The sequence below is a fragment of the Phalacrocorax carbo genome, chromosome 3 (assembly GCF_963921805.1).
Source record: "Phalacrocorax carbo chromosome 3, bPhaCar2.1, whole genome shotgun sequence".
NCBI lineage: Eukaryota > Metazoa > Chordata > Aves > Suliformes > Phalacrocoracidae > Phalacrocorax > Phalacrocorax carbo.
Genome location: NC_087515.1, coordinates 25,518,518 through 25,590,606, shown reverse-complemented (window position 1 = coordinate 25,590,606; position 72,089 = coordinate 25,518,518). Strand labels below are relative to the sequence as shown.

The 72,089-nt window shown below is 40.3% G+C and overlaps 1 long non-coding RNA gene across 1 annotated transcript; it reads right to left on the bottom strand.

The window, feature by feature from the left end:
• Positions 1 to 13,905: 13,905 nt before the first annotated feature.
• Positions 13,906 to 57,881, bottom strand: LOC135312828 (uncharacterized). Its single transcript, XR_010372448.1, has 3 exons — positions 57,825 to 57,881; positions 54,481 to 54,617; positions 13,906 to 14,016 (listed from the first exon to the last, which is right to left on the bottom strand). It is a non-coding gene; the product is annotated as an uncharacterized LOC135312828 (long non-coding RNA).
• Between the last annotated feature and the right edge of the window lie 14,208 nt (positions 57,882 to 72,089).

Here is a 72,089-nt window from a genome sequence, read left to right as displayed (position 1 = left end):
GAGACCAGCTCTGGCCTCAGAGGAGAGTGTGAGGCGCTCACTTACTGCACTCCTCATCAATGGAATGCTCAGGAGCAAGGAATAAGGGGGCACAGCTTCCTCCACACACTCCAGTAAGCACCCAGAATAGCAATGTGGCACACAGGAGTAAGTTTTCCAGTGGAAAGAGCTGAAATATCTTGCTTTCTTACTCTAAGTGGGGACAGAGCAGAAAGTCATAGTCTGTGCTGTTTGCACTGCTGAGTCAGCACAAACATCAAGGACCCACTCTTGTTAGCACTCATTCATACAATCCTTCACAAAATAAACTTATGAGAATATTACATGTTTTATAGCTGGACACATAGAGTACAAGGAGTATCAATATCCTAACTCTTGTAAACATGCATTGCAGTTAAAGCTCTCTTCCTGTACAGAAAACACAGACCTGATTTAGTGTGAGTTCAGTGAAATGGCTCAGAACAAATAAAGTTAATCACACACATACACCTTTGCAAGATCAGTAAAGTTTTTTACCACCCAAAAACATTTTTGTTATTTCTTATGGAAGACGAACTAATTTTCATCTTTAGAATAATGCTTATCCCCTTCCTTCTTTCTATGCTTATTTTTTATTGTCCCCTAGAAAATTCTGTGTAAAATAGGAAAATTTAGGAAACCAAATTTTCAGGCTTTAAATAAATTCTGATACTTCAAATTCTGAGACTTAATCCTGCCCCTTGTGGTCAATGTCTTGAAACGTTCTCATACATACAGAAAGATGACATTTTGCACAAGTTTTCATTCAGATTCATAGTGTACTGTACTACAAGTAATACAGATTTTTCATGAGTAATTTTCTGAGAACCACTACCATTTTTTTTCCGAGAGTTTCCATGTGAGATACCACACTGTAGCTATTCCCAGAGATTCTTTTTACAGATGTGGTTTATAGTAGACCTTTCCTGGGAGCTCCAGCCACAGATCAAGGCCATTGGTACCTAAATGCAAGAAGGAACATAGTCCCTGCCTGAAGGCCTCACTGTCAATCCAGCTGGGTGTGAAGATAGATAATTCAGCAATAAGTAGGTTTGAGTAACAAAATAGATATAACATAAACAGGAGTCTGACCTAAAAGCAGAATCTTATTATCAGCCTAAGATATGTATTGAAAAAGTAATCTTCAACTGAGATGGCATTTTGCTGCCTCCTGGGACCGAGGTAAGAGCCAAGTGGAAGGTGGTTGTTGAGAGAGATGCAATATGGATCATGTTTGACTTGCGTGTGGCTAGAAAAGCCCTGCTCACTGTCACATCTGCACACCCCCACACAACAGAAGCAGAAGATGACAGTGTCAGTTCCTCCAGACCTTATGGCATGCAGAAATTCACTATTTTTCCTAGCTATTCTTTTTTGTCTCTTACAAAGTTCAGATTGAGCCCTAAGGGCACTAACAAAGGAAAAAATGCTTCACAGCATTTTCCCTTCACTATTGCTTTGGGGTATGTGTAAGATGAGATCAAGTCAGTGCTACATGAGGAGCATTCCTAATTCACTGTGCAGTCTGCAGGCAGACTTGGATTTGACGATTTACCGCATTTTGAACAGAAGCACTGTGAAGCGAATGCAGGAGGCACTCTCATCACATCAGCTGGGCATTTGCCATATAGTCTTCTTGTAGGCTGAGAGAAAAATGGGAAGATTTAGTTGCTTGCTTTCGGCTGCCTCCACCCTGAACTGTGAGAAGCCTGGTACCTTCTTGCAGAGAGCAGCTTTTGCTGCTGCTGGCTGCCCTCCTCTTTCTGATCTGCCCCAGGAGTAAGGGAGGTGGCAATGCAAACACACAGGCATGCCCCTACTGACATCACTGCCTCTGGTCCTTATAGACATGTTCCTAAGACTGCATCATGGTAGGTCACCTTTAAAAGGTCAACATAAGCAATACCACCATGTGCTGAAGTGATGAGCAATTGTTGGACTGTGCTAAGCAACTTATGGTCTCAAACCTTAAATCTGTAGGACAGTGTTTATATTTGCAGTTACAGACAAAGGTAAGGCATCTCCCTCCCATAATGAAAAAGCGTTTAATGCAGCAAATACAATGCATATCTCTTAACCAGAAACCCCTCAGATCAGAAAGCCACTGACACAGTCTGGTCACAGACATTGCTCAGGAGAACCTGTAAGCAGAGAGAATCTCTTTCTTGCTCTGATCTGTTTTATCCGCATGCTTCTTCTCTAAGGTAGGCCTTTTATCACCATTTTCAGAGGAGAGGAACAGACATGCACAGGAGTTTCCAAAGTCATCAAGGAAAACTGTGAGGTACCAGGAACTGGATTACAAAAAACAGTATCCCATTCCCCATGTTCTGTTGTCAGTATCTGTGGTTTTACAATCAGTTTTCTTTACACTTTTTCCCTCCTCCCACACCACTCCTCACCAAATCGTTCTCCATTTGCAAAAGACCTGGCTAACTCATAGATTCACAGATTTTAAGGCTAGAAGAAACTACTGTGAGCCACCAATCTGTGTTTTAGGAAATCAGAGCACTTTACTCAGGAATTCCTGCAGCAAGTCCATGGCTTTGGCCAGAACACAACTTTTAAAATGACAAGAACCATTAATTGCTCTTTTGATTCAAGATTTGTTCCCCACTTCTATTCCATATCTATTTGATTTCTAAATGGCCATTAAAAAGAAACAGTGAACCTGATTGGGCCAAACTGATATTAAATTAATAAACTAAGTAAGCTGAAGGAATTGTGATGAAGATTTGATTTCCCAACTCACACTGTTTACATGAAAAGCACCTCTTTAGTTTTATCATCAGATTTAGAAATCTAAAAGTACTTTAAAACAGTTACATACAATACTAGCTAGTGCTCTGCTTCCATTACAGAATTTTAGGATCAGGCAAATGATAGACAACTCAAAAATTAAATTGGATATTGACATACAGTGAAATTTCTACATTGGATTTCCTCAGAGAACCAGTTTCTGACCTGCTATTTAGAATGCAATAGCTTTAGAGATGTCTGCCTCTAAAATCCTGCATGATTATTGCACCTGTCTTGTTATTAAACAAGTCATTAAATCCATAGTGTTTTATAAACCACAAAAATTACATTGTTTCAACATCCACCACCCTGAGCCTGAAAAGGGTCCTGGTGTTCATTGTGTATTGGGGAGCTACATTACTATTGCACCAGACAAGTATAGAGTATAAGCAGACAAGGCTCAGAAATTATTTTCATAGTGCTGTATCTGTAAAAAAAAAAAAAAAGAGACATAATCTTATTTCAGAAATGATGTAAAATTACAGCATTACAGATTGTGACATAATATGCGAAGACCTTCCACCCTGCAACAGCTAAATGAAAGTTAGTCCTCAATAAGCAGGGCTGGCTATTGCCCTACATTATTTAGCATGCTGGTGATTCCTTCCCTAGCTCAGGTATATCTACACAGTGCTGTACAGACAAAAATCTAATCAGTTTTGCTGAATAAGGATAAACTTCTGAACTGAAGCCAACACATAATTTATTTCTCACATTCACAGCTATCACTAAAGTGTCCATGTCCTGTGACTATCTTGCAGCTGCTTGTGAGAAACAGTTGTGCGTTAATTGGAAAGCAAGCTAAAAGATATAGGGAAATCTCAAAGAGTCAAAGCATGTTGCATCTGCAGTTAAAACATTTTAAAGGATCATAGTTATTAGAAATTCAAGTTTTTCAAGTATTAAAAATAAATCTTTAATTCCTCTACAGATTCCTAGTATCCAGAGTATTTTATAGAAACATCTGGATAAAGGAATAAAGGCAAATCCATTGTGTTTCTAGACATTCCTGGAGCACTGATGTTCTTGAGATTATGCTATTGGATTACTGGTATAAAAATAATAAATATTTTCAGTACTTAAAGCTGTAATGCTTTATGTTGGATTTGGATTTGGGTCTCATTTTAGTAAAAGGTGGATGGAGATTCAGAGTCTCTTCCTTAGCCAGAAGGATGTAGAGAGTTTATTGCTTAGTGACCTATATTTTTCTCCTCTACATATTTTAAAAGTTATTTAGCAACTTCCCTGCCCTTCAGTCAACCTTTCAAAATAGCTGTCAAGGCAAAATATGGTTAAGCCTCTGTTCTTCATTCCCATGACATATGAAAGTGAGGGTTTGTTAATCTATGCTAAGAATGCTGTAAAATATCCCGATCTGCACAAGATGCATTAATTTGTGTTCATTGGTTTAAATGGAGGGCAATAACACATCAAAAAAAAAGGCTGGGTCTCACATGGAAGGGGTGAGAGAGGCACAGAAGTGAGATCTTTGGATATGTTTTCACAAGTGTTTGCAATATTACAAATATATTTTCTACAGGTCACTAAGCTAACTGGGAACTTAATGATGCAACTGGCTCAGGCTCCTGTTTGTTAGCAGAAAATGTATACAACCCTTGCCAGAGGTCCAAGGATTAAATAGTTACAAACTTCAGACTGTGCCCAGAATGTCACTCCACCATAAACATCTGGTACAGTTATGCACCCACCCTGAGCCTTTCCCTGCCTGAGAAGAAAGCACGAGGTGAGGCGGCACAGAGCGGGCTTTCAAAGCCCCACTTGTGCAAGGTCTTCACCCTTCCCGCTTGCCATTTCTCTAGGGAGCAGCAGTGTGTTGTGGAAAGTACTGGTAACCAAAGACAGCAATGCAATGCCTAAGCCTGATGGCTCCAGCCCAGTTCTTTCACTTTATCCCTTTTACTGTTCCCTCTCCTGTTGTTGCCTTTTTTTTTTTTTTTTTAACATGCAAGTTGCCATGAAAAATTTGTTAATGAAATATTTGCTTAGAAGTCTGCTCTGGGCTAGGCTGATAACCTATCTGTGTTTGAGTTTGGCTTCCCATATTCTAAATACTCATCTTCTCTCTGTTTAGCTTATTGATTGGTTTGGCAGGAAAAGCAGCCTTGTCATCAGTGACCAAGGTCAAACCAAACAAAAAGGGACAGGAGGGGGAAAAAAAAAGAAAGAAGTTGGATGGATGAGCTCAGCGTGACAGGAGTGGAATATCTGACCTCCCGCAACTTTCCTTCAGGAGATGGGTCCTGGTCCGCCCAGGGGCCTGCCGGCTTTCACAAGGTCACAAGAAATCGCTGACATCATCACAGCCAGCATTTGTACATCACAGAAGAGCCTAGAGCAGGGACTGAGGCAGAACCGACAGAGGGATAAGGTGGACATGACCACACCAAGGATGGGCACAAATACCACAGGAATATGTCCTGAGAGCTCTGGTGCAGAGCAAATGAGGCACTGAGTCAAATACCTCAAACATCTAAAATTAGAATCTTAAAGCCCATGTCTACATATGCAAGCAAGAATCACCTGTTCCCAGAGGTGCCTGAAGCTCTCTTTCAGAGCACGGCAGCTGCATGGAAAAACAGGAGTTGGTGGTTGGGTTTTTTTATCTTGAACATGACTAGGTATGGACTTACAGATCTAACTCTTCAAACACAGTTTACAAATTCTGGCCTCAGCTTCTCAGTTCCACTCCTAACATCTGGAAACAGAAATCTGTGGAAAACAAGTCAGGAAGTTTACAAAGGGCTAACCCGGGACACATGTAAGATGTAAGCACATGCTCTCACCAAGGCAGCGCGAACCTTCCTATCATGCCAAGTTCAGCCTTATTTGGGGGGACCTTTATTTTGCCTGAAAGTCCTGATTCACAAAATGCATAATGCCTTTACACCTATACAGTGTGTTCTACCTAAAAATGCAGCTGAATCAATGAAAGATGTCCAGAACTCATTGGAAAAACCTAAGAGTAAAGATATGCTGCACTATCCAGCCATTTCAAAACACACTGCAAAATAGTCCTATGTTTATGCAGTTCCCTGTGAATGGCAGTGTACAATTTCATAGAATATATGTGAAACTACAACAGGGAATGTTTTATCACAGCTAAGCAAACTGAGATCAACTGTACTGTACTGTGGTACCTTACTGTAAAGAAAATGTACGTTCTGGATGTTGCATACAGTACAGCTGAGGTTTTCTGAAAGGAACTGCAACAGACTAGACCTGCTAAATAAAATACCTGACAATATTGTTATCTGGCACAATACGTTCGTGTTAGTGGCTTTACAAATGAGTAAGAGAGTGCCAGAGGCTAATAATTATGTGACATAAACTAACTGTTAAATCCTGCAGTTTTTACTCAATATTTATATAGTTGTGACTTGCGGGGAGTTTAGCTTGATAAATGCCAAAGTAAAAGAAGTAAAAGAGAACTAAATCTATTCCCAGGTTTCTCTTTAATCTTGTTACTTTCCTTCCCACTAAGGAACTAATTCAGTGATGAGTGTGTTATTCACAGTATATTGGAAACACTATTTTAGCATAAGTATTTCATAGTTTTTAGCACATGACTATAACAGTTGAGAAATTCAGCCTCACTGGCCTGGATGAACTGATGAAACAGAAGTCCAACTTCCTACCTGCCAGCATGGTCTTATTAATAAACTGCATAAAAAGGGTCCTCACCACAGCAAAGAAAACAGATGCAGAAAGGTTCTGCTTGTCTATAGAGGGTGATGCCAATTTATCAAGGAAATAAATCTTCTTTCCATATCCCAACCCACATTTCATAAAAAGGACCATATTTTTCAGGGAATGCAGAAAGCAGAACAATGTTTTTGCACCCAAGGTACTGGAAACAAGGTTAGCTGACAACTGATTTGCATAAGCAAAGGCCAAAGGCTGTACAAGCACATAGACCTCTATTTTTAGTAAGAGCAAGTTTCTTTGGCGGACCAACTCTCTGAAATACATTGCAGAGGATGATTTTAAGGATGGGGTGCAGGCAACATCACTGAAAATCAGGCCCTGTCAAGATGCATCACTGGGAGCTCTCAAAATCACTAGTTGTTCATCCTTTGGGGCAGGAGGACCTGGACACCCCAATGGTTTGCAGGAGGAACCTCATGAGACAATTTCAAAGGCCTCTCTAATAATCTGGGCCTATGTGTCTGGTGCTGATTTCCACTGCAGGAAGATTTACTCAGGATTACCCAAAGAAGATGGAAAACTGGGTAACAAGATCAGAAGAAATGTGATGTCCCTAAATAAACCAAGGCTCTGGTGTCTGACATGTGGATTTAGCTGTCCTTTGCCAAGAGTGCTTTAATTTGTATCACTGTAATCGGGTTAAGAATTATTGTAGCCAAAGTAATTAGCAGCAAGCTACCAACCAGCTTCTTGACACAGAAAGCAAATGGGTTTCTCCTCCAAGTGTGTGCCCCCCTGAGGGCTCAGAGGTAAAGAGCAGGAGGAGGGAATTAGGGGTGACCTTGCATTAATGAACAGGAACATGCTCCTGGATCAATGGGCAAACCTGGCATAGCTCAGAGAGGAAGCATGAACTGTTTCATCGAAGTATCTCTGATATCCATGGGGGTTTCGCAATGGATGCTTATGCAAAAGAGGTAAACACAAATGAGGCTGGTGCAATAGAAAAAAAGATCTACAGGAAGAGAGAAAGAAGGTGTAAGGATGTAAACGAAAAATAAACAGAGAGATTGCTGTGGAATGGTTTATTTAAAGAGCCTCTACATTTGCGTTATTGGATTAAGCATTTTGACCAAAGTTTGTAGAATTTATTTTGGCCAAAAATGACTAATATGAATATTGGCCTCATGCCTGAATAAAGGAATGTAGTTTGTCTCTCTAATCAGGTTGCAACAGATAAAGGCTAAATAGAAATGAGTAATTCACCGTGACTCAATATTACATGGGCTGTATTTTAAGAGCTGAATTTCAAGTGCATTTCTGTTCTTTATTTCAGCTGTGCTATCTTTCGCTCACCCTCACTACACTGTGTGTCAGTCTGGCTTGGCAAACTGGGAATAATTTTCTTCTGTAAGTCTGATGTACTTTTTAGGAGAGTCTGTCTTCCTGGAAGCAAAATCAATTCAAGTATTCAGGAGGCCCCTAGTGGCTTGTAGTTTCAGAGGAAGTTTCCTCTGAAGCCTAGCCTGTGAAGCTAGGAAAATATACAAAAGGTCAGGGAAACAAAAGGGACTCCCCACTTGTTGATTAATGCCATTGACAATAAATAGCAAAGCTTGGTCTCTGACTTCAGTATCTAGGAATCTGGCCTTCAAGGCCTGAGATACATTTGCACAAAATGCTCAGAACGTGCAGAAGAGAACAATAGACTCTTGGGCTTGTTAGTGTTTTACATGTTTCTAAGCATATAGTGGGAAAGAATTACAACGTGATGAGCTGTATATTTGAAACAGCTGTCAAAGGAGAGCCTATGCCAGTTTCATTTTGATCCACAAATGTAGATGCTTTCTATTACTGACACTAGAATACGCAATAGGTTTCCAATGTGGTGCATGGGTACGTAATTCCCCATTTGCAACTCCTTACCCAGTTCTCACACCAAGCTGAGCAGATAGGGCTGATCCTGACTGGGGTAATTGGCATCAGTCAAGCTGTCACTGTTTCCAACAGCTGAGGCTCTGGCCCATAGCCTACTATATACAAATACATAATATTACATATTAGGTGAGAGACCTGATCACCTGTATGCTATTTTCACATGCGGGGTTATTAAAAAGTAAGAGAAGAGAAATCATAAACGGGCATGAGAGAACTGAAGTCCCGCTGTTCCTCTGAGAAGTTTTGGCCTAGACAGTCAATTCTTTCTTCATCACATATGTATTTCCCTTGGCCTATTTTTATATGTCATAGGATAGTCAAAGAAATGTCCTTAATTCCTGGCACTTTGATTCACCTCCACAAACTAAGCCTTGTTGTAGGTGACTTAGCAACCATGTGATCCACCTATTATTAGAACAGAGTTAGCCCTCCAATGCCCCAAACTCCTGCCTCCCCTTGTCCTTATATATATCTGTCTCCTAGCAGAAAAGTGGCACATGACCTCCTATCCTCAAGAATACTTGGCACAAGTCCCTGCTTCTCAGCCGAACCTATTGTTCTAGGAGAGAATGACACAGGCGTGTAAGAGTCTTGCTGACACTTTTGACTTTAAACATGAAATGCCATTAATCAATCAGCTGCATCTGTTTGGAAAAATTAAGTGGCTGGAATCAAGGCAAACACAATAAATAATCCTTAGGCAAACAGGAAAGAAAATAAGGGAAGACATGTTTTTGACTTCTTGCTACTTCAAATTCATTTGATTTGTCTTTCACATCCTCCTTACAAATATTAGGCTTACTGAGTGTACAGCATTAAGATACCAAACTCAAAAGGCTTATGCAAAGTACTGCCATCAAATTAAAGGTGCTAAGCTTGCAAGATATATGTCTTCAATGGAATTTACACATGACGTGGCAGCAGAGGAGGTCTAAATTCACAGATGTGAACCGGACCAAACTAGCAAAAGATTGTGCCCAGGCATCACTTGAAAGGTTAATTTCTCTTGTTATTCAGCAAAGCTGAGGATGTGATTTATGGTCTCAAGAACATGTTCTTTCCTGCTACAAATACTTCAGAGACTTGATGCTAGATGGAGTAATTCCTGACAGGTGCTGATATCTATCAAAATCAGCATTTAGTGGAGTTTCAAACAACCCAAAATTTCTTGCAAGATGGGCACCCACACAAACAGCACCTCAGTATTTCAGTGCCTGCTGCTGTCACCTCTGTTTGCAGGAATGAATGGTCAAGTAGCAGGATGCACCAAAGGTCCCTTGCAGTGCCCTAGTGGGAAAGCATCTCTGGCAGGGAGGAGAAACAAGGAATAGCTGTGGACAAAGTATTGGGCTCAAGAGGATCTTTGACTTCCACACAGTCTCCAAATTGAGTCTAGTGCCCCCCCTTACTCCTAGCTCTCATCTGCACAGCCTAGAGCCCAGGATTACAGTCCAGCTTTATTTGCCCCTAAAACTGGTTCAACACACAGGAAAAGAAAGGGTGTGAAACATTGCTCCCTGCTAATCAAGCAGTGTTTAACACTTCCCTAAAACAACCAAGCTCATTACCACAAAGACCTGAAAGCTTGGTTTAAAGAAGCCACAGAGAAGTCTCATCCCCATCCTCAGCTCTGAGGCTGAAAAGCGCTACTGGCCCTGGCCCACACAGCTTTGGAAACACAAAGGCAACCAGCTTACACTGTGGGCACATGCAGGAACTGAACTGAATCCACCTACCCATTTCACACAGGCCATTAAAGGAGAGCCATTTCAGCCTAGGCTGATGACACCCTTGAATTTCCGTCTCACTGCCAATTCCTGCTGCAAGTATTGGCCTGAACAGTGTAAAGTAATGACAGAAGTGATATAAACTGGTCAGAGTGCTACAGGAGCAGGGTGCAGGAACAGACACTCACAGGAGCAAAGCACTGTGAGTAAGGCCCACCTCTATTGTTAAAATAGAAAAAGAAGTATGTATTTGGCTTGACCAGAACTATTTGATTCGGCTCAATCTGAAGTCAGAATTTCTTTCACTTCAGGGGCTGTTTAATCCTTTTGAAAACAAGATTTCAAAATGAAAATGTCACTTTGAACTCAACACTTGCTTTGAACTGGCTGAAATACATGGGGGCAAAACACTTCAACTTTACAGAAAAACAAACAGAAATCCACTGTGAAGAGGGAACTAATCTATAGATATTTTTGGTCCCTTACACAATCTGCATTTCGGAGTGAGTTTCCTGTTTGCTCAACAACAGAGCTTGTCAAACTCTGTGTGTTCCTGGAAAGCAGCATTTAGCTATGGCTCAGCCATGGACTGAGATTCAGCTGACATAAGTTTAACTCTCAGCTCTGCTAGTGTCCTTACAGAATGCACTTTACTTGTGATACCTCTCTTTCCTCTTCCACCATTGTATTTAGGGCAGAAACACTCCATTGCTCTTGTGTTTCTGCCATACAAGCCCCCAAAATGTTCATTTTACTGATAATAATATCTAGATAAATAAGGGTTTGTAGGAAGAGCTAATATCTTTATTAGACTAGCTGATATAACCAACACAAGTGAACAAGTTGTGGGGTTAAGGATCCTTCACTTACGCTAGAGTGTAAGTGAACACTAGACAATATGCTAGAGCACTCCAGTTCCAACAGCATTACTGCTATTGGCTAAATAAATAGCTAGAAACCTCACTGCACAAAATGAAGTGCACATCTGAGATGTCCCTGATCACTTCCTCCAGAAACAATAGAAAAAGGAATAGAATGACATACAGATTTTTGAAGGAAATAAAATGTTAAGAAAATAAGTGTGAAGAGTCTTCTTTATCCCCAAAACCTTTTATATATGTAAAATGAGTCTGCAATAACAGCTCTCCACAATGCCAAAAAATCCAAACTGCTGTCAGTCATTCCACTAGTAGTTGCCTGGGGCAACTGCTTTCACAATTATCAGCGGATTCATGAACTTGCTGCAGTCACGAACGATGCAACTGATTTTTTTTTTTCAGTGGTCAGATTGGAAGTGAGGGCAAGAATATTTAGATTTTCTAATCAGAAACTTTAAATAAACAAAAAGAAGTCATCTTTGTATCAGGCACATCTATTAGGCCAGGCCTTGTCAATTTGATATCTGGCAAAATACATGGATCACAGAAATGAAAACTAGATCTGTCACCATAGTGTTCCAACCAAAGTAGCAACTCCAGTGAGACTAGGATAAAGCTGGGACACAGGACAGCATGAGTTAAAAAAGCCCTGATCGTACCTTCCTTAGCAGATTCCTTTGACCTTGCTGATAACCTAGTGTTCTATAAGCTCTTTTCTGTAGGAATAAGAAGCTTGGTTTACAATCTCTGATCTTTAAAAGAGCCCATTCAGGCATGAGTCCTCTCATATCATGGGTAATAAAACATACTGGGGGGTCAAAAAGTTCACCATAGGAAACAGCTAAGAGTTTTCATCCAGAAAAGCCAGATCCTGAATCCCAGTAGAGGGTGACATTCCTATATGCTCATTGCTGCTTTGCCACAAGTGCTTCACAAACTCCATCGCTGCCACAGAACTCTCCTAAATACAGGAAAATCGAGGTTACACCAAGTTTAATTTAAGGAAAGAAGCTTCCCCAATGGATACTAAATCACTTCAACTACTGCAGTAATCACGTCCCTTTAAGGTTTACAGGGTGTTTGAGTTTTTTCCTTAATGTACTGTAGTTTTAAAATCAGAGTTTATCAAGCCTAATTCCTAAATGTCCTATCTTGGGCTCAGGGGAGCTTTGAATGAACACACCAAGACTCAATAGTGAAAAAAATAAAAACAGTAAAAGCTTTTGCAATACTGGTTATCTGACATGTCTGCATAAAACTAAAGGTCCAACTAATGACACAGTGCAGTCCCTTACAGATGACAGGAGCAGCCACAAATTCCATTGTGATTAAAATGCTTTGCACATCAAGTTAAGGGACCTTTTTAAGAGGCAGAAGACTTTTTAGGGGCCTAATGCACTAAAACATGAAGCCCAAGATGGATCGGTGGCAACTCTACGACTGAACGACAACAGACAAAATCCTCAGTGGCCTCATGGAAAAGACATCTAAATGTGCCATCTTTTTCAAAGCCATCCTTCTGGAGGCAGTTAGCTTCTATGCACATAGTGATAATTAAACCTTTAAAAATGAGTAACAAGTTCCATTAAGCCTGGCCAGAGTGTGCTGCTTCACAATTAAAGTTATGTCAGAAAATAAAAGAGCCTTTTAGAATCTTATAGGGACCAGGTTTCACTCTCATTTACAGCAGTTTCACCTAGAGACATTTCCATCATTTTCTCTTTGGAAGGCTCTTTTCGAGTCACTCCAAAGTTACATGAGATTAATGAGAATGAAAAAAAAGACAACAGGAAGAACACTGATGTGTACAAACTTCTACCCAAGTTTTGATGAGAAGGCTATGTTTCCAGGAGCCTTGCAGCCCAGACTGGCAATGCTGTTTGTTGCCTTCTGGAGGAACTGCAGTCTCTCAGTGCTTCAGATGCAGTCAGACGCAGATCTGCTGGAGAATATGAAATATGGACCGGTGTGTTCTTTTCCAGCACTACTTAATAGTGGCTTTACATGAATCGGACTGATTGCAGATTCTCTAACAGACAAAGATTTCCATCTTATCTGGGCTGTGTTTGAGCCATTTCCATTTCTACCTTAGTTATACGCAGTTATAGTTATAGTTTCTAAGTTTAGTTATACACAGACATGTACTTAATCACACCTATTTCACATAGATTTAATCTCCCCCATTTGGTTTCTGTATTAAACAGCTCTGAATTTGCAGTCCCTAACAATGGCCTCCTCTAGACCCACGAGTCTAATAGTGTCACTGAGGTCCAGAAGTGCAGATTTCCAAACACACAGTGAGGCATTTGATGAAAAGACTTATACATTCCCAGATGAAAGTCAATTACTGCCTTTATTATTCATTAAATGAGTTAAACCTGTGTTAACTGATTCAAGAGGCTGTAAGCCATGGTCAAGCCAGTAGTGTCATCCCTTCTCAGACCTCAATCGAGGCCATACTGCTGGGCATAGACTGACAGGGAGGACACGTAGAGACATCTTCTGGGCTGCCACAACTCAGCAAAGCAGAGAACTTGGACCTTCTATAAGGGGAAACAATGACTCAGATCTTTTTGCCGTCTACAGACATTTCAGACATATTAACCCCACAGGAATGGAAATTATTACCTGTGCTACACGGAGTTACAGCTGGGAGTTGTAAGATGAAACTAGGAAGACCAACAGTGAGAGGAAACTTTCCAGCTACCATGAGCAGAAGTGACCAAGTTACCCCAGTTCTCAGCCATCAGCTGAGATAGCATTACAGACTATTTAAGAGTTTTTCTTCTAACCCAGCCATGGAACAAACCATGTTAACATGTGGTATTCAGAATATCTCTTCTTATTTACATCAGCTGTCATTTATGCTTACCTGCTGTTGGGGCAGGTTAATGTGTTTTTCCTCATAATTACAGTGGGCTACTTCATTAAGCCTCGGTAACCTGACTGTCTTTGCAAACAAGTTCACACTCTGAAGCTGAGCAAAAGATCTGTAACGAGAGCACTGGAAAGTTAGTTGCTTCAGACTTTTAAAACTAAATTAGAAAGAACATCACAATATGCAAGGTAAGGAGCATTGTAATGGCAAAGAGATGGCCTGAGTGATCTAACAGGTCTTTTCCATCACTAACATTCCGTGTCCAGGAACAACCCATTTAATTCCAGGCCAGTCATTTATTATGACAGAGAAGCAAAGTAGAAGGACATATATTCTACTGAGGAAAACAGTATTTTATTATGCCAGCTGAACTCAGAGGACAGGCAGTGAAAACATTCTTTCATTTTGTACCATTAGCTCAGCCAGGCCTCTGCAATGTAACATTCTGTCACTTTTTGTGGATTAGCTCATTTACAAAAACGTGCTGTTTTACTGAAATTAGCACAGAGAGAATATTGCACTTCTCGAGCTGCTGCAGCATAACTGTTTGTCAGTAGATTTATGTAATGGATTGTTTTCCTGCAATCCAGGATAAGGGAAATACTTAAACAATAACTGCCATGGGGAGTGGACAAGGCAATAATTACTTTCCATGGTGTTAATAAACCTCAAGGCTACTGGCCAAAGTATATTTGCACTGAAGGAGATGTCTATGGAGATTACATAGGAAATTTTAAGATAGACAAGGGTCAGGAAGCTCATCTAGCTCTGCTTCCTCTGTTGCATTAACAGGCACCCCGCCGCCCACTCGTAACTGTTCCCAGAAAGTTTTTTTGATCAAATCTGTCTAGTGTTCACTAGTTCCTTCTTTGATGTCCTCTGGTGAGTGACTTGCTTAGTACAGCAACTAGGAGCAGACATAATTTGGTTGTTATCATTTTGTTTCCTGCTTAACTTTTTGTTTACAACTTTTTAGCTGGAAAATTGGAACCGCCACTCCACAGGAAATGCCTCATTTCTGTAAAAATAAAATTATTTAAGAATGATTGAAACTCTTCAAACCTGAGTGATACCTGGAAGCTCAAGTTCCACAGCTCAACTCGATCATAATTTCCATGAGTGCTGTGCTACCAGTTCTCTGCCAGACCTAGCAGGTCATGCTGGGGAGCCCCACATCCCTAAGACTCAAGCTGGGATTTTTCAGGCTTCCAAGGCTCCCGTCACAGCAGCAAAGAGATAAACCTTGACTAAAATTAGAGATCTCAGACCTCTGGAGAAGCAGGTAGCCAAAAAGCAGGCTCAAGGCCTTCCAATGCCTGCAAGATTCAATAGTGCCTCATGCTGGTGTTTGCGAAAGTAACACAGGCTACATAAGTTTCTGTTTGCAGTGGGATGTCTCCAGATGTACAACTTGTCATAGCAGTCAGACACCTCAGACCTGATACAGACCTCTACCTTTGCATGGAGGTCCATCCAAGGGGATGTTCACACTTTGACCACTAGTCTGCAAGACATTTCCATGGAAACCCATCTTCACAGCCACATTCTTTTGTAGCAGAACAAACAAGGAATTAATTTACTGATAGTGAAATTAGTGCAAGTCTGGAATGAAATAAAAGTCAGGTCTTCTGAAAGTTAAGCCAGAGTTACTGACAGATAAAGCTTTGTCTCTGCTGGTAAATTAAAAGTACCTCGGACTGTTCTCTGGCACTGAGGCCAACTGGCATGAAACAGATTGCATATATGCCATAAAACTCCCCTTGACTCCAAAACGGGGTGGCTGCATCCAAAACACCTACTGGGAAGAGTCTCTGGGCTGTGCTAACCCCCAGCCATGCCAGGGAGACGTTTGGATGGTGCTAGGTGGCAAAAGACAAAGCTTTTTCTAATAATTTAACCATTTAAACAAGCAGGTTCCAGTGCATGGTCCTACGACCTAGCGCCACCTGATTTATTGGGATAGGCTGGCCTATCTGTGGTCTACTCGGGCCTCACACATGCTAGTATTAAGCAGTGCAAAGCTACCAGTTGCTCTGTTTGCCCACATCACCAGCGAGCACGGCTTTAAAAGGAGATTGTCAGCGTTCTCAGCATGCTGGGACTGGTAATGCCCATAGAGGTCTCCAAAAAAATGTGCTTCTAATTTAAAAGCTGAGTCAAATAAATAAGTGGTAACCAAAATTAAGAATGGATATTGTGAGCTACATTCAACTGAGGCAATTGACTTAGACCATCCCTCACTACGGGAATGACTAATCACACAACTATTTGTGGGACAGAGCACATCACCCTTGTTCACATGAGTGAGCACGCACTAGCTCACACACATCACCCCCACTGAAGTGAACAGGAATAATCATGGGAAGAAACACTCACCAAAGTAAGGGCTATGTGATCTGGTGGTACAGACTCAACCTGCCTGCAGTGAAGGACATGAAAAAAATTCCTGTTGCCTTATGAACTCCAGACTGGCTTCCTCTTTCATCTGAACTGCCCCAGGTGAAAGGAGAAGCCATCTATAGCGCTCTCAACTCTGTTGCATTCTGTGTTGTGCTGCTGGAGCAAGCACCTTCACATCAGCTGATGTCTGAGCAGAACAAAGCACAGCTGTATCCTATTCCCAGGACACTCCCTGTCTTCTGCTTTATGCAGGGCATGGAGAGCACAGCTGGTGCAGGGGGAAGATCCAGTAACTCTCATCCTTAGAGATTCTCCATTTTCACATAACTGCTTCACAAGAAATTGTCAGACAATATCTGAGAAAGGCCTTAGGAGAAAAAAGATTCTGGCCTCATAAGTCTAGACTGAGAAAATGGCTCTGAAAACCATAGGGAGATTTTATAAGGGCCTTAGGAACAGCAAAATGACACACAAACATACTTAGAGTATTGCATCAAACTCCATTTTCCATTCATTGCAGCAACACTAACTTGCACCAGCTAAGAATCAAGCCCCAGGTTTTTTCAAGAAAAGGTATTTTCTATGAATACCCAGGAACATCTGTAGAAAGTAAATAGCAAAATGCAACATTTTAAAGGTAATTTGACTGAAGCTTAGAGGTATATTTCTTGCTTTCCTACCATGAGAAAGTTCCCTATGTGCATTCATATAGTCACAAATATTTCTCAATGAGTAAAAAAATTTTGGCTTGAAGCCCTGGTGGTTATCAGTACCATGGGAAGTCATCATTGCTTTAAACGTATTCCCCACAACAGTTAAGTATTTCCCTTATTTCACGACTGCAGGAAAACAAGACATATATAAATTGAGTAACTTAAAGCTAGCTGTGACTTCAGAAGCATTTTATAGTTTTTTCCATCCACATTTAGCAAAATAAATTTCAGTTTCCAGAGAAATTGGTTCCCAGTGAGGCCACAGGATGCTGCACAGAAGCCACTTGGATGCTTCTGTGTGCAGTAGTGGCCCGAAATGACAGACTGGTTTTGCTTTCAGTTCTCTTCAGTTCAGCTGGCACAATGATAAGACATTATTTTTCTCAATTAATATCCCATCCTGACACTGTTTGCCAGTCTTCGAAGGTCACAAGGCAGTCCTGTGTCAGCCTGACACTCTCCCCTCTTCCCCATATTTCTTCTTCCTCCCTGGGGAAATTTATGTCCGCCTGTGGCATCTGTCCCCTGTCCTCCTTTTGTGAGCATCAAGCCACAGCATACATTACATTTAGAAATGTTTTCTGACAATAAATTACCTTTGCAATGTCTTAGAGGCCTTATGCTCTCCTTCACTGACCTCATGGCCCTTACACTCTGAAAACATTTCTCATTATCTACCTTAACCTCCTGTAAAATCTTCCTTTCATTCTCAGCCTTTGCTTTCCTTATCACTTTTTTGCACTCTTAATTTCATTCTGTAATCTGTCCAGTCTTCTTCTTTCCCTGGTGTTTTATACCTTATGCTTGGTTACTCTTTACACATCCTTGTCCATCTCTACTGATCATTTGAATTGCACGCAGGCTTCTGTTCCCCATGACATATGCAGCCCAGGCAAGCTCCCTCATCTCACCAATTTCCCAAAAGCCCCATCATTTCAGGCTTCAATGGCTGAACTTTGAGCACCATTCTCAGTGGCTGCATCTTCCCTAAAACTTTAGCAACCTCCACCTCATCAGCACACCTCTGTTAACTCAGAGGGTGTTCAGGCTCAGCTCAAGAAGTGGACAAAGCCTCCAACTGATTCTCGTTTTCCCCCTTCCCAAGGAGAGGTGGACTAAAGAAAAATGTTAAAGTTGATTCAGAGAAAAAATAGGACAAAGAACATCAATCTCAATATTAATAATGTTAGGGATTTCCTATGGCACCCTTTTAAATTAGTGGGATAATACTATTTCTATTGATTACAAGTAAAACTAATCCAATTCACATCTGAAATTAAATAATAAACTTCCCTTTCTCCACTTATATTTCCCTGGAGATGTTTTCCATCAGAAAAATCTCTTCTACTGACTGAAGAGGGAAGCAGCCTGCAACTTGCTGTGAAGAAAGTTAGCTTCTGTCTGAAGCAACATCCTTACAGTCAACACCATGTAGCAGAAATTCCATACTGCTCATGCTTCCAAAACCTTACAAAAAAGTGACTTTCCACTGGTTTACCAACAACAACTTGGTCTCCTTTCACGCTTGGACTGCTTCACTGCCTGGGCTTACTTTAAACATTGTCTTTTCACAGTCACTCTCAGATAATGTGAATTTGAACAAAGTTGTGGAACTGATTACCTGGCAGATAGCTAATGTATACGTATGCACACACTCAGTTCAGATAAAAAAATTATTTTGCTAGTGATGTTGTTTTCAATACTTGATCAGCCAAAGACATACCCTTCCTCTTCACCTCCTCAACAAAATGTGATAAATTTAGTCCTGTTAAATACTAGAGACAGTGATCTCTTCTGACTACAGCTGGTGATCAGATTATGCCCTGAAGCATAACGACTGATAACGCTTCTCCTTTTCATCCCAATTACTGGCCTTTCTGCAATGCAACTACCCCATTCTTCTAAGAAGCTACTGCAACAGGCAAAAAAATAATTTCCAATTGTACTCTGATAGCTAATCTGAATATATTTTTATATTAATAATTACTGATTAATGAACTGTGTTGTAAAGATGAGAGAGATTTTTCAGCAGAACTGCTGGGGAAAAAATCAGTTTCCCCAAAACTGCAAAGATTACATTTGTCAATAAATAAAATGGACCTTTCTTAAGTGTAAAGCAGTGAGGTTTTAACATACTTGAATTGAAATGTCACCAAAAACAACAGAAGACACATCTGGACACTGGAAACCAAATATTTCCCACTCTTAAAAGAACTTAACTTTGAAATTATTTGCCCTTTAAGAAGCAGGGAAAAAATCGTAAAAACAGAAAAATATTTTTAGGGAAAAATGCAAAGCGGTTTTAAACTGGATTAGGAAAGAAGGAACACTCAGGCAATGAGCAATACTGTCAAGGTGCGAACACATTTCAAAGACAGGAACACAGCAATTATCACAGTGTTTCAGACCCAGCATCTAAGAGGTAGAGAAGTACCCCGTCTGCCACACTGGATTAGATCTGAAGCTCGTCTGCTTCCAGTAGCTTGAACCAATGAATCTCTAATAGCGGATCAGTGTTCAGCAGATCTCAGGGCAGATATAGAGTATTTAATTTTAAATCTTTGCCATTAGCTATTATATAATTTTTAGGAAATTCATTAGCCAAACAGGAACCTATTCTAATCTTTAATCTCACTGAATTAATACTCTCCAACATCCTGTTGCAACGATGACTACAATTTAAATGCTTTTTTTCCTATATGTTTTCCTGTTTTTTGTCTCTTTCCTAAGGAAGACAAGTTGAATCCTTTCATTCACTCTCATTGAACAGTTCTTTCCACTCTTTCATATCATCTCCATTGTCTTATCTGAAGAGTAAACACCACTGAGGAACACCCCTGTGCTGAGGAGCAGCTCCTTCTGACCTTATGTAGGACCTTTTTAAAACAATGTTTCCCCTTCTTGGCTCAAAAAATACACAGGTATGTGTATATACTTTGCAAGAAAAAGCAATTTAGGAACAGTACATGCTGTTTAACTATTTAGGAGAGTACATGGCTAAAGAATAGCTGTCTTTGGCTTTTTTAATGAATGTGGCCTCAGAAATCCCAGGCTGCCAAAGTGCAGTTACAGACTGGTGGAAAGTGGCCTGCCACAATCTAAGGATAGCCCCAAGTGCAGGTGAGCAAAGAGGGGATTCACACAGCCATGGGAAGTGTTACCAGGCCATTTAATTAATTATGAGCTGGTTCTTCCCGTATACATTTATTTGCCTTTACTTGCAGCTTTTTCACTGCCACTATACTGCCTAGTCTCATGTGACCCAGCCAAATCAACACACTGTGTGCAGTTTTGTATACTAGCACAGTGTACCAACACGATGATGTTCTTTCCTTTAAACTCTTGAAAGTAACAAACAGTGTTGATTTGTGGCTCTGTTTTCTGAAGTCATCCAATAGATACTCACTTTTCACACTGAAAACAAGCTCTCTGTTCCCTTTTACTTACCCAGCACAGCATCAGTGTCAAGACAAACTGAGATTAGCTCTCTCCACTGAAGTTGACTGCTTACCCTTCTCCCCATCCATTCACTCCCTGGCATGCCTGATGGCTCTCCCAGCCACACTGCACACTGACATCACCCCTGGTCAATAGTTTGGGGTTAATTTCTGTCTCTTGCTGTGCCTGGCCATTCTCAGCCAGCTGAGCTCCAGACCATCAATCTGTTCCACACCTGCTTCTCAACAGCCTTCAGTTAATAAAACTCTTGCTTCTGACCCACTTCAGCAGGGTGACCCAACAATGTAAAGATGTCTGCTACCCAGGACAATCCCCTGAGTCTGCATTTGACTGATTTTCAGTAAAGCTTTTGATTTATGTAACAACCTTTTTCCTTATCCTTCTGATCATGAGAACATTAGGAAATCCCCCATTGCCTATTTACTGTCTCATTGCCTCTGGTTCTAAGATGTAAGAGTTACACTTCAGCCACCATCCACTTCCAGACCATCCTTCACCAGTTGTCACAAACTACCCATCCCTGCTCTCCCTGCCATCCCGCCCATTGAATTTTCCTTCTTATTTACTAAACCTTCACTTTCAGTATAATAAGCAAACACTCAGATCAAACTGCTCCGCACTAAAGATCACAGACAAGGAATTAAATATTGTATGTTCTTCATTCATCTTTAATATCATTACAAGTCTGTTAAAGGATTTGTGTCCATTGAACAAAAAAGCTAGAGGCATTACTGTAGCTGAATTCAGATTGCTAAATGTTTAACAAGGATGCTGACATTACAAAAGCTGGAGTCTCTGATCTTTCCTCTTGAAAGCTATTCAGGTTGGTTGCAGGGGAAAACTATGTCATGGGCACCTGGGCACCTGCATTTTATTCTGTCTCGGTAACCCCCTCTCAGAGGAAGTGAAGCCATAAGGTCCTGTCCCAGTAACAATGAAGAGAAACTAATGAAGAGCTGGTTTATAGCCTTTTCCCAATCCTGATGTCCTGTCTGTGTCTGGAGGGCAAGTATAAAACATGTTTTTCAATGCTACAGAAGGAAGTACAAGTAATTAGTCCTCACCAGGCAATTCACACACGAGGTTAATCAGGCCCCTCACCGGTTTTAAAGCAGGGAGGACAAACAGTTAGCAGGCTCAGCGCTCAGTGAGATGAAGAGGTCAGCACAAGCATAGGGGGAGGCAAATCGGAGCCCATGTGCATCAGCAAAAAAGGGATCTGGGTGAACATTTTTAGGGAGCCTACCCTGTCCCTTTCTCTTATCCATTTTCTGGCTTGATCAGCTCCGTGCTCTGTGAACAATTGCCAGAAGAGCCTGTTTAACCTGCCAGTCATACAGCTGTGCAGAAGGGCTTGCTGCTCTGCAGAGGTGTTCCCTCAAGGACCCAGAGAAGACACCACACAAACTTTGCTCCATCCCCAGACCCAGCAGCCTGCTGCCCTCCTCTCATCAGTAACCGGAGGCAGCACTTTGGCCTCTCCTCAGGTGAGACTGCTTGGCTCAGAGCATGCCAGGTAACAACTCAGGGACAGAACACATGGGAAACTGTTATTTCTGTGTTCAGAAATATCAAAAGTAGAGGGGTTTGACTTGGAATAGGCACAATTCCTTCTCAAGGTGGGAGATTTTCCTCATCTTATTACCCCATGGAGGCTGAATACAGTTTTCTTCCTAAAGCACAGCTTGTTGTGTTCCCTCAACAGGCACACGCAAAACCAAGCTAGCTCCAGAATGTCTTATCTAAATCAAGGATTTTGTAGTGAGCAGCAGAGGCTCTCATGTTGCTAACCTTTGCTCCAGGGCTCTGCATAGGGCACAGCACACCTGGCTGCACCGTGGGGCATGTCCACCTTCTGTTCATTGCTGCGTTTGGCCACTGTTAGAGAAACTGGACTAGGAGCCTACTGGGCTCATTAAATTTCATTATCATAAGATATCAGAATTTCTCTGGTCTTGAGAACACACCATTCTCTGAAATTAGGCATCTTGACTAACAGAAACATAGTGCTGAGCTGGAAACACCTACAATGTCTATTATTGGCTTTAAACTCTAGCCTCCATTTCCAGGTTTTTCCGATTGCAGAGCATTCTCTCTCCACCACCATCTTTAGCTTTCTTTGTTAAGAAAGTATATTAGCAGTATCATAAAGATCCTACTATATTATCTGAGGTCAGGAGAATTCATCCAGTGGTTACCTTCAAAAACCACAGAGCTAGGACTTTGCTTTAAAAACACCTGGCTCTTGCAATACAAGGAATAGTCAGATGCTGTTCATGGGTTTGCTCAGATGGAGCAGCTCCCCAGCTTTATGAACACAGGGTTCACTGCCTGTGCCATAAAAACTGCAGCAGGATAGTATTGCCTTCTGCAGAAGAACCATGTGCAGTATTTTGGAGCCAGTAAAATATTTTTGCTCAGTTTCTACAGGACATTCACAATGCTCTTCTTTAAACAAGTATGACTCAACTTCACTTTGTATTGAGGCCTAACAACTGTGTGATTTTTACAGTAGTAAAATGTTCAGTCTGCGCTTATTTTACTGGGCAAGATTTCCTCATTACTAATGTATTTGCCTTAGCAGTATGTTTTCACCCTGACTTCTGTCACCCTCAGTTTGAACACCCAGGTGTAAAATCTATGTGCATATTCTATAATTGCATACACATAACCCTTTCAAATTTCTCAGCAGCAAATGCAGTCCAAAGATTCCAAGGCCTGTGTACACAGTCCTGCTAAAAAGCAGCAGAAGAAACCCTAACCTCAAAAGTTTCTGTGTTCTGCTAAATGCAAGCTGAGGTTGTTCCTCTCCCTCTTTCGGACATTGTTCATGTAATATCAGGCTTTTCCTCCCAATTCCTTTATTCATTCTGAATAGCATTTTACTCCTCAGCTGGTCCTATTGACTTCAGTGTTACTCCAGACAGGCTAAAGGATTTGTCAGTGGGGATCAGATTGCAAGGTCAGGGCCTCGGATTGTAAAACTTTCCTTGCCTGGCATACTATTGTAAAGCACTGTGGACACTTACCTTACTCTGAGATGGATCCCCAGCACAACAGTATCCATAGTGCTGGAATTATTCAGAGTGCTTTTCAACAGTATGCCAGGCAAGGAAGATTTTCAGTCTATGGCCCTCACCCTGCAATCCAATCCCCACAGATAAACCCTCATCCCTATACAAATCACTGAAGTTAATGGGTCTCCAAACAGATGCAGAATATTTCCTGAGTGACGCAGATGGAAAGACTCTGGGTTTAAGGCACAAAGGGGCTAAAATTTGACAAAGCCAGTTCTGCCCTGTGAGAGTGGTTCTGGTTTCAAGAGCTAGAGGACTTTAAAAGCAAGTGAGATGATCATAAGGGGTTTGAAAGTGACAACAGAGAGAAATTGGAAGGATAAATGGATGGTCTCCTCCAGCAATTATTTACATTATTGCCCACAATGCTCAAACACTCACACAACTCCTCTTTTTACTTTACTCCTTAGACTGGAGCTCACACATACACCCCAGATCTGATCCTTTACTTGCTGTACAGCAGTGCAATGCTGATTACTGCACCCATCCTTTAAGCTCCAGTCCAGTGAAGAGCTTGTGCCTATGTTACTTTAAGCATGTGAATCTGTTCCATTGACATTATTAAGTCTGACTGAGTGTCTGCAGTTACACACAGGCTTAAGTGCTTTGCTGGATGAGTGCTTTTTGTTTCTGGAAGGTAGAGGAGATACCAGCACAGGCCCACCTCTCATTTGTTTCACTTTTATAACTTTGAAACTCTTCCTTCACTTTGGTAATAATGTAAAGTATCAACTAAAAATTGCAATGCATGCATTTCATTTGAGTTTTATTGCCTTAACAGACAGCATTAGATTACAAAAGAGGACATTTTTCTTCTCAGTTTTAGCTTATTCTTATGATTTATGATTAGATACAGCAAGAGTTCATAAACTTCCCTGACCTGCTGACAGTTTTTACAGGCTCCTTGATTTATTTCCATCTCAAACTTAACAGCTTTCATGTGACTGATATTCCTAGAGTCCTGGCATGGCTGCAGCGCAGCCTGTGAGAGCCCCTCTAATCTCCATGTTACTAATTTAAATGAAGTCTTGGTCTGTTGTTTAAAAAAGACATTCGTCATCTCACGGAGGTTTACAGATCCTCTTGTAATGTAATGTCAGACACTTCTGAGATATGAGTTTTATAAAGCCTCCTGATATTGAGTGTTGTAAGACACACCAAGGTCACTTCAATATGCCAAAGGAAAAAAAAAAAAACCACTTGCAAAACAAGAGAAGAGGAATTCCTAAGAAACTGCATTGTACCGAGGACATTTAGAAATGATTTATACCATCTGCGAGTACATTTCAAAGATAAATCTGGTATTGGGGAGAAAAGGGGGGGAGGATAAATTTGAATCCAGAAAAATCCACAGACATCCAGCCAACGGCTATGAGTTCCTGATAAAAAACAACTCACAGAGCAATATTCTCACAGTCATAGAGGTTGCAGCATCAACAGTTTCCCAGTGTGCTCCGAAGCTACTGTGCTAACTAAGGCTGCTCTTTCAGCAAAGATGCAGCTGGCATTCTGTTTTCATTGTACAATTTCCAAAACAAAAAAAAAAAGAGGATACATTTTGTAATAACAAAGACCAAACTAGTAAGAGAGAGAAAAGGGAAAGAGAGCGAGAGTGAGATAAGAAAAATGGGTGTCTTTCTAAGCTCATATACCCAGCTGAAGGCAGAAAGATACCATTATTTTTGTCTCCAGAGCATTTAGAAACTGGCAAAAGGTAAGTGGCATGAAGGTGTATGAAGGTGGAAGGAACATAACTGGAAAATATCAGGTAGGTTTTCTTTGACGCTGATAGGTACAGCAGAGAGAGAACAACATCCGTAAATATTCGTGGAGCTTTGGAGGTTCTCCAGTGAATATGCTTAGGTGTTTGAGGTCAACTGTGATCAAGCCTTAGTCTGACAGAAAATTGCTTTTGTAATATTTGTAGATCAGATAAGAAAAGACAAGCAACACTAGGTTGTGACACACTGGAGATATAAATACAGGTTGCCCAGATCATATGATTGATTGAACCCTTTTATTTTTGCTGAAGAAATTTAGCTAGTGTTGCTGGCAACACACACAGAGCACTAAATAAACGTTACATACAGTAGCTTGTCAGAATTTATAAAAGAGCAATCGACATTTGCTTTACTGTCAAAACATCAGCCTACGAGTTTCCTCTCTTTGGAAGGAGAATCTGGGAAATAAAAGAATGCTATACAGCGTAATACCTTCAAATCACAAATACCATGGTTAAGTCTGAACCAGAAATGATAGCTGCTCTCATGCAATGAGCTCCGCATGTCCTCAAACAAAAACAACATGCTTGTGAGTCTCATTGCAGCAAGCCACCAACAGCAGTTGCTGTATAGCACAAAATATAGAGACAGATCTGGATTTATCATGGAACTTCCTATTCTACAGTCCAAACACAGATACTTTCACTGCAGATAGTGGTGGAAAAACAGTATCGCCAGTGCCTGCAACTATATTGCAGCAAAGCAGATTATTAAGAACACAATGAGGTTTTATGCCTAATTTCAGAGTTTGCACACATATAGGAATTAAAGTCCAAAGATCTCATTCACAATTACACTGACGAACTTCTAAGATTTCTTTCCACTGTCCAAGCGATGTAAAAGAGTCATGTTGCACTTGAAATAAGAACTCCCAGCAGTTTATCTTTCTAGGATTACATGGTGTTTTCAATGTAAAAATCACATCCTCTGTTGGGCAAAGGTTCATTTTACAGACCAGATTCATTGGATCAAAACAAAGACAGCAGTAAATCAGCTTTGAGGAGCTATGCTGATTTTCCCTTGCTGGTCTATATCTCAAGAACCACCTTTCAGCCATTTGTGCAGGAGGAAAAGTTTGTTAATACTATCACCCTGGGAGATGGGTATTATTCTACAGGGAATAAAAAAGAAAAAAAAGTCCAGCATCCCAAGAGCTACCTCTTTTCACTCTGATAAGGGCACAGAACATGTCTGCAAGAAGAGATCCATTGTCAGCAAAACTACTTCCCTGCTGAATTTAAACACATTGCTCATTCTTAATTTACATATTGCTAAAGGAGTATTTTTGTATCTATGTGTATATCTGTCCTTTCTTACAAGGACCTCTCACGAGAAATTCCCCCTCTCTCCCTGAGTGGTGAACCCACCTGCATCAAGCCTCTAGAGAACAGGGAGTTCAATGGGTCTCTGGCATCCATCAACAAGACTTCTAAACCCTCTGAAGATGTATATGCACAGACATCATTTTCCTTACTTCTTCCCACGGGCTAGCCAGGGGACAACAGACCTGGATAACAGGTCAAGGAAAACCACTTTTAAGACCTAATCCTTTTTTCATTCCTAACTGTATCTCACATTAGTCCATTTCTGCCTGTTTTGAAATGAGTAATATCTTCATTTTTGGTCATGTAGAGCAAATGCTGCCTCTGGCTGGAGGGGTACCCATGCCCTGCTATAGAAAGGTTTGAGGTCATAAAATCAGTAGCGTAGCCCACTACCTCTGTGTTAACCCTCTTCTCCAAGTTTTTCATTCCTTCTTAGAGAAAAAGTAGACTCGACAATAACCTAGTACTTTATCAAGAGTCACGTTAATGTCTCTGACTGTGGAAACATCAACAGTCAGGATCTCTGAGTTTTTTCCACCAGCTCCAATGTAAAAAAGGGTATGTTTGGAGCACATTCCAGGCCACACAGTGTAACAGCAACTCAAGACTAGACAAATTCTTCCAAACACTCTGAGTCATATTATGAACAGCTTCCACATGGCAAAATACATCTATCTCTGGGGCAGCGTAGACATCATTCAGCTTCTTCCTTTACTGGATGGAGCATGCATGTGTCAGGCTGCGCACAATCTCTTCTATCATGGTTAAGAATTGGTACCCATCTCCCAGATTTCATATCCTTCTAACGGGAAAGGTCAATAGATTGGTGGTAAGAGGTAAAGCATGAAATAGAGCTGAGAACGTAGCAAAAAAGGAGAAGGGAAAAAAGAAAGAATTTCAATACCATACACTAAATACCCAGATGTTAATAAAAAAATCCTTAATGGTTACTTGACAGGGTCTCACATAAGGAAAGCTTGAAAAAAAACCCCAGATCTCTCCATTGTGCAGCATTTTTCTTTGTAACTCAGTTGTATCCTTTATAACAGCCTTTCATCTTCCCAACAGGTAACTCAGGGCATATTTACAATAAAAACATAAGTTGGGTTTGTTACAATTTGTTGAGACTGCAGATTTCCAATTAAAGGTGGTGGTATTCCTTCTGTCTGAATAGTTTTTACTTGGCTACTGAATGTAATTTAACTGACCCTTTAGAATAGCCTTAAAAAAATCACAAACACTGGTCTCCTTGAGAATTCACGATGGATGAAAGAGGAGAGTTTCTGTTTTGTTGTCTAAGGTTTACTCAGTAAAAGGTAGAGAATGTGAGACTTCACTAGTTGTGTACTGATTGTACAGCTTTATTTCCTAGAACAAAGACGCTGTTCCTTCAAAGAATACTACTAGTAGCACAGGAAAATCATTTTAATATTTGACATCCATATTTAACACTGTGGCTGGATTTTGTTCAAGTGAAAGGAATTTATCCATGCCAATTAAATAATTCATCACATAGTTCAAAAGACCCTGATTAGAGTTACACCACAAACCATACTGCTTTTCCTGCTTTAATTACAAATTTGTAGTTAGAGCACATGACAGGGTTTCAGGGCTGGGTTCCATTTCCCGCACTGTGATGGGTTACTGGGGGCAATTTCCTTCGTCTCAGCCTTCCTGGGCCACATCCTTTGCTGGTGCCAATCAGCAGAGGTCCACCAACTGGAAAGGCACTCCGCTGATTTACACCAGCTGTGAATTTGACCTCTTGACCAAGAAAAAAAAAGGAATAGAAATGCATTTTCTGTGTCAGAACTTGTTGATGTGGGTCAAGGCATTTAAGTTTCATTCTTTTTAACAAATGAGACCAATATCTAACTTCAAAGATAGGCATACAAAGAGGATGCAGTTGAGTATTTTAGTGTCTTTAGAATGACTAAACTGTATACTGCATTTAAATGATGAACAACATACAGAAACACGTTCCAGGAACAGGATACCCAATTATACTGTAGAATTTTCTTTCCATTTTCTTCATTATATTTGATTGAATATTTTCACTCTATCAGAACAAGAGAAATAAAAGTGCCTAAAGCAGCTCTGAAAACAATGTCTTGCTGCTTTTCCTATGGCTGCTCATATTTTTCAGGTGTTTAACTAACATGGGGAAATGGCTATTTCTTACTGATGGGGCTATAGTATGAGTAACCAAACTTCAAAGATGCCAGGCCAGATTGGATAGCAAACATCAAAAGCTTTTGACTCGTGCTGAGTAAACTTTGTATTCTGACACACAAGTTCTTATCTGTTCTGTTCCAGACTTGAGAGAGAGAGGGGCTGAATCTAACCAAATCACATTGTTTTTCCTTACAGCTGCCAACTTGGAAAAATTTCAGGGCACAAAGGAACCATTAAAAACAAAACAAAAAAAGACATGTTTTTGTTAGTTCCTAAGCAACACAATATTGCCAAGATGGTGGCTCCTATGAAAATTATAAAATATTAGTTACACATCACACTGTTATTTATTTATACTGCTCTGTGAAGCACTTTTTTTTCCTTCTTGCAAACTGACAGATATTATGGAAAATCTGTTCTTTTGGGCAGGGTGTTTACACCACAACTGTTATGTATGTTTTGTCAGCAGCGTATTCCATTTGTCATTTCCCATTTCTATTTTAACATTTATTTTACTAGTTACTGGTTTGAGAAAAAAACAACAGGGAATGAGAGAGAGGGGGGAGAGGAAGAAAGAGAGGGAGAAAGAGAGAGAAAGAGAGAAAGAGAGAAAGACAGAGAGAAAGAGAGAGAGAAAGAGAGCGTGATAGAAAGAGAAAGAGAGAAAAAAGGAAGGAAGGAAGGAAGGAAGGAAGGAAGGAAGGAAGGAAGGAAGGAAGGAAGGAAGGAAGGAAGGAAGGAAGGAAGGAAGGAAGGAAGGAAGGAAGGAAGGAAGGAAGGAAGGAAGGAAGGAGGGAAGGAGGGAAGGAGGGAAGGAGGGAAGGAGGGAAGGAGGGAGGGAGGGAGGGAAGGAGGGAAGGAGGGAAGGAGGGAAGGAAGGAAGGAGGGAAGGAGGGAAGGAGGGAAGGAGGGAAGGAGGGAAGGAGGGAGGGAAGGAAGGAAGGAAGGAAGGAAGGAAGGAAGGAAGGAAGGAAGGAAGGAAGGAAGGAAGGAAGGAAGGAAGGAAGGAAGGAAGGAAGGAAGGAAGGAAGGAAGGAAGGAAGGAAGGAAGGAAGGAAGGAAGGAAGGAAGGAAGGAAGGAAGGAAGGAAGGAAGGAAGGAAGGAAGGAAGGAAGGAAGGAAGGAAGGAAGGAAGGAAGGAAGGAAGGAAGATTTAAAACTTTAGATCCACCAAATCAAATCTTCTTGTTGAGACTGTCAAAGTCATTTAAGAAAATTGGAAATCTTATCCCATTACTATTAATTACACAAATTCAATAATAACTTTTTAAAACCTCAGCCTGCTTGTTCATAGCACTCTAGGTCAATGTGGGACACAGGAAACAAGTGTGTTTCATTCCACCTTCTTCATCATTCAGCCACAATGAATTTACCACATGGATCCTCCTACTCATGACAAAGCTTTGATTACACTGATGATGCTTTATGGTAGTGAAGGATTGAAATTACAGCCACACCATGCTGGTGAAGGATTGAAATTACAGTAAGGTGACAAGGAAGTTTAATAGCTCCTGGGAAATGTAATTGCAACATCTGCCTTGGAATCAAATAGCCAGCCCTTACATTTTGTAGAATTTCAGTCAAGAATTCAGCCTCTGAACCTAGAAAGTCTGACTGCTTACCTGAGAAGGTGGAAGTCACATCATGCATCATTTCAGCATTCTGATGGAAAGCTTTAAAACACAGTTGCAAATGAACAGATAGTAGAGAACCATTTCTGATCTCCATGGAGCACTTTATTTCTACAAATACTCCACATTAGTTGTAGCACGTGCAGTCTTTCCATTATAACTGAAAGGTAACCTATCAGAGATAGAAGAGAGAGAATAGAAAATGGAAGCTGCTCTTATTAAAAACTTTTCTTTTCCTGATCCACAGTTCACAGACCACCTGTGACACTAGTCTACTGTACAGAACTCCCACCTTTGAAATAGGCTGAGTAACCGCTGCAAGGATAAATTCCAACACAAACACAGAAATCTGAGCACATATGAATACAAACACATTTCGATATGTTTCAGCTGCACTTGTTATAATGAATTGGGTAAATGTGGAAAGAGGCCTTTAAGGAGCAAAAAACACCATTAGTGCACCCCAAAAATGTATAACAAAAGACCATAGCTTTTTCAAGGAAGCCACTGCAGCCTACAGTCAGACCCCTTCCAAGACATGCTTCCAGGACTTGGCAGAAACCCTCCAGCAGCACTCAAGGCGCAAGGTGAATAATGGTTTCTGCGTGGAGCTCAGGCAGCACACCATAGCAGTGACCAGGGATGCAAACCAGAAAGCAGTGGTGCCACTACTAAAGTCATCACAGGGAGTGCAGCCTTTTGGACTGACACAACTGCTGTACTAAGACAGAAGGGCCATATTTTGACCTTCCTTCATATTAATAGGCATGGGGGAAACTCTGCCTGCATCACAGTATGAGCAACATCCCTTGGAATGGTCTTGTCTTCCAAAGTAATAAGGATTGTTCAACAGAAATGTTTAAAAACCTGGTTTTGAAAGTGCGTAGGAAGGACATAAGAGCAAACAGCTCATCCATAATCAGGGTTTGACATGAGGAGATATGTTGCTGTATTTTTCAGCTTGCTGTAAATTCACTTCCAACACATTCCTGTCTTGTGCTTGACGTCCTGCAACCAGCACACTTGGGATGATTGAATTAATTGAATGAAACAATATTAAGAATTTTAGATTTCATTCAGCTTTAGGGTAATCCTAAACCCCAGTGATAGACTGGAAGTTTAACGAACAGTGTGAATAGACCCACCTTAAGGTTCTGAAACAACTAGGATACAGTTTCATGTGGACTTTCAAAAGATACCACAAAATTAATTCAAAACTCTACTTTCAGCATTTACTAGCTTGTTCCACAGAGGACTTTTTTTGGCTTCAGTACTATTCAGGTGTTTAGGAAGACCTGAGTTTGATTCATTAACGTAATTGAGATTTTCTGTGTGATTTTTGGAAGATGTTGTTTATAGGCCTCTGTCCCCTATCCATGTAACATGGGTACTAATCTGCTTTTCTCACTGGGGTATCATGTAAATTAATACACGTAAGATCAAGAGATGCAATAATAATAGTACTAGAATAAAACAAAACATTTTAGACAAATTTTCATGTGCAGCTACCCAGTTAGGGACCATTTTTAATCTCCTTCTCTATAACCATATAATTTAGACAAGTGTAAACCTGTTTCTTTACTTGCGTTGACATAGAAAACCATGATTGTACAAACACAGTAAAGAAAAAAACTTGCAAAAAGAGAGAAAACATATTTCATTTGGAAATAAAAAATAATTGAAAACTTTAAAAAGTAACCCATGTAAATGGCCAAGACTCAACCTAATTTTTAATATTTCCTTCAGCTGTATGCTTTTTGTAATTTACTGGAGAATCCTTTGAAACCATTCAAAGATACAACCTTACACCTTATTCTGCTGTAAGATTAACTTTTGTGGAGATGACAGGCAAGATGAAAAATGCTGCATATGAAGGATGCAGATTTTTTCAAATAAAAGAACAACGCTCAGACTCATCTAGGCAAGAAAGGCTGCAGATGTATTTCAAGAACCGTTAACAACACTTGGGTAATCAAGAAGGACATTAAACCTGCCTCCTTATCCATAGTTGCAATGTGCCCTGTTGACACAAACTCAGTTCTCCAAACTAAACAAAACCATTTCCAAGTAAGGTTGGAGATTCAGCTCTGTCCTCTGCTGCAGGACTGCATGGAGAATATGTGACGGGGAACAGACCTGGGTTCTCTTAAGCCTTCATGTCAAGAAAGCTACTGCTGGATCTGTGCAGAGACAAGAGAAATTTTCCCAGGAATTCTTCTGAGACCTCTGAAGTCGACCTTTCATTGCCGCCCCCCACCCCCACCCCGCTAACCACTCTGAATCTTATCACTGGCATCAATTTTAGGCTATGCAGATATTCCAAGGCAGAATATAGGACTCCTACAGACATACTGAGGAGTATGAGAAATACTTGCTTTGAGGGAAAATTTGGAGGGCTATAGGACAAGTCTTAACCACATCTTGAATTTTCTTCCCACATCTAGTCTTTAACTAGTAAATTTGAACACATTTTGAGTCTTCACTGCTCTTGTGGCAAAACCAACTCATATCTAGTTGAATGATGAATTTGCAAGTACCCAAAATGACCTGAAATGAACAATCATTTTTCCTGCAGAGTTTGCAGAAATGTCTGCTTATTGGAGCTCTTAGGACTAAGGTAAAAATCATCAAGAGAGAATAAATATTTAGCTTGGGCTGCAAGGGGAGAGTATGTTAATACACCTCTGTACTTCTGGATTTTTGCTGGAACTCGAAGCAGAAGTGTCAAGAAACCACAAGGAAAACTGATTTCACACTATGCTCAGATTAACTACAAGTAAGACATGCCATGAATCACTCGTTACATATCTGTTTTACTGAATAGAGAAATTCAAGACAATATAAATCTGCACTTTTCAGCATACACTAAGCAAAGGTCTCCAAGCACCTTAACTTAGGTGATAAATCTAATCTCACACTTTGCTGTGAGGCTTGCTGTGACACAGCCATAAGCACCATATTGCAGGTGAGGAACTAGAGCATCCAAGAACAGCCACACTGAGCAACATAGCAAAGCGATTTATGGCAAAGATGATTTAACCCAAGTTCCCCAATCCCCAGTCTGTCCCTGAAAACTAGCTTGGAAGTTTATCTGAACTGAATCAGTGGGGTTTTTTTTCTGATTCTTCTCACTCTATGTCTCAGTTTGGGACAAAATAAAGTAATAAACAACCAGGAATAATATAAGTCATATTTCTTAACTGCAAGGTAATAGGCACCTGCCCTTTGGGTTGGGCACTTCCAGGTGTCCCCTGTATTCAGGATTGCCTTCCTGAAACCCTGTCTCATGCATTTTTGCAGTGTCTGTGGAGAAGGACTTCCCGTCACTGCAAAGGCGATTTCTGCTTAAAACACAAAGACCAACGTTCTTCTAACTTGGCTGACAAAAGCCAGTTTTGTCATCCCAGACCCCAAAAGCCAGCAGCACCTGAAGGCAGAGCCAGAAGGCTCTGCTGCTTAGGCCAGGCTTCACCCCCGCCAAGCATGAATGTGGACTTTGTTCCTTTGTTTCCTTTGTTCTTTACGTAATGAGGGTTTTCCCCAGGTAGGGCTCTGCTTTTTTTTTTTTTTTTCAGTTGAAAAGCATTCTATAGGAAAAGGTATGCAGGGATATCAGTTTTCACACTGTTATTGACATATGTCTGACTGCCCTCTTCTGTAAAGAGCTTTGGGAGAGAACTATCACCTAAACCAGCTCTGACCTACAGCCGTTATATGCTGTTCTCCCACCTGAAGGTCTGACAGTACACTACAAACATGGCCTCAGCCCTTGCAGTGCACCACTGAGCCAGGCAAGTTTGCCATATTTTTAGAAGCAGCAGGCTCCCTGGTTGTCCAAGACTCCTCAGATGAGCAGGGCCATCAGTGGGTGAGTTCACACCCGACTGGGGTTCAGGGTGTCTTTGGAAAGGACACCTGCCTCAAATCTAATTTTACATGTCTTTTTCCTCCATGCTGACCGTGGCCCAAGAACAACTGGGTGAGCAGGTGCTGCTCGGTGAACAGGGGTGTGTGAAAGAGGATGCACATGCGTGCTGGTGTGTGCAAATGTGGCATCTCTTATGAACCCTTGGTACTGTTTCATTACCTGAATTCTTTTAATTAACAAACATCTGCCAACTCCTGCACTCTCTCAGAATATACCACTGATGTTTCCTTTGTAGTGCCTTTCATAACATATGTAAACAGGTGGAAGACAAATCTTGCTGTTATCATCTTTCGATTTTATGAGTAGCTGGGGCTGTTTAAACTATAAATTAACTTTTACTGGCCCATCTCCCTCTCCAACCACCACCACCACCCCCAGCAATGTTTGAATAGCCAACTTTCCCGTGCCGGTGTGTCAGATAACTACTCATTTTAGTAGGTGTTTAAGAGACGGAGTCGTTTCACTTAAACTAAAATCACAAAATTCATTTCATGCCCTCATATATGCTTTCTCCCCTCTCCCCCCAAGCAGTCTTGGATGAGTCTATACTCTTTGGGCCGAGATCCCAGTAATGTGATGAGTAACCTGTGTGCTACCATGATTGCAATGTTGGGGGCAGGATCGTTCAGTGTACTGAAGAAAATGGGTCTTTTCTTGCTTTTTCCATGTCAATACATTTTCCAAAGCTACATGTCTTATGCCATACAACCCAATTCTCTGACAAAGGAGAGACAAGACTCTGAATATATTGTCTAGCCCAAACATGAATTACATGTCCAGGAGATCTTTCTACCACACCCAATAGTGATATACCTCAGAATGGTAAAGGGTGTCTATGACAGTGATTATTCCGAGTGATGTTGTGTGAACACTACATGTACAGGTCTGCAAGTTGGATTGCATAGCCAAGCGTATCACAGACTAGGTGCAACCTATGTGTGCTGCTTCTACAGCCTCACAGCTCACAGAATGCTTTTTGAAGAGATATTACTCCCCCACCCCAGCTGACTAAGATGCTTTTGTTTGCATCCCACCTGAAAATTAGTTGTGGTTGAAAAAGTGGAAAGAAATACCATACTTTCACTGACCTCCATTCCCTGACTGCCCGTATTTCTGTTGCATTATTATTTGAATTGTCTTCCTCATAAGATTGCCCAAAGGACTAAGTGCAAAGACACACAGTAGCTATGCTTTTTAACAGATTGTCTGCAGTTGTCTTCTCTCACACTTCTGTACAAAACAAGCAGAGTATATATTTCCAGGCTTCCGCTTTAGGTGATGGAAACGAGCAACAAGAAATAGAGTACAATATACACAGTTTGAAGTGTTGAAGTGACTCAAAGTCCTAATCCCCTGCTTCGTTTCCCACATACCCTTTCCCCTTTAAATACTTGCCCTTTCTCTTGGAACATTATTTCACCTTAATCTGCAACCTTTGCTTTCTAGTTCTGAACAACTCCTACCTGCACAACCCCTTTGTGCAACCAACTCTTCCCCTCAGCCCTGAAAGGAGCCTTAAAATCTGCCAGCCCCATCTCTGCTTGCTAACCCCTTTTTTTTTCCCCATTATGCTGCTCTTTCAGCTCCAGTCAGTCCTGCCATTTCCATGATCAGTTCCCAAGAGGACCTCAAATGAGGTCCCAGGTGAGACGTTTACTATTCTTTTCCTGGTCACATCATAAGTTTCACGTACTCTCCTGGGCTTTGAAGGTTCAAAGTATTTTCTATTACTCATTAAAAGTGAAGTCAGCGGCTGATGTGGCTGAGCTAGGTTTGGATAAAGCACCTAGGTGTGCTGGACGCAGGCAGAAGGAAGTGCTTGGACAAACATTTCTTAATTCAGGAAAATATACTGCCACTCCCTCTGAAAATACAGAGGCAAATTTAATTTTCCCCACAAATTTCCTGCAAAACACTTTTTTTTTTAAATTCAAGATATTTGCAGAGTCTGCTCTGTGCTTGGATTAACAAAGTTAAACTATCAACATAAGCACTTGTGAAAAAAACGTCAGTCCACAGATACTACAGAGATGGCTTTTCTACATCAACCTTTTCTAAAGTGCTTGCAGCCACACAGAACATCTGAAGTGTTTGAACTTGTGCAATTAGAACAAGTTGTCAGGGACACAAAAAGCTTTTCAGAAGAGCACAGAAGCTGCCCGTATGTTATCTACCAGTGTCATATACCTTCAGCCTAGGAATCATCAGAGCCTAGGCAGCAGGGTATGAAATAAAAATCTTCTACGCCAACCATATTTCAGCAAGCTGCGATTTTTTTCTCTAATAAACCCTCTTCCCTGCAGCTTTTCCTTCTGTCTCTAAGTTCTTCTTTTTTTGCTCTCTGCCCTCTGTACTTTCTCTGGTTTTCCCCCACTTCTTTGTCTTGTCCCTCGTCTCACCTTATTTCTTTTCCCCTTTCTTTCTCTGCTTCTTGCCAGTGTATGTTCTCTTACCCCAGTCCCTCCTCAGCCCCAGTTCTTTGATTCTGTTCTTCTTTCTTGCCTCTTCCCCATTCTTCTCTCCTTTCCATTTTGATCTGAATTGCATTGCTGCAGATCTCTGTGCTGAGTCAAGATGCCCTCACTTCCTGCCTCATTCCAATGCACAAACCTCTTTCCTATCACAGAAACCGTAGATTCTTTCAAAATTTATAATTGGATTTTTATGAAAAAGTGCAAGACGGAAAGTTCTCCTCCTTTAAAAAGATTCAGCACTTGGATCTAGAGCTTTGGTCCCATGCCCTGTGAAAACTGGGTCCAGTTGTGTGTCAAATGAATTTTTCCAGATTTTGGCAATGGTTGGTGGCTGGCAAAGCCTGGTGGACGGCAGACTTCCGGTTCTGGATTTCACATACTGGCTTTGTTCTGAATCTGAACAAAATGCCCAAATTTTACAATGCTACACAAAAAGTTCACTTTGACTCATGACATTTAGATTAGAGAATATAATAAGGAAAGGTTTATTTCAAAATAGAATTGGAAACGCATCCTTCCTTCCTAAAGACTGAAATGGGATGTCCTCCCTATATTCTTATCTGCACAAAATTTTCATAAATTCCAGGGCATTTTTCAAAGTGCTGTCATAAAACAGAGGAAGAAATTGTGACAGGTTGGAGATCTTTGAGAAACTGTGTTGAGATTTTAAATGCCTTACATATATATGGTCCCCTGGGCACACACTGTTGTGCACTATCATGACAAACAGGATCACGTATCACCTTATCCTTGGTGTTCTGTAGACAAAACTGAGCTAGCTTTAAATTAGCAAATGTCACCTCCACTAGCACCACAGTTATGGTAAAATTATAATCCCCATGAACCTAGGGAAATAGGAAGACAGATTGCCCAAAACAAGACCTCTTGTGCCTTGGCCTCACAGTTTAAGGTAACACAGGTTTGGCTGCAACAGCAGGAGTCACTGGATTGATTTCTACAGGGCCTGAGCTGCTGGGGAGGAACAGTTGTGTACTGTGCTCTAGCTGTGCATACGCAGCCTGAACAACATAGAGGGGATTTCATCTGGGATTTGCAGTCAGCAGGAGCTGTGCGTAAGCAAGCACTGCATTTTGTCCTGGTCTGAGCGAATATCCCTGCACAACCAGAGTAACAATGCCTCTTACATGACAGGAGCCCTGGGACATGAAGGGTAGTATCAGTAATGGGAACTCTCCTGCATGCAGCTTGGGGCTGTGACCTAGGACAGTGTTCTAAACTCAGCACTGGTTCTTGTTAAGGGACAGCTGAAAGGACAAAGATGCTGCACGGAGATTTGAGGTAAACATTCTGTTTCAGCTATCGGAATCTAGAAGGCCCATCAAGCAAGAACAAGTATGGCATCCCTTTTTCCACAGCCAGAGATGTGTTCCCACACACCCCTATCTAAGCAGAAAATGACCATATGAATTTACATATCAACCACTGCCCACGATGGACAGAATGGCTAGGGCATCTGCATATCCTTCTGAAGCGGAGTTTGAGGCACAGACTTCTGCAGACATCTAAAGGGTGTCACTGGGCAGAAAGTTAGGGGCAGACTGATGTGAATACAGGTCCAAATAGTCAAAAACATGTACAAATACATGGATGTGTCCAGCAGGACAGTTCAGTATATCCACTTAAAGAAAGCAGCGCTGCTTAGACTCCCAAAACCACTTCCCAGTGACTCTTCACTGTAACAGGATTCTTTCTTCCTTCCTTCTCCCACAGCCCACCTCTAAATGGTTCTGATAATTTTCTGAATTTTGAAGCTTACTCTGAAGGTCCATTATATGAAATTTCTATAGACCAAGGAAAAGAAGAAGTAGAGGTATGTCAACAGGCATCTCTGAAAGAATCCACTGAAGAATGGCTGGAAAGAAAATACAGATAGGAGTAGAAAAAGATGGAAGCAGATAGAGTCAGGACAGAGAGAATGGACGTGGAGGGAGGACAGAAAGATCTGGTTCACAGGAGAAGCTGTGGAAATGTGGTCCTTACTAACGGAGCAAATCTTTCAAAGGTGTTGGCTATGAATTCTGGCCAGGCCTTAGACTGTGGCCAACTCATTCCTACAAACCTCCTCATGTACCTGCAAGACAAAACGCCACTGCTGAGTCAAGAGCAGTTCATAGACTTTCACTGGTATGTACTAAGTATGGAACACGTTCACTCAAGATGGACATTTTGCAGAGACTGCAGGGTAGGGGTGCCTTCCCTTGATCTATTCCCTGTCACCGGCAGAAATAAAAACACAGCTCAGAAAGCACCACAGACACAAGAAGCTTGATGACTATTTTAAATACATCAGTCTCACAACATCTTACAATGGAGGGTATTTCTCATTTTGCAGATTATGAAACAGAGCTGCTGAGGGTCCAAGTGTCTTGACTAAAGATGAGTGAGCAAAAATAGGGAGTGAAGTGGTCCTCCTGATTTCCAGCTCACTGCCTAGGCAGCCAGAGGGAACTAGCTTGAATACAGATATTATAAATGCTGCTGAGGGATGAGAGGACACCATCTGAAAAGGTTCTTCCCTAATTTGCATAATAATAAATACATGTATAAGTGGAATTAACTAGCAGGTATTTTTTTCGTCTGTTTGTTTTAATTATTTCAAACCGTAGTGTTTGTAAATGTGATCGACACTAAACCTTTATTTAGACTGTGCTTTGAATAAATGTATCGACATTAAAATTAGTCACTATAACCTATAAATCACAGAAAGGGTTTGGTTGTGAATGTTACAAGTGCTATATTAAGCTTCCAAACAGAATTAATTTCTTGCTCTAGGAGACCTTGAGAAGCTGTGTATTTCTAAAACAGAATGAGATACACAACTTGGAACAGTTTTCTGAAATAGCTTTAGTTTCTGAAAACTGGATTTTCTTATTGCAGCCAGTTTAAGGACATGCCGAGAGACAGAATACTGTAAGTCAAATTCCCAGTATTGCATATGTGAACTCTGCCACAGTAAGAGAGATTTTCAGAAGTACAACTGAAAATTTGGCATCTCACTCCTTTAAACTGTCACTGGGAGTTGGATGCCTTTTTTGTTGTTGTTTTTGAGCATCCAAAAAAAGCCTATATGTAATTATGTATTTTTATGGAAAGGATGGAATTCGATTTCTAAATACCTGCTAATTTGTACAGTATCCAAAATCCATAGGATATTAATTATTCCAGAGGGAGATCAGTTTATTGCCTTTTTCTTCTGTGATTCTACTTCTGTTTAAGACCAAAAATCAAGATGATGTTCTCTTAAGATTATAGTTTTCTATACTGATCCTGCCCTTGTTATCTCAATGGCTTAGTTTTTAGACAGAAAAGATATGACTAGGCATATATCATTGTAGAATACAGGAAAACTCACTGAGATTGATGCATAAGCAAAGGACAAGCGCATTAACAAATCTAGCTGTCCGAAAGTCAGGTCTAATGTTAACCAAGAAGCACATTACTGTGATTCCATCAGAATGTTCTTTTATTTATTTAACTTTCCCATTTTCATTTTTTATTTGGGTAAGATAATTGCCTGTGATAAGCTCTCTCTGTGTAGGTTGGAAGCATGCAGAAAGCCAGCCTTTAGAATGGAATATTTACGCTAAGCCTAAGCATTAATGATGTGTAATGGCCAGACATATTTGCATATTGAAATGATCTCAATTAAAATTCTTTATCAGATGACTTCAAAGAGAGAACCTCTCAAACTGCAATATATTTCTCCATGAAACACAGCCTATTAGGGATGTAATGTGTTTATCTGCATTTCTAAAGACAATAATTTTAATGTTGATTTTGTAAGTAATAAAAGATACATTTCTTTCCTTAGGCACCATACCCCAAAATTCTTTTATCTTTCTTTATAATGCACTTACCGAGCCCTGAACTTATCTGAAGGACAAAAACATAAAATAGTCCACAGAACTTGAACTAAATAATGCCTTGCCCTTCGATACTGTCTCTCATCCTGAGACTATAAGTACATTACAAAGATTTACAATGTCTAAAAGAGATAAGAGACTTACAGGGCTCTCTTCACCCACCACTAGAAGACAGTCATCTCTGAGCAGGCACACAAAAACTTTATGGCACCGAGGAACAGAATGAAGTAGAGAGTCTTTGCAAGAAGCAATGAAGTAACCTATGTAAAGAAGATAAACTGCTGAAAAAAAAAAAAGGAAAAAGAATTCACCATTTTTTTTCCATTTCTTGATAGCTTTCCATTCATTGAAAAAAAAACTCCAGCCACATGCAAATTTTTAGAAAATGCATTTAAAATCTTATGTTTTAAAAGGCCCTTGGTCCTTTTAAAAGGGAGGATTCTGATAATTTTTCTAAGGAATTTCAGTTATTTTCACAACATTTAAAAAGATTGGTTTGTTAAAATAAAGACAGTAGCTGGAAATCACACCGTTTCATTTATTAACAGAGAGGCCCAGAGGTAATGAATGAAGAAATGGGGGGAAAATATGCCATTTAACATAGTAGACTCAAAGTTAGCGCATACTAACCATTGGAAGACTGGGTTCTGATAACATAATTTCCTGTCTCGTAGCTGGGATCTATCATTGAAAACCTGTATGGCAAGTAATTTATTGATTTTTCATTCTTTATTGTTTTCTAAAGCCACATGAGTGATTATCAACTAGGTCCTGAACAAGAACTGCACACTCTCATAAAAATAACCATAAGCTCCAAAGAAAAAAGTTTCAGCACAAAGATTTTTCATCCAGAATTTCTCAAGGGAACCGGTGCCACCTGCAACTCAGACATCCAGCAAGAGGGAAGGAATGATACCACACAGTGCTTTGAGTGACCTACCACCCACTGCAAATAAAAAATATCCAAAGCAGAAGCTCTATTTCCTCAAATCTAATACAACATTTTCTCACACTGTAAGGAGCGACAATCCTGGAATCACCTATTAGGGATAAACTCCCTCAGATTATCTCACATATATCTCACAAGACACAGTGTGCACAGGGAAGCAGCTGCCACATATCAGCTGCTCTGGGGTAATTACCAGTATATATTCTCACGGTAACAGTGAGGATACTTCCTCATCTTTCAATTCAGGGTAAACTACCTTGCATTTATGACCGGGTAAGAGTACAGAGAGCCTAGTTACCACACAGCCACTGATTTACAATAGCTTACTCCCTTGTGTATGTACTCTTGCTCCTCAGCAAATACAAAGTAAGTTGAATTAGCTCACCTTGAACTTAAACATTTTCATTATTTGAAATCATTTGTTATCTCGTATGCCAAGGGTCTTTCACTAAACAAGAAAATGAAAGCTATTAAAATAAATCATTTGTTGTTGCAAGAAAGTGCAGGCAGAGGTTTGTTTTTATCTAAGTTATGAGAGAGAAGGATTTGTAAGAATCAAAAAAAAAAAAGAAACAAAAAGGGTTAGTTTTAAAATATAGGTAAAGTCACAGATGTTGCCTATGGTCTGGATAAGGCACTACAGTCTTCAGCTAGTCTTCTGACTATGAAATTTGAAGTCATGGAGTCCAACAGAAAATCAAAGAAGAAAATATAATTGAATCAAACCAAAAATACTGGCTGAGACTTACTGTAATTTCTCTCTTGAACCAAATGTGAGGATTTATGGGATCAGCCTAGATTTATTTACCCCTAAAAAAGGGTAAATGTGATTGACTTTGAAGAGTCTATAGTCTAAAGTGTATTTATCAAAAGAATTTATTTTAATACTAAACACTATTAATATACTATATATTCTATAGTGTATTTAATACTGTTATTACATAGTATTAGTGGGTAGCATTAGTATCAAGCATTTAGTACCACTAGTGCCTAGCATTAGTATTAGTGCTAGGTTCTAACAGTACTAAATATAAGTAATAGTACTAAATGTTTGTACTAATAGTAGTAGTATTTATCTGTTGTACAGCTGAACACACCAGAAGACAATCAAGAGTAACCTACAAAGCATTCATCATCAGAATGTTGCTGCTGAAACAGAAATAGAGACACCAGTGTCAGGGAATTTGGCGGGGTGAACACGAATTGGCCCACATTTTCTAACACACATTCAGAGCATTTCCAGTGTGCTCTTTAGAGATTTTTATTCTTATACAGATAACCAGCCTTTCATTATTAGTATCAGGTAGCAAAAAATCTCCATCACCCGAGGTAGAACACCAAGTTACCACCTGTATTTTGGCAGGTGCAACATTCCCCTCAGGAAATGAAAGCAGTAAGAAGGGCTACTGAGGGAAGAAATTCAAAGGCATTTGCAGCAGAATAACAATATCCCATTTAGCTTAATGTTTCTCATTTTATTTAGAAGCTTGAAACATGTTACCATCACTCATGCTTTGCTGTAATTGGACAAAGTGATTAGAACACCTTTTTATATTAAATGCACATTTCCTTTTCAGTAATATCCATGGTAAATTAGAAGAATACTATTCAGCCAGTCAGCTGGGTTTGGAGCAATGATCTATTTTACCCTCATTTTTAAAGCTTTTTCTAATCTGTGGTTTTGTAGAGAAACTGTACATGAAGACTGTCAATATACGCTGACTTAGAAAGGAAAAGAAACAGAAGAGAAACTCTTCAGAAATATAGAGGATCCTGTAAGGAGAAGAACTGATTACTGCCAAATAAGCTTTCTGAAAGTTTATCATTTAAAACAAGAGGTCACAAAGACTGGCATTGACAAGGGAATGACTGCAAAAAGCACTACAAGGAATTCAGACAGAATATCCTTCTGCAAAGGACTGTCATTGCACAGACTAAAATGGTCTTTGCTGAAGTCAGTAATAGATGTAAACCGTGAACGTCAGTTCAAGAGGGAGGTTGAACATGTTTGGAGCAGGGAGTCAATGCTATGCAGTCATAAGAGAGATAACTGTGCATAAGATGGTGAGCTACCATACCTGGTCATTTGTATTTTTTGTTGCCAGAGGCAAGGTTTTGATGGACCGTGTGCTTTTCTCTGGGCTATTATTGCTTGTATGTCTCTAAAAAGTGCCCTCTGCTATCACAGCAGCCACAGTAATAAAATGTAAGTTAATAATATTATTTATCCTGTAACCATCACTCATGTTTACTGTTCAATCACTTCTTTTTCCCTTCCCAATATACCCCCCTCCTATTTGCATTTGAAGGTTAAAATCTCAACAAAAGCTATTTAGCATACAAGTCTTTTTCAGCTCACACTGTCCCAGTGCTTCTCTGTTGCCACATGCACAATGCATATACACATACATAGACACCGTGTGCTCAGATACTGTCTTGAGATCTTTCTCTTCTTCTCTCCCCTATCTAGCCAAAACTGCTTGAAATTACTGTGCAAGATAGGGTCATGAGTCTCCCCCTGTTTTGCCTCTAAAGGGGCACACTTTTCAGACTCCTGCTCAACCAACCGTTGCCAAAACAATGAAACTCAATTGGCAAAGCCATGACCTCCCTCAGATGCTTAAGCCACCTTTGCCACAGCTGAATCTAAACTGGGATGTTCTTAATATCTCCAAATGGAGGCACAGTGATTTGGAAAAGAAGTTTAAATGAGACACAAGCTAAAGTCCATCCCAGCCTGAGAAACTGTCCTGTCACAACTCTTACATGTGCCCAGAGTTTTCTCCTTCCTCCAGGAGGGCAGGAAGGAATGGCTAAATGCAAACCAGAGGAAAGATACCAGTGGGACTTGCAGGTATGCTAACAGTATTATCGTGCTGAATCACACTACTTTCAATACAGTAAGCATACATATAATACCTATTTGTCAAAAAAATAGGAGACACAGAGCAAGTCAGCAACTTTTTCAATTATATAAACTACATAAAACAGGGGAGTGACTCCAAACAGAATCTAGAAAAGTTGACTACCAGATTTTGAATTTTTATAGAAAATAAACCCTCTTAAATGGTCTTTACATTACTACTCTTTAATCCCAACCAAAATAATCCTTACTGAGCCAGACACAGTCCTCTACATGCAGGTCATGCAGCCAGGCAGACAAAAGACAGAAGGGGAGCGCAGAGATGAAGCCACACGTCCATGTTCACCCAAACTCAGCACCAAGGCACAGCAGCCTTGGTCCCAGCTAAAATAAAGCCTTTTTCATTTCACACCATTCAGGAAACAAAATCCACAGCTTCATTTCAGTCAACACAGCAACATCAGTAGGATTCTAAAGAGAAGGCAACTGCCTCCCATCTGTTCTTGATATGAAATCTGCTGGGTAGACCACCTATGCTTCATGCCAGGTCTAGAACCACCATGTGTATCCAAGGCACTCGCTGAGGGGTACAGTCACCCTGGCCTCCCTCTTGCCAGTGTCTCCAGAGGGGCAGAGACAGGAATCTCTAGGGAGCAATTTAAACTACATAAAATCTGAACTGCTCCCTGAGATGACTATTACCCTTCACTGACTAAGGAAGAAAACCAGGTATCTGTCCCCTTAATGGATGTAGTTAAGTACCTTGTCTTAGATAAGATGCACCTGGGCCTATCTGAGAATATATTTGACTACACAAACAAAATGGATTAGGGTGCTTTGCTTGTGATAGCATAGGATAGGCTAGGAAAACAACCATAAATGCGTTGTCACGCACTGATAATACCGATTCTCCGCATTTCTACTTCAGCTTTCTTCCAACCATCATAAAGCACTTTACAGAACCAGAAGCCTTGACTATCTAGCAGAAATACATCATCTAGGAACCACTTTGGCCCACTTAGTGCATTGTAAGATGTCTTCTAACCATGAACAAAAGTGCAAAACCACTCACTCTCCATTTGCCTTAACACCTCAGCCTCACTTTGCATTGAGGGTTTATGCCCCTGCACTAATCCCCTTTAAAATCCCACTTTAAACACACTTTTATCCTGAAGAGTTTACCGTCTCCCTAGGAGAGTTAAAATAATCATTGCTTGTGCTCTGCAGAAGGGGAACTGAGGCCCAGGAAGTATTTATCATACTGTTGACACACAGTACTAAGAGTTGTTTCTCCACTAAAGTGTAGAACTATCAAGATCCCATAACTTAAGTGGAGACTGAACAAGACAATGTAGAGGCATTGGCTTTTTAAAGGGGCATGGCTTTTGGCAAGACCGATGGCAACTAAGACTGGCCAGGAACTACACAGAGCCCAGCACTGAAATTTATCTGGTGCCTGGGAATGACGGCCAGGCAGCAAGTCAACATTAGAGCTGTTGCTTGTGTATGCTGGCCTACACTGTTAGGGTTTACTAAGTTATATACAGCACCATGCAACTGAGTGAGTTGTTTTAACTAGCCCTGAAAGTAGCTATCATATACACAAAAAAAATACCTTCTGCAGGCTAGTCAAGGTCACATTAGTAGTCCCTGTTCATGAGGAAAGGAAACCACACTTCCTGAATCTCAGTGCAGTGCTCTTCCCATAAGTTTATTTGCCAAAATCTCCATACATTTGTAAGTGAAGGACAGTCTCTGAGCTCAAGTAATAGAAGCATTACTTGAAGACCCCAGTTGTAATGACACCAACAATAGACCCACAACAAAACTGTAGTGGTTCAAAACATAATTTTACATGACTAGCATAGCTGCATTACATTTTCCAATCTCAGTGCTACAGAAAAGAGGGTTTCTATGCTGAAATCCAGGCCTAAAATTGTGCATGCCTCTGAAAAATATCCTGGTATTTCTAATTCTGTAGATGGGAAGACTGAGGGGCAATGACATGAAGTGAGCTGTATGATGTCAAACTGACTTTGCTTCTGAGCACAGATATGTCTAGGGATCTGAATCTGACAACATTGACATGAGTGAAAGCAAAAGTCTGTAGCAGAACATAGAAGAATGATAACAGCATCAAGTGCAAGTCTCTTAGGGCTGGAACCATATAGGTATTGAAGCTACCACCTCCACTAGCCCTTTGGATCGTGGCACCAAAACCTAGACTACCTCTTCCCTATTTAGAACACCTCTTCTAGGTGTACATGGAGTCCCTCACAGACACAACAGAGAACTTTCTCTTACAGACACATTTATACATGTTAAATTGGAGCAATGTTTATTAACAGCAGAACTGCAAAATGCCTGCACCTTCACCCAGCTGAATGGACCAGGATATTTTTCAGAATAGGCAAGTAAGGCCTCTTCCCCATTCAAGGAACCACACATTAAACAGATGCATCCTCTCCCAACACACAGAACCTATCTACCTTTCACTGCTGGCTTACTAGTAATCACACAAACAGGCAAGATGGAAAGGGGACAGAGAAGGACATAGCACACAGGTTTGTTTTTCAGAAATGGTATTATGGGAAGACCAGCTGGGGTAGGGAAAACAGGAAATCAAATACTGACAAAATAAATAAACTATAAAAACACCTATTGTTGTATCAGTATTTTGAACTGAAGAGTTTCTCGTGGGAACTATAGTCTCCCTTAAGAACCCTGTGCAGAAAGAAACTTCCTATAAGAGAGTCCAGCGGTTTTCCCCATGAGAAGATAAGGGCTCTTCACTTCTATCTTATTGAAAGAAAAATAGCTGTTGTTTATCCTTTAACACTCCTTAAACAGTTAAAATGCAGGAATTCATCTTCAGTAATGTCTTGTTCTCCTCTAGGTGAATTTGTTTCCCTCTTCTGCAATTCCCCTTAAACCAAGATTCACTTCATCAGTTCAACAGATAGGGCTGAAACCAAACCCCAATGCCAAACACATTCAGCAACTAAGAAAATTCCACCCAGTGACAGCTTTAAAGGTTGATTCTGAAAGGCATTAAGCAGTCTTATGGCAGCCACAGAACACAAGAACCTTTTAAAAAAAAAATCCCCTTTCTCTTCATCTGTGCTTATTAGAGCTCTAGAGACTCAAATGACAGTATTACTGCACCTGCAGCTTGTCAGAGAAACACACCCTTCTTCACACTGCTATCAAAACCAGGCCAGCAACAAGAAAGTAGTAAAATTTCGTCTTGAAAACAATGAGACTACAGGTGTGAGAGAGGTCATAAACCAAAGACAGTGCAGTTCACAAGTGAAAATGGGGACAGAACTCAGCCTGAGTTCTTTATGGTGATGGTAGATGAGGGCTGGCTTTAAATTACTAGGCAGAATTTAGCAAAACTGAGGTCTGATAAACCCCAAACCCAGTGTATTTTTATTAATAAAATAAGTAAATTAGCACTGGAAAGAATAAAGATACAAATATAGAGGTCTGCATTGCCATTTTAAGAGTCGAGTTTTCAGAAGAATGGCTCATGAAGAAGTATATTAAACAACCTTCTTTTTTTTTTTTCTCCTGTGTTAGGATATCATAAATGCTCCTTTGTTTCATTAACATGGAGGGATATTCCCAATATGTATGCCAGACTAGGATACCATACACTTCCATTTCATCTTTCTCTGAAAATGCTTTTTTGCTGAATGTGAGTCCTACAGATAGGAGAGGGCAGAACCACAATACAGTGCTCTTTAAACACTGCATGCTTTTTTTTTTTCTAAATATGCCATTACTTCTCAGTGTTAGGCCTTCTTTGTAAAGACATTTACACTAGAAAGCTAAGAGTACTTTACAGAACCCTGCAAATTTCCATAAATAAAAATTGGCCATGAGAGTTTCTTTTCACCTATTCCATAGAGGGGGACTTCCAGACAACAGCCAGAAAAGGTGGAGATCGCTTTAAAATGCTTTCCTCTGTCATTTCCAGTACCCTGCCTAATTCAGCTAGGCCAAAACCTCACTTGAAGTGAGCTGAAGTAGAAGCTTTTTGTGTGTGTATGGAACCATATCCAGCTGGGAGAGCAGTTAAATGCTTGCCCATCCCCTTAACTCTGGGCATGTTAAATTCAAGACGAAGAGAGCTGTTTTGACGTTCTTGGCTGGAAATCACTCTCCACACCTATACTTTAATGCATCTACTGTACGTGGTAGTTTGGCTGCTTTCTCTCACTACCATCTGTTCTGATGGCACAGTGCCTGCTCACAAGTTGAATGATATATAGGTGCCAAGCAACAATGCGTTTTGATGGGCAGACTGCACAACACTGCAATTGTCATCTCTTGTGCATGAAGGCCACACTCTGTGCCAGCAATGAAACATTGGCACTTCATACCTCCATACACTTGTTCACACCTGTTGACGCTTACGTGCCAAAAAAGGAATACTTGAACGAGGGAGTTTGTGGGCTCTCTTAACTCCCCACTAACAATTAGCATTACCTGGAAGTATGTTCGGCCCCTGGCTCAATCATCATCCTGTGCCTCAAGCAGACACTGGGTCACAGCCTGGAATATTTCTGAGGGTCTTCACCTTAATATTTTCCTAGATCTGTATGTCTGAAGGGAAGAAGAAAGTATCTGCTCATTCAGTTGAAAACTGACTGGACCAGGAAAGTATTTTCTCTTCCATGGTCCCATCCAGACATTTAAGTGCAAGCCTACGCAAACCTTGTATTTTTCTCATGCCCCAGCTAAGGGCCCAATTTTAACATTTATTTCACAAGGTCTTCCACAAGCACACCCAGGCTTGCCACAGGTCCATGCCAGCATCACTCCTCTTTTCCACATTTCCTTAGTCAGGTAGATCACCACCCCAAACCTCACCTACAAACTCTGGTTTTTTGGAGTTCAGATCAGTCCCTCTTCACCTGTAAGATTTAACCACATGCACCAATCATTCAGCTCCATGAGTAAAGCTTATTCTTGTGGCTTCTAAAGTAGCAATTATTTATACTGATGGAAAAGAATGTCAAGAAAGGAAGTCAAGGTAAAACATCAGAGATGAGTTTAATGTGCTTTAAAAAGTGGTATGTTTGGGGGAGGGGAGAGTTTCCAACCCCTGCATTGGGTGGCCGCAGAAATTCAGTGATTTAGGGAGGAAAAGAACTTCCACACACTAGCTAGAACCAAAACACACAATTTCTTGAGGAGTATGGAAAGACCTGGGAATGTGCAGGGACTGGACCAGAGCATTCCGCTCTAGGAAATTAAAAAAAAAATTTAAACCTTAATCTTAATCCTCACCTCTAGCAGAACAGATAATTAAAATCAGGTTTTTTGCATATCCTTGTAGCTGAGAAAACAGCTTTGCTGAGAAGGTGGGGGTAGGGACAGGTAATGGGGCTTTGCTGATAATATCTGGCAAAACAGACCAAGAAAAGAACAGAGGAGGCTCTGTCAGTAGCACACAGACCCATGCATCTGCAGGTTCAGAGTATCTTTAGCAAAGACAGTAGGCAGCAGGAAATCAGTAAAATGTTTCTCTGTTGCAAAAGCTCTGGAGAACTGGCCAGAACAGGTGGAAATTTCTCCAAAATGCTTTTCTCTCTTTCTACCATCGCACGCCTAATGCACCTTGTTCAAAATCTTATTGCAAATGATACTTAAAGTGCAAGGGTTTTTTAATGAGAAAATTCATCCACTGGGAGTGTAGGTAACAGTTGTGCATTACCTCAGCTCGGCATGACAATAAAAGGTGGTGAGAGTGAAGAGCATGGAGAGAGCCTTTCCAACAGTATGTTGCCACATCTATGTAGCAGCTGGCTTCAGAACCCACAGCTGGAGTATTTTCAGTCGGGACTTTTGCTGGATATTGCTTTGGGTGTCGGTGTGGGTTTTGTCCCAGATGTACGTGCCCAAGACTATCTATACATTTTTATTAGACTACTGAGTATCATAAGATTATAACTTTTGACTAGTACAAGCCTGGCTTGTAAATACAGGAGGAGAGACTGAAAGGCTGTAGAGGCCCTCTCCAGCCTCCATCGTGGTTATACGCTCTTGGTCAGAGGGAGAAGATCCGTTGAAGACATCAGCCTCTGCTCTGCAGGCATAAAGCCAGTAGCTACTGGTTTCCCTGAGCAAGGCTTAGGTTACTGGGGGGCTAACCACCCAAGTCTTGTATAACTTACGCGTGTACTTAGTAGGAAATAAAAGATATGCAATCATGTGAGTTACTGCATATTTGCTGCCAGCCGTTACCAGGTAGCTGTTATTTCTTTTCTATGAAATATCATAACTATGTAAATAACTCAAGTAATAATTGTAAATAGATGACTGTACTAAGGAAGGAGGGGGCATGAGCCATAACTGCGCAGCTGCTATGGCTGTGAAAATTCAACCTTAAGCAGCCTAAACATTCATTTTACAGTGTACACCACTGATTACTTAATTACATCTAAAATATAAGTCAGACTCACTAAAAACCCCAGGGAGTAAATTACAAACAGCTATGAAGCAATGTGCATGCATACACCCTACTTTGACTCTAAAAAAATTATTGTTTTCCAATGAGTATGAAGGATTTTTCTATTTCTGTTCTGGAAAACATCATTATGTTACAAACAGGTAAATATTTCTAAGTAATATTAGATGTGCGTGGGAGCATCCATCTTCAGCCTTTCACTGTGGACTCTCACTAAAGGTTCTTATCTTTATGTATATTTGAACAAGAAGATCTACATATGCTTGATCTCGGTATGAACCTCTGTATGACCTGATTTTGTTGCCATGGCCACCAATTAGACCAGCCTTGTTGACTGCAGAACAACAGTCAAAGCATCTCTATTAAGTTCTGAAAAAGAATGTAATATTTTATCAGCACGTTACAACAGCTTATCCTTGTGGTAGTGTTTGTTTCTTCCATTAGCTCTATATTTAAGTGTTTAGCTTAAAAGACAGGAAAAGTGGGGGGGGGGGGAGCAATGGCTATATCACTAGCCAGAAGCTCACTTTTTAAACTTTTTCAATATCTGCTGTTATTTTCTAGGTTTTCTCCTCTAGGAATACAGAAGACAAAGGCTGTGGTAGCATCTGTGGTTCATGAGAACATTGAGATGAGCATAAAATCTTCCCTGCAGTTGCACCTTTGAGGATTCTATCAGCATTTTCCCAAATGCATTTTTTTAAAACATTCTCCATTCCAATGTGTGACAAACCAGTAGAGAATTGCCTCAAAGCCTCACTTGGCAAACAGTGTTTGTTAAACTACCTTTGCCCATGTCCTGGTTTCAGCAGTAGGTGTGTGTAAAGATACTGAATACTGTCACATGTACAGGAAAGACAGTTCAATGCCATCAGTATTATATTTTGTTAATGCCTACTTTAAAAAAAAAAAAAAGCAACCAGCTTGTAATGTACTCAGTTTACATCAAAACAAATAGAGGCTGGAGGATAGCAGAGTTCCACGACTAAATCTTTTATTTCTCAGGCTTCCTCTTTAGAAAATAATTTTCTTAGTATTGTTTTCATAAAAGCTTTCAAATGCCCTAAAATAATGCAGAGAAATTGGCTTTTATTTTGAACAGGATTTCTCAATATGTACTGCATCTCTTGGCATATCTATTATATTAACTCAAGCCTTAATGATACAATGGTTAAAAACAGAGTACAGATGTGTATAAATGAAAAATGTAATAGATTTCCCTCTTAATGTAATAGAATTGGCACGAGGTATTGGAAACAGGAGTGAAAGTAGTCACTCAAGCATTGTGTTTGCATGTTATTTAAATACAAGTGGTTGAGGTATAAGTACCTCTAAGTACACCTGAAAGAGATGGTGCCTTGTAATCATTGTTTCAGCAATTGACAGTTGTTTACACAACAGCAGCACATTCTCTACTGATTTGAATAATAAACATGTTTAAACACCAGCTGGATAATAGAAGGATAATTGAAACATAGTTTAAAGCTCTGATTTACAGGCATTGTGGCAACAGTTTTATTTGTGGTACAATGCTATACTTCTGTGCAGCCTCTTGAAAAAATTAAATAGGCATTGTTTCAAACAAGTTTGGGTTATATTTAACTCGATTAATCTATCGTGCATTTGTGTGCCTACATGGACAGACAGACAGACAGACAGAACAAAGAACACACCATCAAAACTTTAAAAAGTCTTGTGCTGGTGACTATATGCTGCTTGTGCTGCTTGGTTTCATTATATGTCGGCTCGGCCCTTACCTCGTGCGTACACTTCTCAAGTGTGAACTGTAGTGCTTACAAAGTTTAGAAATCTCACAGACCACAAGAACCCAGAGGGCTGCAAAGTAAAATTGCTGCGTAAATCAGAGGCAAAACAGGTGGAGAGAGAGAAGCAGTCCTACTTCCGTCATTACATGTGATAGAAGATGCACAACAAAGGGACAGTAAAAACGCTGTGAGATTAGAGGTGTTATCCACATCTCCTCCTTTCTTGTCTACACCAGAACTTTAACCCCTCAGAGGGTAGTGTTGAGTGAAAATATGGAGAAACAATGACAGTTTGGGTCTGTTTTCTAAAATGAAAATTCAAAGAGAAGCTGAGGCAGTCCTACTAAAAATGTACCTCTGTACTGTTCTTTTTTCTTAAAGACATCACTGCATATACATTCTTAATGCAAAACCTACGAGCTGAGAAGCCTAAATATGTGGCTGTAGATTGCCATCAGATCACATACTTCTTTAATTCCCAAGCATCAGATAATCAGAGGCAGCCTATCTGTCATTTTTCATCCTGTTTCTGATCCCTTACCCCAGTTTTGAACCACAGTTAATTCACTGACAAGTTTGGAGGTGTGGACAGTTTCCACACATGCACTTAGGTCCAGTTCTCTGACTCTGTCTGACATTTTATTCAAATGCTGTGGGGACTGCTTGATCCCAGCCTCTACAAAATCTATAACTCAAGAAGATTACAGATACCATGAGTGGCTTCTTTTACATACCAAGGCCTATCAGTTCCTGCTGACTGACCCCTAAGTTAAAGGCTCTCAAGAATCACACCAGCTCAGACCCTAACTGAGAAAAGCTTCAAAGGAAAGACCTTACAGTAGCCCCTGTTTTCAAGTTCTTTACTCTGTACAATGTGTGAATCAGGTGTCAGGTACAGACAGGAACACAGAGAGACTCAAGTCACTGCCTTCAGCACTTGGTCATGTTTTGAATATATAAATACAATAGGCAAGACAACTTTTGCCAACTTTTAGGAAAGATGTCTGACACTTCCATTGGAAACTTGTTTTCATTGTACTTATTACCAAAATTAAACAAATCAGCATGAGATTTTCCATATCTAAAATGACTTTTCATTATTATTTCTGCTTTGATGTTTTTATTTTTTCTAATGCTCTTAAGACAGTGGATCTCCAGAGCCACTATTTAAAAAATGGCCCATTATTTTCCTTACCATTTCTCCATTGATCTTACATAGTTATTGACAGGAAAACCAGGGCAGGGAATGGATACCAGGCTTGTGTGTTCATGTCGACCTGCTGCCTTTCATTCCATATGGAGCTTGTTCAGGGCATGTGACTTCATTCCTAGATATCCCAACTTGTACCTCTTGTTAACTCGCAGAAAGCTCAAAAAACTGAGATCTTCAAGGGCAAGCCCGATAAGACCATATCCCTATGTATATCAGTTTCACAGTATTAAAATTTTGAAGGGATGGGAAACAAAGCATGAAAAAGAAAACTACTTCATAATAAATCCTGAAACTTAAAGCAGTGGGAAGTCTTTTCTTTAATTATATTGATATGTCTATAACTGAACTTTTGTTGCAAACGAAGGTAAAAATATACAGGACTGATAAATAAACCACAAATACTGTTAAACCTGACAACAATTCAAGAAATGCTCTGCCCCAGGTATACAAACCTACTCACTTGCTCACTTTGGGGTCTCTCGTGTGTGTAGTATATCTGTAGATGTGAGGAGACCTTCCCTGGAAATAGTCTGCTAGGTATGCCAAGGAATGGACAAACACACACACATATGCTCCAGCAAACTTGACATGGATCAGCTGAAAAAGAGTAGGATCCAGATGTAAAACACAGAAAAGAATAGGACACGTCTATACATACCTCCCAGTTAACAAAAATGCAGTCTACGGCTGCATCTGGAAATTATGTTACATTAATTAAAAGACACTAATCTCTTTGAGATATGGAGCAGAGGTTTGTACAGTGTTGTTAAATACTATGGATGCCATACATTTTTATTTCTGGAAAAAAGAATAATCACAATAAGGAAGTCCTATCACCATATGACGGATGGATGCTCTGACATAGCCTTGGAAGAGACATAAAAGAAGAAATACACCACATACAGTGATATAGGAAGAGGCACAATAGCAGAGTGTGGATCAGACTTAGGGAGGCCTTTATCTAAGGAACTAACAAACAGAAGCTGCACTTGATAACAACTTACAGCTGGATAAGATGCATGGAAAAAATCACCATGAGCTTCCACAAGATATGATGGGCAGACAATGGCGTGTTGTAGCTGTGGGATAGTGTTAAGCAGTTTCAGTAAGCTGCATGTGTTATGGTTCCTGGGCCAGATTTTGGCCCTTTTGTGCTGGGTCTCAAGAGTGCCCTACAAAAGCCGGGGGATTTTCCTCAAAAAAAAGGAGCATTGCCAGGTGGCCAAGTGCCAGGATGACTCACTCTGCACTACCCATTCCTTACAGGAAGACAGAAGTTCCTGAATAGGAAAGGATGAGGCAGGAGTGCACATAAATCCAGCTGCCCTGGACCCCAGAGAGCAGGTCTTGCCTTGCTAGCCCTGTTTGGAATTTTGCTCTCTGAGTGCTGAGGGAAACCAGGCCAGCCCTTCCATTCCTCTCACTGGCAGAACTTCTCTATATTCCTAGACCTAGGGGCAGAGGGGAAAATAAGGCCCAGGGCTGTAAAGGAAGCTATACTGATTAATTCTAACACACATAGAGAAAGGGGCCTATTTCAGTAGCTTTCTGAAACACTAAAGAAACAGAATAATAAAATTTGCCTTCATGTGATAAACAGCAAAGTTCAGAGAAAAGCTATGTTTGCAGTAGTGAGAAGTCTAACCCTAGAAAACATACTCGGGCCATGGACCTACACTGTCTGCACATGATAGAAGGCATTCACAGATGTTCTGTCTGCCTGCTTGACCTCTCTAAGGGTGCAAAACTAGTTGTTTCAACTCCCCTAGGTGTTTCAGAGTAAAGGAAAATAAATTCTTCTTCATTTAACCCACCTTTAAACTGGGGTAGTCCTGCAGGGGGGCAAAAATGTAAAAGGAGCAAGAAGGGATTAGATGAATTCCAGGCTGCTAGTGTCAGGATTAGTGAGGGGGGGCTATAAACTATGTTGCTTGGATGCAATCTCCAGGTCTGGAAATTGTTTGCCAGAAGCTCGGTAATGGCATGTAGACAAACATACATGTGCATGCAGGAAAACTGGTAAGGCGAAGACCTCCCCAACCTACATGCCTTGCACAGCATACACTTTACTGGCATTACTGGGCCTTAGTGCGAGTCAAAGCACTGGACTAAAGCAATCTTCTGTTTGACTCTGTATAGCACTTGCTATGTTTTAATACCAACCTAGCTGTGTTTCTTAACACTGGATCCTCAAATGTTTACTAATTTAGAGGAAATCATCACACTGAATGCATAGGAAAGGAGACCCTCACTACCGTCTGATCTTCTCCAACAAATTCATGATGTTATTTTAAATATGTTTTGCCAGACAAACACTTTGAGTCAAAACATCTTGTTTTCAAGAGTGTCTCAAGAGATATTAGCAACAGAGGGAAAATGACATTTCTTTATCTGCTATAATACATATAATGTGACATTCAAACACAACAAGTGCTACTCAATAGCTTGTAAGTCACAGAAGGTGAATGAAAACACTTACCTCTTTTGTTAAAAAAAAAAAAAAGGAGGTGGAGAATCCTCAACAGAAAGATCCACTTTGACTTAAAAAAATAGGGTAGGGCAGCATTACAAATTTATAAGCACAAAGCCCATCTATTAAGATTCTGAACAAATAGTAAGTCTAGCTAGGAAGAAGTGTTCCCGTTAATGTATGGTTAGTTATGTCAAGGACAGTAAATGAAGCTGCCTTTCATATACCAGATTGATCTATCTAAATTGGGGCAAGCTGTGCCACCAAAAATGCATTTTCATCGTGTTACAGAAGATCAAATGTTAACAAACACAGAAGAATAATTAATAAACAATAACTTCCACTCCCCCAGTAGCTGTTTAACTCACACATACTGTTTATGTGATATTCGTCTCAGATGAATGTTCTAGTAAATAAATTGCACAGGTAATGCTACAGAACTCCAGAGAAGCCAGAGAAAAGAGATATGCAGTTTTTAAGAAATGCTTGGGTTGAAAAACTATTCCCACACAACTGTGGGCAAGCAACTGCAGCTACTCCGTGAGACCGTGCTTCTATCATCTGCAAATGAAAGCCAGGCAAATTCAACTGAGGAATAAGGCACATAATTTAACATGAGTGTAAATAATTGGATGAAATGGTGGATTCATCTTTTAGATCCTTCAAATGAAAACAAGATGACTTTCTGGCTGATATGTTCTAGCCAAAGACAAATTTGTATGGCTCCATAAAAAAGTGACTGGATGAAATTAAATGGTTTCCTCTGATATTACAATGCACTATTTTTGGTCAGCATTCAATAAAGTGTTCAGGAATTTACTCACAGAACTATGGCTATATTTGCACTACAGAGGATGTCCCAAAGGATATCTATCTTTGCTTGAGCTGGCCACCTGGGCATCTCTTCTTAAAGCTGTTTGGGATTTAGGAAAGACAAAACCCAGTATTCTAAGTCCCTGGAGAAGCTAGGTATATTCCAAACACTCATTACTCACACTGGTGATGGTGCCTACTTCTTGCCAAATAGTCTGGCACTTACAGCATTTATCTAAGTGTGAAGTCAACATATTGGGCCTCACTTCAGCCTGAGGCTTTTGAACTCCAAATCCCATGAGAGTGCACAGACCGTGAAGCTACAGAAGATTTTGCAACTGCTGTGCAGCCAGGAATGGAAGAATCACAGGGCCAGAAATATCTGATCCTCATCTAGTGGTTAAGCTACTCAGCTAGGAGAGGAAGGGCTTAGGGCTCTCATCCTTCTGAAAATTTTCTGTATTCAAGTCAATAATTAGCTACTATGGATCAGATCATCACCCCCACAGGGGTAACCTTACCTCTGTACCACAACGTCTGACTCCATGTATCTTCGCTTCTCAGCTGACCGGCAGTCTTGTTCCAGCAAAAGAGATGAAAAAAGTTTTGGTTTCTTTTTCTCTGAAAATTGCACAACTTGCTGCTTTGTACATATTCCTGGGATGCAGAACCTGTCCTTCCTGTTTATGTACAAGTGCCACAGTCGTCGGATTTTTGTGAGAAAGTGACACTTCCTCTCATCCTCTCTAAGAGAAGAGTGTCCTATCTGGAAAAAGACTCTGAATACCTCATTTACAGAAGTAACCTGCCTGCGGTTCTGAATTTGGTACCATAATTCATAGTTCCAGACAAATCATCTCGTTGGCAATTTCTACCAGCTGGCAGAGGTGCCTCAGAAGTTAGTTGCAGGTGATTCCCTGTCTAGAATCCTAACTCTCAATCCAGCTTTTGGACCTTAGGTACTGAACTCAGCTCTGCCATCACTCCTGGGATTGACCACTTTACTCTCTGAGGCTGCACATTGATGTCTGAGGACCTCCATGCCTTTCTTGAACTAGAGCTGTAGCTCTTCAGTCAGTTGTTTTACAGGCAGAAATGCAGCCCAAATCAATCAACTGTATGATCAATGTAAAACCCCTCAGGAACATCCTGTTATCCAATTTAGGATCTTCATCATCAGTTTGACTCTTACTGATAAGAATCCTCCATAACCTCAAATAAAACACAAGATTTTCCCACAGCTGGATAAAATATGCCCTTGTAAGAAAACTGTCATGCTCTGGTAAACAGCTGCCTGAAAACAAAATGTAGGCCAGGTCAGGAGTAATATATTCTTAGTAAATATACCCAGAAAGTCCATAAGACTGTAGAGACTCTTAAGCATACATTTAAATACTCCTCTGGGTTACAGTTTTAATTATGTGTTTCATAACTACAAAAGGGTTCATTTAAAATATAGTTCAGAACAGAAATGTTAAGTGTGCATTTTCTTTGCCCAAAGCAAAACGCACACAGACTCTGTGGAAGGTGGTTTAAATGAATAGCTCAGAAAAAGATGTAGACAATGTCTACTGTAAGAAGCCTACCCAAAGGTTAAATACAACAGAAGACAGACTTAAAATTGATTAACATTCACATTGAGACCCATAGTAGTGTTAATTGCCACGGCTCCAATGGAATTCCATAGTCCTGTTCTAGTTTGCATCAGGCAATGATCTTGTCCATAACAGAGGATATTTCCCTGTGCACTTCAGACAAATGCTTTGTGTATTTAAATGGACATGTCTAAAAGGAATATTACGGAAAGATAAATTAGTTTTGCATTCTGGCAGTCTCTGGGATAATGTTTCTGATGATCTGTTGAGAAAATAAAAGTGGAATGTTACTATTCCCAGCAATCATTTATCTACTGAGCCAGAACTTACTTTCCAGGAGCTGGTTCTCAGGATTCCTAATGTGATTTCCTCTTGTTTGTACCACCAGGGGGAAAATTAGGTTGCAAAAATCAACAGGAAAATTAATATAATCTCTGGTGTTTTCACGAGCATCAAAAGCTGCAAATGCAGCTGTGCCTACTGAAGCCTGTGAAGCACTGAACATAAACTGTTGCAGCTTACATGAGGCCTGCCTAGGCTGGACCTATGGCACAGGTCATAGCGTAAAGCACCATCAGTGCTTTGTGTCATCAAAGTCCAGGACCAAGGTTTTGTCTGGGTAAGCTGAAGAGTGAACTTATTCACTTGACAGATTTGCAGACTTCCAAGTGATCATTATTAGTGTTTGTGTGTCTTCACATAGACATTTTTAATCGACCTGCACAAAGGGAGTATCAATTTCAGGGGTCAAGTGAAGGTAAACAGAGAGCATGAGTGAACTGACAGAACGAATACGTCCATAAAGTAATATGAAAACGTCTATATTCATTTTATGTTAATGTAAAATAGTAATAAATATATTTTATATTAATAAAAGTCCTTAATGGGAAATGCAGCTTTTGAAATGTTGACACTCTGCATGTGCAGTTTCCACATTTCTCTTTTTTTTTTTGCTTTTGCTGCTAAATACCCACACTTTTTTCCCCCTGAGAAAACAAGTCTTGGTCATCACTGATTGTATTGTACTTGCTAGCAAAAAAGGTAAATGTTGCTGTGGAGAATGGACAAGGGCAAAAACAAAACCCTAAACTGAATATTCATGCTTTGGTAAACACCAAGAACCTTTCCATAAAATGAAACTTCCAGGTGAATATTTCATCTGAAGCAAATTATTTCCTATGCTGAGAATGTCTTGTTAGTGAAAAAAAAAATCTCTTTTACCTAAGAGGTACTTATATGGTTGTGATCAATACACTATCCAAAAATGTATTAGGCAATGATCAGCCCATCTCCATGCCACCTGCCCTGACTCGCAGGATTGTGTAATCTTATCTTGTGGAGAAGAAATTGAGAGACAGGAAGAGTAATGATAAGATTTTCAAAAATTCCCGGTGATCTGCACCATCTTGGAGTTTGAATGCTCAGCGCAAGACACCTAAATATTATTAATCCAAATTTCCATAAGAAGTCTGAATCCAGATCTCCTGAATCTGAATCCAGTACTCTCACTAAACACATTGGCATGGATGCTTCCCAGAATGGCTCACTGCGGCTACAGTACTGACTTGGGTTTAGAGCAGCCTCAAAACTCCTCTAAATTGCACCATGGTGTTGGCAAAGTTCCCAGTTATACCAGGGAGAGCAAAAGTGGAGTACACACATAGCTGCACCTTCACACCATCTGTGAAGGAGATCTCGTGCTTTCTTGCAAAACAAGGTGAAAGTGTCTAAAGGGGTTTTCCCTTACAAAAATACATTTCTTAAAGATAACATGTCAAAGTGCCTTTGGAATCACCATACTGTGCTGTTTCATTCTTCAGATGCTATTTTCAGATATTCATAGAATCAGTGCATTCGGTCAGTGTTACGAATATGGCCAATTTGAGTGTCATGTAACATTTTTAGAAGTCTTGCAAAGACTTAATAAATTTTGCAAATATTTACAAAGAGAATTAATGTAATATATGTAAAGATATGCACATATTTGATAATCTTGAACCAATTTAATAAATCCTGTCCAGTTTTAATAAACACTGGATTAGGGTTAAACTTATTACAAACAATAAATTAATAATGAAAATATTTAATGTGGAGTGTATATACAGTACTTTTAAAATTTCAATTGTTTTTCAAAGATCAGAATACCTGCAAGCCATGTTACAGTTCTAAAAATTTTGTTATCCAGCAAAATATGCACACAACCCATACTGTCAGCAACACGACTACTTCTAACACACTACAAAACCATGTTTTTTTCTTATCCTTACAGAAACAAAACCTTGTTAGAATCGCACCTGTATAACAAGAATCCAAAATCAACATGATTATAATTTGGGTGAAGACAGGACAATCCAGGGGGGAAAAAACACTTACTGAATATGTGAATGTATGAATTAACAGAATAAGATGCAACTAGAAGCATGTTCTTAAATCTACCCCTGTTCACATGTATAGCCACTTCTCAAGGGCAACACACCTGACATTATTAATTTGTAGTGAAGATGCATAACCTTGTGCAGGGCCATCCCAAGCTCCTTCATAATGTTCACCCTGGGGTACATGAGATTTCCAATTAAATAAGGAACTGCTGCTGTTGGAAAAATTGGACTGTTACATTTCTTACAGAAATGTACCAGTTTCAACAAAACTTTAATTGTGGAAAGTTTTCCACACCCCCAGTGGAACGATTAGTTGATGTAAAAGAGAGCCACAAAAATGCCACAGTACCTTCCATTTTAAAAATTAGCCAAATTAAATGTGGTAGATTGGTGATTTGGGAGTTTTGAACAGGGATTTTTAGAATCAGATTCATCCTGATGCACAATTTCTTAGATTATTTCATTTTGCTTTTAATCACAGGACGTTTAAAAGATATTTAAGTCTCCTGGGATATCTGATCCAAGGGTGCTTGGTTACGGGCCTGCATTTCTGGAAAGTCCTTAAGATATAAAAATCAGGGAGGATCTGGGTGAAACCCAAAAGAAAGCTTTAGTTAGTAGGGAGTTAGGTGATAAATGAAAAAAGAATTAAAATACAAGGTAAGGATCCGGAGAGGATGTGGGAAACTAGCTAATCTATAAAACAGCAAAATACAGATCCAAAGAATTTGGATGTTATGATATCTGGGGGATATCTGGAGAGAATAAAAGGAGAGTCTTGAGGGATACCTGTCAGTATGGAAAGACAAGGGGAAAAAAAACACGAAACAGGACACTGAAAGTATCCTACTGACACCTTAAGAAGACTCTTATTCACCTTTTATTTTCCCTTAATAATGTATTTACTACAGCACATGAAATCCTATCCACGTTGTAATGAGACACATGCCTGCTGCATAGAGGACAGAAACGATGAGCTTCATGTCAGACCAGGACAGCTGCAGGGCAAAGTCCATGCTGGTCTTGCAATTTGATTTCCATTTTACACTTCCACAGATAATTTCTGTGTGTTTGGAAACCAAAGGCTTTTTCTGTAAATATATCCTGTTCTAAAACACTATCAGGAGAAATGGCTTAACCTATGACCAGTGACTTGATTTCCTAAGATATTCAGGAGGGAACCAGCAAACTCAGTCACTCCTTCTGCTACTTTTCACAGTGAAAGCAGTCCTAGAGGTACAGCGAGCAAGCTGGCAGCTCATTGGAATGAAGAATTAGCTGTCTATTATTAAACAATTATAGGAACCAAACTGAGGAAATCGCAGTGATTCTGTAAGCAGAAAACCAGGATACATTCTCCTTTGGGCTCTTCTAGTAACTAAACAATTAAATGATATCATGCATATAAAAGTTGGGTGGAACTAAATATTCACCTTAATTAGGCAGAAAGATGGAGCAATATTGTTTCTGCCTTTCTAATTTTCCATTGGGTAATGTTGTTCTTTTTTACGGCAGAACTAAATATCTGAAACAATTCATTATGGATCTTGGTTTATGAAAGCTAAGATCTGTTCTGAGGAATATACAGCAGAGTAAGTGAAGAAATGTCTATTACAGAAATGAAGAGGAAGACTATTACTAACTTGAAATTGCTGTAAATGAGCACTTTATTGCCTGAGATTTGAAAGCCCACCAACCATAGCATCTCAATGTAGACAGAGCCAACAAAGTGCAAAAATCTTCCATTGCCTTCCTCCAACAGTGATTTGTCTGGTTCTTCACAGGCTTCCTTAGTCTCAGTAAACTGGTATTCTAACAGAGTTGTTTCAGGCACTGAAGTCTGCAATGGAATTATATTGATTTTAACAATCCCTCAGCAGAGCTTTAGAATGGATTCTTGTCCACCTTCACGTAAGAAGCAGCAAGAATTGCATTTTAACGAAACTGCTAATCTGATCACCAGCACCACTGTAGGGAGAGGGTCTTTGCATCAGTATAGCAAAGTTTGCCCTCCATACCGCTATAGATCAGTGCCTAATAAAATCTTTCCTGAGCAAATACTGACAATGAGAGGAAGTCCTGAACAGATTGCTATAATCTGTCAGATACAACTCTCTGCAGGACAGGCATCATTCCCCACACTTTCCTTTAAACACTTTGGCCCTTCCTGTACAAATGAACTGGAATGGTACAACAGCATTTCGCTTGGCAGGAACAAGGTTAACTCTGTAACACACCTTGATCACCAGCAGGTATCAAACTTTGTCAGGAAAGGAGATATCCTCCAAACAGGAAGAGACACAGCACTGCTAAGAATCCCCCATCAAATACAATAGAACATGAAGGTACAGCTCAGTTTTTAGCTTTGCCATCCAATAACAAGTCAGAACCCTGAGGACATTGTCTTACACAGAGATGTGAAATGCAAATGAACAGTAACATTGACAACTCAAGACCAAGCAGAAAACAAAGGACTTGAAAGCTACCTGGAAAGGTCTTGTGTGAACACACAGCTTTTTGCTTTCTTGTTGCCTTTTTTTTTTATTTTTGTGGGGCAGAAACGTACTCATTTATGTGAAGAAGTTAGACAGGTAATTTTACTGATCACTGGAGTCCCTGAGAATGTTTTAGCAAAAACAAAGCCTTGAGATGGTAGCATACAGAAATCACCTAACAGTGAAAGTCACCAGGAGCTCAGAAAAACTGGTTCAACATAAAAACTTGTGGTGTGTGAAATAGAATGGACAAAATCACTTTCCCAAAACTCAGTCACAGGGCTTTCCAAAATATTTTCCTTCTTGAAGATTTATTCCTTAAGGTGAGAAAATCTGTGTTAAATCTTCCTGTCTGCCTCTAGTGCACTGTCCTATATTCTCTAAGAAAGCCAGAGTAACACTGTTTCTACCTGTCTAATTCTCCTTTGGGTCATGCATTTGCACTCTTTTATAGTAGAAATAAATATCTGAAAAAAAAATCAGTATGAATCTTGGATTATGAGGGACAAGAATTATTCTCAGTAAGCAAAGAAATGTTAAGAAAAAGTCATGCAGATAAAGAATCTGTTTGGTTCACTCAGCAAGACCCTGAGGGATGCTACACAGATGCTTCACAAGAGGGATATGTGAGCATGTTGGCTGCCCACATCAGCCCCCACCATGTCATTGGCAAGACCAAGCCAGGAGGAGGGACAGCCACTATGCTGAGCTTTCAGTCCCAAGATACGATCCAGCCTGACGGGAGCACTGATGATTCCCCTCTTCAACCTGGGCATGCAGCTCAGAGCAGTTTTTCATCAGGGTACACACCAGACTTCCCTGTCCCCACCGTGGGAGGTACCCAGGGCACAAAGGGTGCCACAGCACCCTTGGCACCCACCCCACAGTGGTCCATCACGGAGCCACTTACCCCCTGTCTAGGCAGAGACCAAGAGAAGAAAGCAAGAGGATGAACAGCGGTCTCATGCTCAGCACAACATTCACACTGCTGAAACCTGTGAGGAGGGTTTGCAACAGAACTAAAAACAGGTTGTTCTGGGCTGGAGGTTTGTTACACAATGAAAAGTCGTCATGTTTACAAACCTTCCAGTGAAAGTGGGGCCAAATTTCAGTAATCTAATGTCAAGGCTGAATTTAACCATCTCAATATAGGGTAGAGGGCAACTTGTGGCTTCAGAAAGAAACAGGACAAAACTCATCATGAGAAAACACTGCCTGATCTAAGGTGGAGGACATGCAAAAAATTAATGTGTTTCACCTGATTCTACCCCAGATATATCTCTATTCCCAACACCCTGGGGAAAAAGATATTTTATTAGAAACTGAGGCCAGGGTCATTCAAATTTGGCCTGTGCTATCTGAAATGTGATGAATATAAAAACTTAGAGGAAAACTCAGGAGACCTAAGACTAATAAAAAATACAAAGTTTTTGTGAACCCAAAGACAGGAGTGTATGAGGAACAATAGCTTCAAAGCTGGGGGAAGGGTAATTGTTTGCTGTTAAACCTGTAGAAAAAACAGTGGAAGCTGTGGCTGGGGGAAAGATGTCAAAGAGCAGCGAACTAATAAACACGTGGAAAAGAAATACTGAGAGCCCTTCCTGGACTGCAAGCACTCTCCTCTTTTTTCCCCAGCAGCTGGTACATTTCCTGCTTTCTTGTCCTTGCGTGTGTGTGCACTCACCTCTCTAAGCGTTTTTTTTTCTTAGCTAGACCGCTCAGAGGTAAATTGGGAGGTTCAAATAAAATGCCTCTTTTGTCTCAAAATGTTGAACGTTGGAGGGACAAAAGAAAACAGAAAGTGGTTTTATGGCACATCAGACAATTCAGCATGGTAAAGCACCTGGTATTGGCACATCTAAGAGCTGTCTTGCGTATGTCCTAGTGCAAACATAGGCACACATCTTTATTCCATCAAGAGATTTCTTGAAGTTTTTGTCTTTCTGTCCCCCTCCTTCTTCCTACCCAAAGAGACCAAATTCCTTTGTTGACACACAGGTCCTAGTCTGAAAGCCAGAGACCCTCAGATGCCCACTCATATCCCTACAGCTGTCTTATCTGTTTTCCACTAATAACCTCCTTCCCACAACAGGAGGACTGAGTTGTGAGCTGCTGAAACTCACACAGCTCAACCAGTGTTTGTCTAGTTTGCACTTAAAGCCTACCACTTGCTGCTGTTTGCACAGTATCCAAAGCAAGTTGGCTGACCAGACAAGTCAGATACATGAAGAACTTTGGGCTGAATGCCTCATCCCAAAACCAATTACCAGAAGTGTCTGACTGTTTCTACATGATGAATGGCTCTCTCCTGGCTGTACTGACGATGGAGGGAGCCTAGACACTTGGCTGAAGTGCTCTGAAACTCATTGTGAGGGCCAGACATTTACCTGCCTTGTACTGAAAGGGCAAAGTCAGGTTCTGAAGGGGGCAGTTTAAATCTAGCTCATTCGGCACAGGAATTCTCAAAAAACTATGTGTTTTCCTCATTCTTTCTTAGGATCTGATACTCAGAAAAACATCGCACTACACAAACAATACCTCTGAGCAATTCCATGTGCTCTGCCCACAGAACGTGCCTACAAGTGCCTTAAGAACCACATGGGGAAAAGCATACAGTTTAGTAGAAACATCACTACACACAAATGTATTTCATTCCTTTCCCAATAAGGCCTTTTGAATTTGTTAAAAAATATTTGCAGAGAAAATGAAAGGAGCCCCTGGCATCAGGAGTCCTTGGAGAGTGAGCTATGCATTGGCTAAGGGCTCTGCTGATCACAGTTGGAAGGACACCCTGACTTTATCAGGAGGATCAAGGAGAAAAAGAGATGGAATATGGGAAAGGTTGGAGGAAGATAAAAAGAGGAATTTATCCATCAAGGTCAGCTAATTGGAGAGAAGTTTCTGCATTGGGGTGGCTGGAAGCAGTATTAATCCAAGCCAAAAATTTACCCTTTGGAACCTTGTGCATTCGTCCTGTAAGGCTTTTACATTGCCATAGAAAAGAAGGGTCTATTTTGATACTGAATCATTCTGGGGCAGGTTTTTCTCTCCATATGTTTGCATAAATCTACAGAGGGCAACGGAGTTACACCACCGCATGTTGGTGTGAGATCAGAGGCAAGCTCAGTATCTCTCACCTTGTCTGACAGACTCTTTGACCCATTTCACTCTTTTTTACTCTGTCAGCGTTCCAAGGTCAAAGACCATGCCCAAATCCAAAGCAGATCATAACTCAGATGCTGTATTTTAAAGACATAGGCTCACTTTTTAAAATAATGCATTATTTAAAATACTCTTTCCTTTGTGTTAGCCTTATTACTACATCCAAATGATCTTGACTTGTGCTAGGGGGCACATGTGTTTCCAGGAAGAGGGATCCCATTTCCTTCTCACTAGTTTTCATAGCAGCAGCATCATCCGCTTATTTCTGCCCTTGATCACATCCTCTGAAAAGCTGGCAGATGTGTAACCTGAGCTACCCATGGGCCCCCACACATCCCATAGCAGTAGGTATCCAAAATGGTTCAGATGATCTCTAATTTCTCTGTGGATTGTATGTCTCCTTCAGCAAAAGGGTGGGGAGCAGATGTGCAGAAGAGAGAGACAGAGAGACTATGATAATCATATTTCTCTTTCACAGAAGAGAGGGGTAAGTCTGTGTATTGGGGTGGGGAGGGAGAAAGAGAGATTATATGCAGAAGAACAGCAGAATCTAAAACACAGGTCAGATTGGATATGTTAACTGTGTGCAAAAGTTTCCAAGTGAGAATATTTCCTTTTGGATGATTTAACAAATGTAAGCTGGATCAAGTCTCCATTATGCAAGAAATATGTTAGATTTCTTCTCTAGCTATGCACAAACGGCTGGGAAAAGCCGGATATAGTCCCATCCTATAAACTGGAATCAGAAATAAATTGAAAGATTTATAAATTGAAGGTGCAATTCTTCAGCTACATTGGTTTAAAGATGGTGAAATGAATGACTACAGCATTCACTCACAGTGTTTTATGAAGCAGATCTAATGTGCAGGTTTTGTGACCTGCAGTGACTTTAACTTCTCAGTAAATCAAAAAGCTTAACAAATATTAAGATGGCAAAGATTACCTGTGTGTGCCAGATTTTATCTTTTATCCGTTATCATTTAGGAAATGAAAAGCTTGAGTCGGAAATCAGACAGCCAGTCACGTGACTCAGGCGGTCTGGCAGCCCCACAAGACAAGAACCTGCAGGAGACACAGAAACTACACATTCGCTGATTAGTTTTTAGTCCTTAAGAAATGGCTCTTTTTATTGTTATTATTATTAGCAACCAATAAGCTTTAGAATCAGAGCAATTCCTTTCTAAATTCCACTGCAGTGAAAATTTATTATCAGAAGCTAGAGGAAGCAGCTGGGCGTTTAGCTCATCTCATGGCCAGGCTTAGGGGCAGCTCCATACACACGTGAGTTTCAGAGGTGTTGAGATTTGGCATACAGCACACCAGCACCAATTTGACAGCACAGAGGCCAAGGAATTCTCCTTTTTCAGCCTTGGCCTAGAGCAGCAGGAAACTGGCTGCCAGATGGGATCTTGGCTAAACCACAGGTTAGAGATCCACAGCACGTGGGAAGAGCCACCACGGTTCAAGCAGAGCATGCCCTCAATTTGGTAAGACTGTCGCACAGTTACTTCCTGAGAGCGCAGAAGGTAGCTGCCCCAGAAGAGGTGCCACGTTTTCATGGCTACAGTGCTCCAAATATGCCACAGACCTTCAAGGTGAAACAAGTATTTATATTCTATCCCAGCTCTTAACATTTTCTAAACTAAGGGCTGAGGGAGTCAGCATGAGATTAGTATCTAATGCTTAAGAAAACTCGGACATTTTCAAAATATTTTTGAAACTTTTGCTAAAATATTAAATTAACTTCAGGTCTACTGGTGGGATACTGGATAAGGCCTGCTTCGAGGCCACAGAATAATGTAGAGACCAAATCACAACAAGAATTTAAGCCTTTCTAAAGTCCAGCCACAAACCCAAACAAAATAGCACCATCGGCTCTATTAATTTGTCACACACACGTGAAATATTCTTCCTTTTCCATACAGAGATGAAAATAATCCCAAAGGTCAGACAACCTCCATAACAAAATCAGACCTTTAACAACCACATCAACTATGGGTGACGCTGAAGGATCTAGGTTTTGCTTAAGTTGTCTTCACTCCAAGATGGTCCTCCCCTACTCCCACCTCTGCAGCCTTTGTCCCAACTACCAAAAGCATTTAAGGTCATCCTTTCGTCTTTCATCTCACAACTGTAAATTAATACATGTTGAACATATATTGAAGTGCAAGGAGCAAGAGAATGGAAAGAGAGAGTTTCATAAAATGGAGGTTCCACTTTTTCCTCAGAATGTACTTGTCAGTTTCAATATGGCATCAGTTTTCTTCAATTCTGAAGCACACTATAGCAGTTTAATAGCAGGGAGGTGCTGATTTAAAGCACAGAAATTAACAACCCATTTCTCCTTTCAGCTGATATAAAAAGAGTAAGAAAGATAAGAAAAGCATTCAGTGTTGAAAAATAGGACTGGGTTTACACTGTCATTTCCTATGTAAATGTCCGTCTGCCACAGCCTGAAAAGGACCATTGGCCAGAAGCTGACAAAGCCAAATGCACCATTGCCACCACTTCTCCTTGGTGCACACTGGTCAGGAAAAAGAGACAATGCCAAGCAACCCTGCAGCTGGGTAAGTAAGCTTCATTCCAACAGCATAAGCAGTTCATTATCAAGCAATATTTGGCTCAAAGTCTAATGCAAAAATAATACTACATCCAAAATAAATTACCAGGCCATTTGCAGGTAGATCAACAGAGAAGCTTATACATTAACTAATAAAGGCCAGCATTTAACAACAACAAAACAGTTCAACTAGGAAGAGAATCAAACCTCAAAGAAAGAAACTATGGGACCATATATGTTAACTAAACAGGTTTGCTATAGGTATTAGTCTTCCATTCCTCCAGATCCATGCAAAAACTACAGTGGAAACTCAGCATTAATGACTAAAATTTGTCCTGAAAGTCAGGCCACCTCCTGTGGAAAGGATGGAAATGCAAGTCTCCAGGGCCAGGCAGACAGACATCTGTATTATAAAATCCTTTCATATGGTATTATATAATAGATATATTTGATATAATTAATAATAAAATATTCATGGAATCCTTGCACCTGCCTTCTATTTTTAAACTTCTGGATTTAACATTAAAGGAAGTTGTGAGCTAATGTCCCTAGATTGCAGTGTGAACAGAACAAACTCTGTCAACAACTAGCAGAGGGCTAAAACGTAACTGTACAATCTGCTCTGAGCAAGGGGTGCTGTGTATCTCTTTTCTGCCAAAAGCAGATTGCGACTCAGCAAGTCAGCTTTCTACCCTGCTCTCCCTGACTTTGGGAAGTTATTTCATTGCTTCTCACAGCATGCAGTCACCCCTGCCACATGCCCAGCCTGACACCTATGGCCAATGGAAGGTGTGTGGTGGTGAGGGCAGCTTGCTTTCTATGTCCTACCCACTTCTGTCTCACTCCTACCTTGATTGCTCTGGGATAAACCCTTGCTGTTTGCACCAAACACATGGCATCTGCATCAAACTGAGTCTGACCAAAGGAATTAACTCACACCTGTCTTCACTTACTAGTCCTGGATTCCAAAGGAAAGATACTGATAACTAAAAGTCAAAAAAAAAAAAAAAAAAGACAAAAAAACCCACCCCAAAAAAACCAAGAAAACACAACTCTACAGGGCACAGTTTGACCACCACTGCCTGCCCACCCTACTTCAGGACCTGAAATTACATATAAAGACATGCTTGCTATTAAGACACCAGTATTAGTTTGCGAACACAGCAGGATGGGGTAAAATCCTCTGTTTCACCAGGGGGTGGGACAGTATTCCTTAAAGAAGTGCAGCTGTTTGCATTAGTACACGTATCTGAGCCCTTATTTTCACAATCTTTGTTTAAATTCATCTAATTCATCATATTGCCTTCTGTTCCCACACATTACCAGAATCTGTTTTAAATGGTGTTTGCTCACATGCTGCTGGTTTTGTAGCAGCTCATGAATGAAGCATTACTGATCAGAATCAGGAGCTGTGGCATGAAAGCAGAGAACCTGCAAAAACACAGGAAAAAAAAAGAAACTGTGTTAACAGATACAAGTAGGAAGCTTCCATCTTCTATGAGGACAAGTCTGAGTAAAGTGCATGGCATGTCCATGAAGACTTTAACACAAACTACATGCAGGGGCACTGCGTTCTTGCTAGCTGCAGGGTGAGTCACTTTAATTATGAAAGTTCCGCTATTAAATGGGCTTTAATAACTAAATGCATTGCTATTTCTTCAGCTTTTATTACGATTTAATTTACCTATTCATTTTTCTGTTCTTTGAGTTCTTAATAAAATGAATAGCTGGCATCTCCTAGGCCTGCTCCCTTTTGTATTCTTGCCAATAGAATAACATCACAGTATTTTGCAGTAATGCTTTTTGGGCCGTTAGAGAAAGAAAATGTCAAGTACCTCTTATATGCAATTCTAATATTTGCTTTACTCTCCCCATTGTTTCTAATATCCCCTGAGAACCTTGAAAGTAACATTATTTCCTTAACAAGTTTGGCCTTTCTTCCTTCTAGCTAGCAAATCATTTTCTTGGGGCCTTATTACTTGCTGTTATAGAACGCAAGCAACTACCATAAAATATTGCTGCTCATATATGTCTGGGCTAGCAAAAAGAATCTAGAAATAAATAAGCACATATCTTGTTTTCTTCCTAATTTGTTGACACTCTGCAAAGGAGAACAATGCAGAACATTTCCCCAAATCCTGAGTTATTTCCATTTCAGTTAAACTTCTATAACACTTGAGAAATCGCTTAATACTTTGATCCTCCAGCTATAAAAATGGACCTGTGATGATAAAACCATCCCACCTTGTTGTCATTTAAAATAGGAGCAATAGCATTTGTTGAAAAGTCTTATGGAAACCTCTTTAAATTATGAGAAAGTTGGGTCCCAGCAGATAAACTCACGCATGGGAGCCCAATGTGCAAGATGGATACCAGACCATACTACAGAGGCATAACTTAAGTTGATCAAGTCGATCAAGTTAAGTGGACTCCTAGCTTTCATTTTCTAGGTTGAAAAGCTCCATGCTTTTGCTTCATTTTCTTCAGCAGTTTTTTGTTATTGCCACTTTGTTTTTTTCCAGAACACATAGATTTTTCACTTGGAAGTATCTTCGTAGTTACCAAATCTATTTTAGCTGTTCAGTGGCAGGGGTTA